The 71,238-nt window shown below is 45.4% G+C and overlaps 5 protein-coding genes across 8 annotated transcripts; 3 read left to right on the top strand and 2 right to left on the bottom strand.

Annotated features, from left to right (window-relative positions):
* Positions 1-38,033: 38,033 nt before the first annotated feature.
* LOC109743809 (uncharacterized) lies at positions 38,034-40,895 on the top strand. Its single transcript, XM_020302899.3, has 2 exons — positions 38,034-38,227; positions 40,216-40,895. Exon 2 carries the CDS (start codon positions 40,366-40,368, stop codon positions 40,795-40,797), a length of 432 nt encoding a protein of 143 aa, XP_020158488.1. The 5' UTR covers positions 38,034-38,227; positions 40,216-40,365; the 3' UTR covers positions 40,798-40,895.
* Positions 40,896-51,824: 10,929 nt separating this feature from the next.
* On the top strand, positions 51,825-53,340 carry LOC109743812 (2-oxoglutarate-dependent dioxygenase DAO). The gene is made up of 3 exons (XM_020302903.4): positions 51,825-52,375; positions 52,464-52,782; positions 52,885-53,340. The coding sequence occupies exons 1-3, from the start codon at positions 52,041-52,043 to the stop codon at positions 53,125-53,127; spliced, it is 897 nt and encodes a 298-aa protein (XP_020158492.1). The 5' UTR covers positions 51,825-52,040; the 3' UTR covers positions 53,128-53,340.
* Positions 53,341-54,779: 1,439 nt separating this feature from the next.
* On the top strand, positions 54,780-56,655 carry LOC109743808 (protein THYLAKOID ASSEMBLY 8, chloroplastic). Its single transcript, XM_020302898.4, has 2 exons — positions 54,780-55,161; positions 56,090-56,655. Exons 1-2 carry the CDS (start codon positions 54,853-54,855, stop codon positions 56,480-56,482), a joined length of 702 nt encoding a protein of 233 aa, XP_020158487.1. The 5' UTR covers positions 54,780-54,852; the 3' UTR covers positions 56,483-56,655.
* Positions 56,656-61,017: 4,362 nt separating this feature from the next.
* On the bottom strand, positions 61,018-64,364 carry LOC109743811 (factor of DNA methylation 1). 4 transcript variants are annotated; one of them, XR_012202940.1, is made up of 4 exons: positions 63,701-64,364; positions 63,466-63,555; positions 62,304-62,408; positions 61,018-62,151 (listed from the first exon to the last, which is right to left on the bottom strand). XR_012202940.1 is itself a non-coding variant. In XM_020302901.4 (3 exons), the coding sequence occupies exons 1-3, from the start codon at positions 63,986-63,988 to the stop codon at positions 62,131-62,133; spliced, it is 399 nt and encodes a 132-aa protein (XP_020158490.1). In that variant the 5' UTR covers positions 63,989-64,364; the 3' UTR covers positions 61,018-62,130. The 4 variants fall into 4 exon arrangements, 1 of the variants encoding a protein (XP_020158490.1); XR_012202942.1 differs by having other exon boundaries at positions 63,466-63,630; positions 63,701-64,342; XR_012202941.1 differs by having other exon boundaries at positions 61,018-62,158; positions 63,701-64,103.
* A 305-nt stretch (positions 64,365-64,669) lies between these two features.
* On the bottom strand, positions 64,670-65,750 carry LOC109743815 (uncharacterized). The gene has a single exon (XM_020302906.4). The coding sequence runs from the start codon at positions 65,739-65,741 to the stop codon at positions 64,980-64,982; it is 762 nt and encodes a 253-aa protein (XP_020158495.2). The 5' UTR covers positions 65,742-65,750; the 3' UTR covers positions 64,670-64,979.
* Between the last annotated feature and the right edge of the window lie 5,488 nt (positions 65,751-71,238).

Here is a 71,238-nt window from a genome sequence, read left to right as displayed (position 1 = left end):
ATGATGCATGACAAAGGCTATATGATGCTACTCATGAGAAGAGATGATGCAAACAAGAACAACACATCAAAGCAAGTTTAAATGAGGCCGAAAATAACATATAACAAATCCAGTAAGTCCTCATATGCAAATTTCGAAATTGGTTCAGATCTGAATAAACCTTATGTTCAAGTTGTTAAATAGTAAGTTAAGATGCACCAAGATGATCTACACAAGATTCTAGACTAGTTACATATAAAGTTCGTTTAGTTCGGAGGTACGCCCTAGAAGATATGAGCAAAACAAGTTAAACATGGCATTGATGCAAAATGCATTCAAACATCAAGAAAACACACCCAAAACATGGTGCAACATGAAATGATGAAACTACATGCAATTCTAAGCAAGTTTCAAATAGAGCATGCTCAAAACGGAGCAACGGTGCAACACATACACTCCAAACAAGACATAACAATCTGACCAAAACAGCAAGTAGGCACTTTGCAAACAACAAAACAACATGATACAGGAATCATATGAGCATAAACTTGATATTTACTTCATGTACAGATAACATACTTCAAATATCATCAAGGTTCAGGTTCATAGGCATGAATATTAAACCAATATGATCAATGCAAAATGCAACTTTGTAACACAGGAGCATATACATGAGAAGAGTTAATATGATGGCAACTTGAGAGAAAGAAAGAGAGAAGCTACGACAAGTAAACATAGCAACCAAGGGCATGGCATCAAAGTACACATAACAAGGAGCAAATAACATCATGGCATAATATACATATGGCTCATGGATTAGTAGGAAACAACATGACAAAATTGAATGTTGAAACAGTTTCAGCAAGTGTAAAACAGCAACATTATGATAGCATGTTTGCAAGAATGAAACAGAGGCATATGACATCCAAAATTAGCAAACATGGCATGTGAACAACGTACTCATAGCATAATTCAAATCATGTAACTGGAAAATCTCCAAAAGAGGCATAGAATAATTACTATCAAGCTCACAACATAGCATCATGAAGTTAACAGAAATCTGGAACATTATGTAAGCATGTTCATGGTAATGAAAACGTATGCTACAATACATGTATAGGGCATCAAAAGGCATGGAATGATAGATCATAACATGGACAACAAGACATGTCAAATAAGTATCTCCAGAATATGCATGAATTAATTGGTAGCATCAAGCAAACATGGCAACATGATATGACAGATTCAGCATTGACAGAACATTAACAGCAAGTAGCCCACTTCACAAGCTTGATGCACTCACTACATGGCATACAAAAATACATGGATTGCACCCCTGTAAATCTGGCATAAAAATGCTGCTAAAGCATGTAGACATTATCCTCAAAAGAAAATCAACCAAAAAGATATAAAAATGACAAATAGGCAAGTTACAGCAGTTTTCAGCAGTTAACAACAACATGCACTTTTGCAACACAGATTTCTCTTTTTTGTTTCTTGATATATGTTTCGAATTTTGATCTGAATTTTTTAGGGGTTATCTTAATATATGCTGTGAACATGCATGATTTTTTTCAGATTTTTTCGTAATGTTTAAATTTGAATTCGGGCCGCAAGGCACACGGCGCATGTCACCTGATGATCTCTGTCCCGATGTGGCTGGGGATCTCCTGGTCGCTGTCTCTTATCCATTCGGCTGGCCAGGACGGTCCTACCTGGGCTGCTCCGTGCAGCCCATTTGCATGTGTTCTGGCAACATGCAGCTCTATTTTTGCTTATAATTGCTCTATATTTTAGCCTTTTAGCAGATTATAGTATTCTAACAGTAATTCTAGCAGTGATTCCATTCATGTCTTAGACCCTGTTAATTACTGTATTTTCTGTTGAATTTTAAAATTCCGGAAATATGTGTATGTTGATACTTGACATGTTCAATGTGTTTACCACATATCAAATTCTTTAGAACATGTTTTCCGCGATTGAGATTAAGTTTTCTCGCACAATAATATAGATTTGCGATTGAGAATTATTATCTTTTTACAAAACAATCTCATTGCGATTGAGATCAATTTTCTCTCGCAAATTATTAATTCACCTTGCTGAATATCTTGCAACTTGATACAAGATCATCTCATTTTAATTTGAGGTATATACAATTCAAGTTTTTCACTTGAACATCAAGTTTGCAACATCATTATTATTCATTACGTTAGTAGTATTTTTCTGTTGAGTACCGAGATGTATTCCAGATTTTAAGTTGATGTAATACATTTCCACGTTTATCATGTGTTGAGATTAATTACGTCCATTTGCAGTAGAGATTTTTAATCTCTTGCAAAGATAAATTCAGTACCTCTCTGCAGTATTGTTTCTCCGTTGAGTACGAGGTATTCCGGAATATTTCTATGATGTATCTATTTCCATGTTAAACCACATGTTGAGATTAATACGTCTATTTGCAATTGAGATTTTTAATTTCTTGCAAATACGGATGCAAAATTCAAAGTGTTTTTTTAATTGATGTTTTGGGATCACGAGGTAGTGTGTAGATTTATCTACCACTACTATTTAAGCCTACATTTTGTCATTTTTGACATTATGATTGCCAATGTGCTCTCCCATACATTTTAAATAAGTTATGACATAAGGCATTCGAAGTGTGAGTATCTTATACTCCGCTAATGCTGCTAGATCTACTCCACAAAAGTTCTTTTGGAGATTATCTACAACGTGTCATGCTTAACAATTTGAAGTTCACGCTAATGGTTTCAAGCTAACTTCTTGAAATATCATTAATTTTGCAAAGTTCATTACAACATCAACCATGATGGTCTTTAATTTACTGATAGTAAGTTAATTATCGCTGGTAACCGGTGGCTAGAAAATGTGAGGCATTCGCCCTCAATGGCCACCAATGCCCTATGTGGGCCATGGACATCATGATCGCTCTTATGCCTTGTGGGTCGGAATCACACTGCTAACAGAAGGAAAATATGTTGTCTTATACATCATAAGGCATTATATCGATCCAGATCTCAGCATCTGGTTATTCTCTATTTAGCAAACCCTGGGACACGGAGGACCTCAAGGGCAAAGGTTGAAGCTCACTTCGACCTTCAACCCGACATCACCATCAGTAATGGGGGCCCTGTGGACACGGAGAACGTGATGGTTGAATATGCCTCAACCAACATGTTTGAGACTATGACTGGTCTCTCAATCTCCTGAGTGGTCAATATAATTAATATCCATTTACGATGGTGTAACAACAACATAAGTATTGTTGTCATCATATATTGTATATCACAATATATTGTATCAGCACTTTGATACAAATACATTTGTACGTATTCTATATATCTGACAGTGATTTTCATATTGAGAATCTTCATGTCTATATATAGATTTCTACGAGAGTCAATCCGATGAAAAATGATATGTGCCTTGTGGACATATGTACCACAAACTCTATACTCAGGGAAGTCCAATGTTTCCACTCTCATTGAGAGAAAGGAGATATTTAAATCGCTAGACGCGATGAGGTATTTGTTGGCTCAACTCGAGTCATATTTACTATCCCTGTGGGTACTCAAGTAACGTCGGGATGCTTTATTGCTTCCCAGGTTTAACTCGTACCCTACTAAACTATGGAGATATCCGTCAAAATAGTTTCCATAGCGAAACTTATGATGACAGCAAAGAGAAATAACTTCTCTTTACCATATGCAATGGATATGGCAAGCACATTCTCTGTGTATCATCTGGATTGTACTACACATACGACACAACCCGTAGCACATGTTGTGTACGAGATAGTTTTCCAGAGTGTCTTGTACATGACAAACTTGGCATACTCGCCTTGGTCATCGAGACATTGGGTTGAAACTGAAACTATCAGCAATTCCAATAGTTTATGATTATTATGATGCTAAATTCTAATAACATTTGGATTTTATGTGCACTACAAGTGACACAGGGAAGCTAATTTTAAGGCTCGAACACCTTAAAGTCTATGCTGAACCACTCAGACTCCTTGAATGCATCAAGTTGAGGTAAGTGGCTCTTCTCATCCATTGACTAGACTATTCAGGTATTCCATGGTTCTAAAAGAGATATCTACATGATGGTCTTAAGTGTGTGCTTTATTCACATGAAACCATTGGCTCATTATCATGACACCGATTTCAAGCAAATCGAATGGATAACATTGTAGAATTCTCCTTGAATGCCTTCTCTATGGCCTTTGGATTGAAGTTTAGCAATTTGTCCTAATGTCTAGACTTAAAATGGTTTGGTAGAATCCTATCCAAAGAGTTAAGCTCATTGCATTATCTTTACTTTGGAATTGCAACTTACCAACTTTACGTTTGAGTCATGCAATTTTACACGCTCATGAAAGAACTGCATAATATTATTCCCCTCTATCTTTGATATGTGGATATCTACCAAGTATTTCCTATCTGCGGTAATTCGGTTGCATACCGATATCACCACCCGGCATACATCATTTGCCCCTCAACATATAGTTGGGATCTATGTGAGGAATAACTGTATTTCCGTCAATACCTCAAGCCCCTCGCATGGGAGTTATTCAAGGCCAGTGTGTTGATTCAATGAGGAACATTTCCAGGCATTAGGGGGAGATTTCAAGTACCATAAAGAATGCCAGGAAATTAGAGGAATGTTCAACACATTTCTGCCTCAAATCCACGTACTCAAAGATCTGAACCATGCGTTCAGAAGATTTGCAACACATTGCAAATAACCTGCCAAATTCATTTACTGACTATAAAGGTGTCACACAATCCTACAATCCTGCAAAAGTACGCCTGAAAGAGTGGAGGTACCAGCAAAATCCACTCCACTCCCCGTTCAAAGCAATAGGGGGAGATGTATGGCAGAAATACATCAGGATTCAGCTTCTCGCAAGCAAGGATATCAAGGCCTGTGAATCAGTAAATGCAAGTCAATTTCACGTTGACAGACACCTAATGGGTAGTATACACCCAGTGGATGGGAAACCTCCACCAACCCAGGTCATAGTGCACACAGTGACCGGGACATCGGAATACTCGACTCAATCGCATTGGGAAATCGCGAGCAGTCACCATGGGTAACGATATTTCCATCAACTATATATTGATATATAGATTCTGGAGAATCATATAACCGGAAGTCTACAATTGTCGACATACATTTCTCAACTAGATTGCAAAAACCTTTCAAATGATTCAGATCCAAAGACCATGGCCATGGCAAAGTGTGAACAACTGTAACACCCCGGATGTAACTTTCCATATTTGTAACTCCAACTCTTGCCATTTTTGGCTATGTGTTATGATATTCCCCTCGTGGTCGGGTTTTGTCTTTCGTTTTGCATTTTGTTCATGTCATGCATTTCATATCATGTCATCATGTGCATTGCATTTGCATACGTGTTCGTCTCATGCATCCGAGCATTTTCCCCGTTGTCCGTTTTGCAATCCAGCGCTCCCAACTCCTCCGGCGCCCCCTTTTGTTTTTCTTTCGTGAGAGGGTGTCAAACATTCTCGGAATGGATCGAGGCTTGTCAAGTGGCCTTGGTATACCACCGGTCAAGTTTCGTTCCATTTGGAGGTCGTTTGGTACTCCAACGGTTAACCGGGCATCCGCAAAGTCCATTTGTGTGTGCAGCAAAACCCCCTCTCTAAACAGCCCAAAACCCACCAAACTCTCTTCCATGCTGTAGGTCGTTCGATCACGATCGTGTGGGTGAAAACCGCACCTCATTTGGACTCTCCTAGCTCCCTCTACCTATATATTTGCATCTCTCCCGATTTACATTCGCAGATCAACCCTAGCATTTTTCCCCCGCCGCCACCGGACACGTCCGTACCCCGCCGGACGAAGCCCCGCAGCCACTCTGAGCTCGACACGTGGCAGCCGCCGCCGCCCGTACCCCGCGCCGTCGTGGCCCGCGAGGGCCCAGCGCCGGCCCCCGAGCCCGGTAGCGCCCCGCCGCCCGTGCCCTCCTCCGCACCGCGCTGCCGCCGTGCCCCGCCGCCGTCGCCGCGCCGCCGCCGTCGCCCCGCCGCCTCGCCTCGTCCCCGACGCCTCCTCTCCCTCCGACGCCGGCCACCGCCTCCCTCTCCTCTCCCGTCGCCGGCGAGGGCTCATGCCAGATCCGATCTGGGATCCCCGTACGTTGACTTTCTCTCCCCCCCCCCCCAAACTTCAAAGTCATTTTATTCTACAGCATGTGTCTATGTTCATAGCATCATAACTCTCTGCATATAGCTCCGTTTCGCGCGTGTAATATATCGAAATGTTCGTCTCGTGATGCTCTACATTTCGTTCAATTGCACCATGTTCATTAGAGGCCATCTTGATGCCCAAATCTCTGGTGCAAGAGTGCTAGTTGTTGTTATCTGCTGGTTCTTAGCAGAACTTGGAGATTTGTTATTTTTGTATCATTTAATCTGTGCATCTTATGGGCATGAGATCTACATGTGTTTTGTTGTATGCCATGCTATCTTTCCAGTGGTGTATGCCATGTATTTTTGTGATCTGTGTGGTGACTAGCACAAGCATGCAAACTAGGCCCCGTAATGTTTCTGATTTCAGGGACTTAGTAATTTCTCCAAGTCCTTGTCTGCTGTTATTTTGTTGTCATATAAACTTGATGCTACAGAGAGATCCATGCATATTTTGGAGATGTTCAGTAAAGACGTTTTGTAGATATAGTTGTAATTGATCAATTCCTGCCCCTGTTTGAAATTTTATGGAGTGCCATAGCATGACTCAATCTTGCTCTACTTTTGCTATAAAATATTTCTGGCAGATTCTTAACATGATATTCATTCTTGCCAAGCTTGTTGTAGTTGATCCATACATGCTATGCTTTTGTTCTTGCCATGGATAGCTTCGTAAACATGCCATCTTGTTGTAGGTATGCTTGTTTTGTCATGCATTGCTTTGTGGTGAGTGCATCAAGCTCACGAATATGCCTTCATATTATTGTTTCTGCCATGCTCTGTTTTCTGCCAAGTCTGGAACCTGATAACGAAACTTGCTATGTTTACATGGTTGCCATCATGTCTTCTGGTCCTTTTTGGCTTATGGTCAGTAAGGGAATTTTGTCATATGCATTTGGTAGAATATTGCCATGCCTTGTTTTGCCATGTTAAGTTGCTGTAGCATGTTGATTTCGTGCGCTGAACATTGCTACCTGATGCTGTTTCAGGCATGTCCAGTAATTTCACTAAGTCTGTGATCCTGTTATCTTTTGCACTTTTGTCATGCTTGTTTGAGTTTGTTATGTTGTGATCTAGCCGTAGCTCAGTGTTCATCTTTTGTCAAGCATCTCCTGTAGATTACTACCATATGCTTTGTTGCTACGTTGGAGTGCTGTAGCATTGTTGCTTGTTGCATTTTAAGTGCTATCATGTTGTTAATCGCAGATTCGTGTCATTCTTATTTTGCTTGCCATTTGCAAACCGTGCATCCGTTTCGGGTGATCTTTATATCGTTTTCGACCGAAATCATCTCATCTTTCCAGTGGCATGCTTGGTTTGCCAAGTTACTGCCTTGTTCATCATTTTTCTCCCGGAGCACGCATACGCACCGCATATCATATCTTGCATATCATTCATGTATTGCATCATGTTGCTTGTGCATTTCTCGTGATTGATTGTGGTTCCATTGCTTGTGTTTTTGTCTTGGGTAGAGCCGGGAGACGAGTTCGTGAATGAGGAACCTGTTGAGTACGCTTACGAGGATCAAGCTTTCGACAACTCCGAGAACCTTGCAGGCAAGATGACCACCCCCCGAAATCACTTCTATCTTTGCTTTGCTAGTTGTTCGCTCTATTGCCATGCTTTGCTACCTACCACTTGCTATATCATGCCTCCCATATTGCCATGTCAGTCTCTAACCATCATTTCCTAGCAAACCGTTGTTTGGCTAAGTTACCGCTTTTGCTCGGCCCTTCTTATAGCGTTGCTAGTTGCAGGTGAAGTTGAAGTTGGTTCCATGTTGGAACATGGATATGTTGGAATATCACAATATTTCTTATTATATTAATGCATCTATATATTTGGTAAAGGGTGGAAGGCTCGGCCTTATGCCTGGTGTTTTGTTCCACTCTTGCCGCCCTAGTTTCTGTCTTACCGGTATTATGTTCCTTGAGTTTGCGTTCCTTACGCGGTTGGGTGATTTATGGGACCCCCTTGATAGTTCGCCTTGAATAAAACTCCTCCAGCAAGGCCCAACCTTGGTTTTACCATTTGCCACCTAAGCCTTTCCCCCGGGTTTTCGCGAGCCCGAGGGTCATCTTTATTTTAAACCCCCGGACCAGTGCTCCTTCGAGTGCTGGCCCAAACTGGGCGATGTCCGGCGCCCCCTAGGCAACCAAGGTCTATGCCAACCCGACGTCTGGCTCATCGGTTGTGCCCTGAGAACGAGATATGTGCAGCTCCTATCGGGATTTGTCGGCACATTCGGGCGGCTTTGTTGGTCTTGTTTTACCATTGTCGAAATGTCTTGTAAACCGGGATTCCGAGACTGATCGGGTTTTTCCGGGAGAAGGTTTATCCTTCGTTGACCGTGAGAGCTTATGATGGGCTAAGTTGGGACACCCCTACAGGGTAATATCTTTCGAAAGCCGTGCCCGCGGTTATGAGGCAGATGGGAATTTGTTAATGTCCGGTTGTAGAGAACTTGTCACTTGACAAAATTAAAATACATCAACTGTGTGTGTAGCCGTGATGGTCTCTTCTCGGCGGAGTCCGGGGAGTGAACACGGTTTGAGTTATGAATGACGTAAGTAGGAGTTCAGGATCACTTCTTGGTCATTACTAGTTGACGACCACTCAGTTGCTTCTCTTCTCGCTCTCATTTGCGTAAGTTAGCCACCATATATGCTTAGTGCCTGCTGCAGCTCCACCTCATTACACCATCCTTTCCAATAAGCTTAAATAGTCTTGATCTCGCGGGTGTGAGATTGCTGAGTCCTCGTGACTCACAGATTCTACCAAAACAGTTGCAGGTGTCGACGATGCCAGTGCAGATGATGGGATCGACCTCAAGTGGGAGTTCAATGAGGATCGTGGTCGTTACTATGTGTCTTTTCCTGATGATCAGTAGTGGAGCCCAGTTGGGACGATCGGGGATCTAGCATTTGGGGTTATCTTATTTTCATTTGGATCTTGACCGTAGTCGGTCTATGTGTGTATTTTGGATGATGTATGAATTATATTTATGTATTGTGTGAAGTGGCGATTGTAAGCCAACTCTTTATCCCATTCTTGTTCATTACATGGGATTGTGTGAAGATGACCCTTCTTGCAACAAAACCACAATGCGATTATGCCTCTAAGTCGTGCCTCGACACGTGGGAGATATAGCCGCATCGTGGGCGTTACAACAACACTCGGACTGAACTCAAGCAAAGGGTATAATCTAGGTAGAAATGATCTTGCTCGGTAATGGGAAGGTATTCATAAGCAATACCTACACCAGTTTTCTTCTGGAAACAGAATTGAGAACAACCAGGTGGTGAAACAAAGAGCAAGTATTGTAGCACAAGGGTTCACGCAGATACCCAACTATTCTCTAGAGGTGGAATCTCTTTCCGATAACTTATATCATTGGTAGTACAAAATCATCTATCTCTGCAGTTGATAGATGTAGTGATCACATATCCATGTGGATCACTAGATTCAGACATATATGGTTGATTCCCGATGGAATCTCACTTCTGAATCGAAATGCAATAAGCAACATACATTGTGTAAAATCATTAAGTCACCATACGGCTTATTATTGTCGATACATTTGGTACAACCGATGTAGTGAGTTCCTTATTCACAAGGATTACTCCTACACCGATGATTACCCATGCATGTTAAGCATGTGATCATCTAAATGATGGAATTTGAGATGAAGGGTCTGGGTAAAACCTCGAGCACCTTCACTCATACATTATGGTATACTATGTTGTCTATATCCATAATATATTGGAGAAATTCATTGTGGACAAATCTTATCCATCCATAACTCTCATGGTAGTTCATTCTCTAGACGTAGAGAAAGATCTATTTAGACCAAGAGATGATGGGAATGAGATATTGGGACTCAACGTTCCATAATGACATTGGATCCACCAAACACAATTGGTTGGTACTCAAGAATATTTTTCGATATCTCCAAGGCATCAAACATCTTGTCCTGGTTTTTCAGTTTCACAGAAATATGAACACCGATATCATTGGATACATCAATCAGATCCCCACTATGTCAGATCATAGACAAGCTTAGTGTTCCTACTAGGTGTGGTAGCCCTCTCATGAAGAGTCTTCAAAACAGACCTCATGGCTACATCCACCAACCATTATCTCAAAGATAATGTTGCTTGTGTTGCCTGGATGCAAACAGGTTACTAATAAGCAATATCTTTATATTGCATATCTTGCAAGTCAAATCATGCAGCTGATTTGTTCACCAAGTCTACCAACTTTTACATTCCAGAAACATGTTCATGGAATTGGTATATGACGGCTTCGGAATTTGCAAGAATCAGGGGGAGTATCTTCCTGAATTGTTCCTGTTCAATGCATCATATTATACTCTTTTTTCCTTCATGAGTTTACTATACTTGTTCTCATAAAGGTTTTTAATGAGGTAATATCAACATGAGATCATATGTCATACTTTCAGTTTTCCCCATCGAGTTTTTTAGGAAAGTATAACGACATGTTTATTGTTCTCCAAACTCTATGGTTCTTACATATTGAGTTAACGGAGATGATAACCACCGTATGTTGCAGCATTTTCTCCTTATTTTTCCCACTGGGTTTGCAGGAGTTTTCGCGACATATCATACACTACTCCTCATATTTTTCCCACAGGGTTTTTGGAGGAGACTTAATCAAGATGATGAATTCTTATATCATGTAATGTCTACTACACAACCTTCTTCTTGTAGATGTTGTTGGGCCTCCAAGTGCAAAGGTTTGTAGGACAGTAGCAAATTTCCCTCAAGTGGATGACCTAAGGTTTATCAATCCGTGGGAAGCGTAGGATGAAGATGGTCTCTCTCAAACAACCCTGCAACCAAATAATAAAGAGTCTCTTGTGTCCCCAACACACCCAATACAATGGCAAGTTGTATAGGTGCACTAGTTCGGCGAAGAGATGGTGATACAAGTGCAATATGGATGATAGATATAGGTTTTTGCAATCTGAAAATATAAAAATAGCAAGGTAACAAGTGGTAAAAGTGAGCGTAAACGGTATTGCAATGCTAGGAAACAAGGCCTAGGGTTCATACTTTCACTAGTGCAAGTTCTCTCAACAATAATAACATAATTGGATCATATAACTATCCCTCAACATGCAACAAAGAGTCACTCCAAAGTCACTAATAGCGGAGAACAAACGAAGAGATTATTGTAGGGTACGAAACCACCTCAAAGTTATCCTTTCTGATCGATCTATTCAAGAGTCCGTAGTAAAATAACACGAAGCTATTCTTTCCGTTCGATCTATCATAGAGTTCGTACTAGAATAACACCTTAAGACACAAATCAACCAAAACCCTAATGTCACCTAGATACTCCAATGTCACCTCAAGTATCCATGGGCATGATTATACGATATGCATCACACAATCTCAGATCCATCTATTCAACCAACACAAAGTACTTCAAAGAGTGCCCCAAATTTCTACCGAAGAGTCAAGACGAAAATGAAGGAAATATGCCCTAGAGGCAATAATAAAGTTAGTATTTATTTCCTTATATCATGATAAATGTTTATTATTCATGCTCGAATTGTATTAACCGGAAACATGATACATGTGTGAATACATAGACAAACAGAGTGTCACTAGTATGCCTCTACTTGACTAGCTCGTTGATCAAAGATGGTTATGTTTCCTAGCCATAGACATGAGTTGTCATTTGATTAACGGGATCACATCATCAGGAGAATGATGTGATTGACTTGACCCATTCCGTTAGCTTAGCACTCGGTCGTTTAGTATGTTTCTACTGCTTTCTTCATGACTTATACATGTTCCTATGACTATGAGGTTATGCAACTCCCGTTTACCGGAGGAACACTTTGTGTGCTACCAAACGTCACAACGTAACTGGGTGATTATAAAGGTGCTCTACAGGTGCTTCCAAAGGTACTTGTTGGGTTGGCGTATTTCGAGATTAAGATTTGTCACTCCGATTGTCGGAGAGGTATCTCTGGGCCCACTCGGTAATGCACATCACTATAAGCCTTGCAAGCAATGTGACTAATGAGTTAGTTGCGGGATGATGTATTACAGAATGAGTAAAGAGACTTGCCGGTAATGAGATTGAACTACGTATTGAGATACCGACGATCGAATCTCGAGCAAATAACATACCGATGACAAAGGGAACAACGTATGTTGTTATGCGGTTTGACCGATAAAGATCTTCGTAGAATATGTGGGAGCCAATATGAGCATCCAGGTTCCGCTATTGGTTATTGACCGGAGACGTGTCTCGGTCATGTCTACATTGTTCTCGAACCCGTAGGGTCCGCACGCTTAAAGTTCGATGTCGGTTATATTATGAGTTTATGTGTTTTGATGTACTGAAGGTAGTTCGTAGTCCCGGATGAGATCAGGGACATGATGAGAAGTCTCGAAATGGTCAAGACGTAAAGATCGATATATTGGATGACTATATTCGGACATCGGAAAGGTTCCGAGTGATTCAGGTATTTTTCGGAGTACCGGAGAGTTACGGGAATTCACCGGGGAGTATATGGGCCTTATTGGGCTTTAGGGGAAAGAGAGAGGAGAGGCTGCGCGCCCCCCAAGGCCTAGTCCGAATTGGACTAGGGGGAGGGGCTGCGCCCCCTCCTTCCTTCTCTTCTCTCTCCCCTTTCCTTGACTCCTACTCCTACTACTTGGAAGGGGGGGAATCCTACTCCCAGTGGGAGTAGGACTCCTCCTAGGGCGCGCCATAGAGAGGGTCGGCCCTCCCCCTCCTCCACTCCTTTATATACGGGAAGGGGCCACACCTTGGAGACATAACAATTGATCTCTTGATCTCTTAGCCGTGTGCGGTGCCCCCTCCACCATAATCCACCTCGATTATATCGTAGCGGTGCTTAGGCGAAGCCCTGCGTCGGTAGAACATCATCATCGTCACCATGCCGTCGTGCTGACGGAACTCTCCCTCAAAGCTCAGCTGGATCGGAGTTTGAGGGACGTCATCGAGTTGAACGTGTGCAGAACTCAGAGGTGTCGTGCGTTCGGTACTTGATCGGTCGGATCGTGAAGACGTATGACTACATCAACCGCGTTGTGCTAACGCTTCCGCTTTTGGTCTACGAGGGTACGTGGACACATTCTCCCCTCTCGTTGCTATGCATCACCATGATCTTGCGTGTGCATAGGAAATTTTTGAAATTACTACGTTCCCCAACAGAAAACGTGTGCCAACCCCTATGCATAAGTTCACAAGGTCACTGAACCCGCAAGTTGATCACCAAAACGTACATCAAGTAGATCACGTGAATATCCCATTGTCACCACAGATAAGCACATGCAATACATACATCAAGTGTTCTCAAATCCTTAAAGACTCAATCCAATAAGATAACTTCAAAGGGAAAACTCAATCCGTTACAAGAGAGTAGAGGGGGAGAAACATCATAAATCCAACTATAATAGCAAAGCTCGCGATACAACAAGATCGTGCCAAATCAAGAACACGAGAGAGAGAGAGAGAGAGAGAGAGAGAGAGAGAGAGAGAGATCAAACACATAGCTACTGGTACATACCCTCAGCCCCAAGGGTGAACTACTCCCTCCTCGTCATGGAGAGCGTCGGGATGATGAAGATGGCCACCGGTGAGGGATCCCCCCTCCGGCAGGGTGCCAGAACTGAAGGAAATATGCCCTAGAGGCAATAATAAAGTTGTTATTTATATTTCCTTGTATCATGATAAATGTTTATTATTCATGCTAGAATTGTATTAACCGGAAACATAATACATGTGTGAATACATAGACAAACAGAGTGTCACTAGTATGCCTCTACTTGACTAGCTCGTTGATCAAAGATGGTTAAGGTTTCCTAACCATAGACATGAGTTGTCATTTGATAAACGGGATCACATCATTGGGAGAATGATTTGATTGACTTGACCCATTCCGTTAGCTTAGCACTTGGTCGTTTTAGTTTACTGCTATTGCTTTCTTCATGACTTATACATGTTCCTACGACTATGAGATTATGCAACTCCCGATTACCGGAGGAACACTTTGTGTGCTACCAAATGTCACAACGTAACTGGGTGATTATAAAGGTGCTCTACAGGTGTCTCCGATGGTACTTGTTGAGTTGGCATAGATCGAGATTAGGATTTGTCACTCCGATTGTCAGAGAGGTATCTCTGGGCCCTCTCGGTAATGCACATCACTATAAACCTTGCAAGCAATGTGACTAATGAGTTAGTTGCGGGATGATGCATTACGTAACGAGTAAAGAGACTTGCCGGTAACGAGATTGAGCTAGGTATTGAGATACCGACGATCGAATATCGGGCAAGTAACATACTGATGACAAAAGGAACAACGTATGTTGTTATGCGGTTCGACCGATAAAGATCTTCGTAGAATATGCAGGAGCCAATATGGGCATCCAGGTTCCGCTATTGGTTATTGACCAGAGAGGTGTCTCGGTCATGTCTACATAGTTCTCGAACCCGTAGGGTCCGCACGCTTAACGTTCGTTGACGATATAGTATTATATGAGTTATGTATGTTGGTGACCGAATGTTGTTCGGAGTCCCGGATATGATCACAGACATGACGAGGAACTCCGGAATGGTCCGGAGATAAAGATTGATATATGGGATAATAGTGTTTGGTCTCTGGAAGGGTTCCGGAATTCACCGGAAGGGGTTCCAGATGTTTCTCGAAATGTTTGGGTACAAGAACACTTTATTTGGGCCAAAGGGGAAAGCCCACAAGGTTTTTGGAAAGCGCAAAAGGAAGTTTTGCGGAGTCCAGGGGCCAGACGCCGGGAACCCTGGCGTCTGGCCCAGGAGTCCGAGAAGGACTCTTGCCTTTCGGGTGAAACCGACTTTGTGGAGGCTTTTACTCCAAGTTTCGACCCCAAGGCTCAACATATAAATAGAGGGGTAGGGCTAGCACCAAAGACACATCAAGAAACACCAAGCCGTGTGCCGGCAACCCCGTCCCCTCTAGTTTATCCTCTGTCATAGTTTCCGTAGTGCTTAGGCGAAGCCCTGCGGAGATTATTCTTCACCAACACCGTCACCACGCCGTCGTGCTGCCGGAACTCATCTACTACTTCGTCCGTCTTGCTGGATCAAGAAGGCGAGGACGTCATCGAGCTGAACGTGTGCTGAACGCGGAGGTGTCGTACGTTCGGTACTTGATCGGGGCGGATCGTGAAGGTCTATGACTACATCAACCGCGTTGATAAACGCTTCCGCTTAGCGATCTTCAAGGGTATGAAGATACACTCCCCTTCTCGTTGCTATGCATCACATAGATAGATCTTGCGTGATCGTAGGAATTTTTTTGAAATTACTATGTTCCCCTACAGGAACAGGGTCCCGATTGGTTTTTGGTGGCTACAGAGGCTTGCGGCGGCGGAACTCCCGATCTAGGTTATTTTCTGGAGGTTTGGGTATTTATAGGAATTTTTGGCGTCGGTCTCACATCAAGAAGGTCTCCGAGTCGTCCACGAGGCAGGGGGCGCGCCCAGGGGGTAGGGCTTGCCCTCCACCCTCGTGGACGGCTCGGGACTCTTCTGGCCCAACTCTTTTACTCCGAGGGCTTCTTTTGGTCCATAAAAAATCGTCAAAAATTGGCACATCATTTGGACTCCGTTTGGTATTCCTTTTCTGTAAAACTCAAAAACAAGGAAAAAAACAGAAACTGTCACTGGGCTCTAGGTTAATAGGTTAGTCCCAAAAATCATATAAAATAGCATATAAATGCATATAAAACATCCTAGATGGATAATATAATAGCATGGAACAATCAAAATTTATAGATACGTTGGAGACGTATCAAGCATCCCCAAGCTTAATTCCTGCTCGTCCTCGAGTAGGTAAATGATAAAAACATAATTTTTGATGTGGAATGCTACCTAACATATTTATCAATGTGATTTTCTTTATTGTGGCATGAATGTTTAGATCCAAATGATTCAAGATAAAAGTTTAATATTGACATAAAAATAGTAATACTTCAAGCATACTAACAAGTAATCATGTCTTATCAAAATAACATAGCCAAAGAAAGCTTATCCCTATAAAATCATATAGTTAGGCTATGTTTCATTTTCGTCACACAAAATACTCCCATCATGCACAACCCCGGTTTCAGCCAAGCAATTGGTTCATACTTTTTAACGCGCTTCAGCTTTTTTTCAACTCTCACGCAATACATGAGCGTAAGCCATGGATATAGCACTATGGGTGAAATAGAATATGATGATGGAGGTTGAGTGGAGAAGACAAAAAGGGAGAAAGTCTCACATTGACGAGGCTAATCAACGGGCTATGGAGATGCCCATCGATTGATGTCAACATGAGGAGTAGGGATTGCCATGCAACGGATGCACTAGAGCTATAAATGTATGAAAGCTCAACAAAGGAAACTAAGTGGGTGTGCATCCAACTTGCTTGCTCACGAAGACCTAGGGCATTTTGAGGAAGCCCGTCATTGGAATATACAAGCCAAGTTCTATAATGAAAAATTCCCACTAGTATATGAAAGTGACAAAATAAGAGACTCTCTATCATAAAGATCATGGTGCTACTTTGAAGCACAAGTGTGGAAAAAGATAGTAACATTGTCCCCCTTTTTTATTTGGCCTTTCTTTTTTTTTGGCCTTTCTCTTTTTTTAAGGGACAATGCTCTAATAATGATGATCATCACACTTCTATTTACTTACAACTCATGGATTACAACTCGATACTAGAACAAAAGATGACTCTATATGAATGCCTCCGGCGGTGTACCGGGATATGCAATGAATCAAGAGTGACATGTATGAAAAATTATGCATGGTGGCTTTGCCACAAATACGATGTCAACTACATGATCATGCAAGACAATATGACAATGATGAAACGTGTCATAATAAATGAAACGGTGGAAAGTTGCATGGCAATATATCTCAGAATGGCTATGGAAATGCCATAATAGGTAGGTATGGTGGCTGTTTTGAGGAAGATATAAGGAGGTTTATGTGTGATAGAGCGCATCGTATCACAGGGTTTGGATGCACTGGCGAAGTTTGCACCAACTCTCAAGGTGAGAAAGGGCAATGCACGGTACCGTAGAGGCTAGCAATGATGGAAGGGTAAGAGTGCGTATAATCCATGGACTCACATTAGTCATAAAGAACTCATATACTTATTGCAAAAGTTATTTAGCCCTCGAAGCAAAGTACTACTACGCCTGCTCCTAGGGGAAGGGTTGGTAGGAGTTAACCATCGCGGGATCCCGACCTCCACTCATAAGGAAGGCAATCAAAGAGCACCCCATGCTACAAATTTGTCACACAACTTTTACCATACGTGCATGCTACGAGACTTGCCAACTTTAACACAAGTATTTCTCAATTTCATAACTACCCATCTAGCATGACTCTAACATTACCACCTCTATATCTCAAAACAATTATCAAGTATCAAATTTATCATAGTATTCAATGCACTTTCTATGATAGTTTTTATTATACCCAACTTGGATGCCCATCATATTAGGACTAATTTTATAAACAAAGCAAATTACCATGCTGTATAAGACTCTCAAAATAATATAAGTGAAGCATGAGAGTTCATCTATTTCTTCAAAATAAAACCACCACCGTGCTCTAAAAAGATATAAGTGAAGCACTAGAGCAAATGACAAACTACTCAGAAAGATATAAGTGAAGATCAATGAGTAGTCGAATAATTATGTAACTATGTGAAGACTCTCTAACATTTAAGAATTTCAGATCTTGGGATATAATTCAAACAGCAAGCAAAACAAAATAAAACAAAATGACACTCCAAGCAAAACACATATCATGTGGTGAATAAAAATATAGCTCCAAGTAAAGTTACCGATGAACGAAGACGAAAGAGGGGATGTCATCCGGGGCATCCCCAAGCTTAGGCTCTTGGTTATCCTTGAATATTACCTTGGGGTGCCTTGGGCATCCCCAAGCTTAGGCTCTTACCACTCCTTATTCCATAGTCCATCGAATCTTTACCCAAAACTTGAAAACTTCACAACACAAAACTCAACAGAAAACTCGTAAGCTCCGTTAGTATAAGAAAATGAATCACCACTTAGGTACTGCTGTGAACTCATTCTAAATTCATATTGGTGTAATATCTACAGTATTCCAACTTCTCTATGGTTCATACCCTCCGATACTACTCATAGATTCATCAAAATAAGCAAACAACACATACAAAACAGAACCTATCAAAAATAGAACAGTCTGTAGTCTGTATCATTCGAATACTTATGTAACTCCAAAAATCCTACCAAATTAGGAAAACCTGAGCAATTTGTGTACCAATCCATATCAAGAAGAATCAGATCAAAAGCACGTTTCTGTGAATTATCAAAACTAATTTACTGGGCGCAAAAGTTTCTGATTTTCAGCAGGATCAACACAACTATCACCGTAAGCTATCCTAAAGGTCTTACTTGGCACTTTATTGAAACAAAAGCTATAAAAGATGATTACTACAGTAGCATAATCATGTGTACACACAAAAACAGTAAGGGTAAATATTGGGTTGTCTCCCAACAAGCGCTTTTCTTTAATGCCTTTTAGCTAGGCATGATGATTTTAATGATGCTCGCATAAAAGATAAGAATTGAAACATAAAGAGAGCATCATGAAGAATATTACTAACACATTTAAGTCTAAAGCACTTCCTGTGCATAGGGATTTTGTGAGCAAACAAGTTATGGGAACAATAATCAACTAGCATAGGAAGACAAAACAAGCATAACTTTAAAACTTTAAGCACATACAGAGGAAACTTGATATCATTGCAACTCCTACAAGCATATATTCCTCCCTCATAATAATTTTCAGTAGCATCATGAATGAAGTCAACAATATAACTATCACATAAAGCATTCTTTTCATGATCTACAAGCATAGAAATTTTATTACTCTCCACAAAAGCAAATTTGTTCTCATGAATAGTAGTGGGAGCAAACTCAAAAAATAACTATCATGTGAGGCATAATCCAATTGAAGATTAAAATCATGATGACAAGTTTCATGGTTATGTTTATTCTTTATGGCATACGTGTCATCACAATAATCATCATAAATAGCAGGCATGCTTTTACCATAATAAATTTGCTCATCAAAACTTGGGGGACAAAAAATATCATCTTCATCAAACATAGAATCCCCAAGCTTGTGGCTTTGCATATCATTAGCATCATGGGTACTAAAAGAATTCATACTAACAACACTGCAATCATGCTCATCATTCAAAGATTTAGTGCCAAACATTTTAATGCATTCTTCCTCTAGCAATTGAGCACAATTATCGGAATCCTTATTTTCACGGAAGACATTAAAAAGATGAAGCACATGAGGCACCCTCAATTCTATTTTTTTTGTAGTTTTCTTTTATAGACTAAACTAGTGATAAAACAAGAAACTAAAAGATTCGATTGCAAGATCTAAAGATATACCTTCAAGCACTGACCTCCCCGGCAAGGGCGCCAGAAAAGAGCTTGATGTCTACTACACAACCTTCTTCTTGTAGACGTTGTTGGGCCTCCAAGTGCAGAGGTTTGTAAGACAGTAGCAAATTTCCCTCAAGTGGATGACCTAAGGTTTATCAATCTGTGGGAGCCGTAGGATGAAGATGGTCTCTCTCAAACAACCCTGCAACCAAATAACAAAGAGTCTCTTGTGTCCCCAACACACCCAATACAATGGCAAATTGTATAGGTGCACTAGTTCGGCGAAGAGAGATGGTGATACAAGTGCAATATAGATGATAGATATAGGTTTTTGTAATCTGAAAATATAAAACAGCAAGGTAACAAGTGGTAAAAGTGAGCATAAATGGTATTGCAATGCTAGGAAACAAGCCTAGGGTTCATACTTTCACTAGTGCAAGTTCTCTCAACAATAATAACATAACTGGATCATATAACTATCCCTCAACATGCAACAAAGAGTCACTCCAAAGTCACTAATAGCGGGGAACAAACGAAGAGATTATTGTAGGGTACGAAACCACCTCAAAGTTATCCTTTCTGATCGATCTATTCAAGAGTCCGTAGTAAAATAACATGAAGCTATTCTTTCCATTCGATCTATCATAGAGTTCGTACTAGAATAACACCTTAATTAAGACACAAATCAACCAAAACCCTAATGTCACCTAGATACTCCAATGTCACCTCAAGTATCCGTGGGCATGATTATACGATATGCATCACACAATCTCAGATTCATCTATTCAACCAACACAAAGTACTTCAAAGAATGCCCCAAAGTTTCTACCAAAGAGTCAAGACGAAAACGTGTGCCAACCCCTATGCATAAGTTCACAAGGTCACTGAACCCGCAAGTTGGTCACCAAAACGTACATCAAGTAGATCACGTGAATATCTCATTGTCACCACAGATAAGCACATGCAAGACATACATCAAGTGTTCTCACATCCTTAAAGACTCAATCCAATAAGATAACTTCAAAGGGAAAACTCAATCCGCTACAAGAGAGTAAAGGGGGAGAAACATCAGAAATCCAACTATAATAGCAAAGCTCGCGATACAACAAGATCGTGCCAAATCAAGAACACGAGAGAGAGAGATCAAACACATAGCTATTGCTACATACCCTCAGCCCCGAGGGTGAACTACTCCCTCCTCGTCATGGAGAGCGCCAGGATGATGAAGATGACCACCGGTGAGGGATCCCCCCTCCGGTAGGGTGCCGGAACAGGGTCCCGATTGGTTTTTGGTGGCTACAGAGGCTTGCGGCAGCGGAACTCTCGATCTAGGCTATTTTCTGAAGGTTTGGGTATTTGTAGGAATTTTTGGCGTCGGTCGCACGTCAAGGGGGTCTCCGAGTCGTCCACGAGGCAGGGGGTAGGGCTCGCCCTCCATCCTCGTGGACGGCTCGGGACTCTTCTGGCCCAACTCTTTTACTCCCGGGGCTTCTTTTGGTCCATAAAAAATCGTCAAAAATTGACACGTTATTTGGACTCCGTTTGGTATTCCTTTTCTGTAAAACTAAAAAACAAGGAAAAAAAACACAAACTGGCAATGGGCTCTAGGTTAATAGGTTAGTCCAAAAAATCATATAAAATAGCATATAAATGCATATAAAACATCCTAGATGGATAATATAATAGCATGAAACAATCAAAAATTATAGATACGTTGGAGACGTATCATCAAGCGGTGATTAGGGGGAGTGTTAAAAATAAATAACCCTAGCGGTTATTACGGGATAATCCCCGCTTCCTACACATCACGTACGGTTCCACGACTTCAGCGAACCGTCACGACAGTTCTTGGAACAGCGCCTCTAAGAGCGGTCGCATCCCTCCGAGGCGCCTGTTCCCTATGTATATAAGTGTACAATCATCATCAATAAAGAATAGTTCGATTCATTGTTGTCTCTCGATTTGCCTCTCGATTAGTTCAAACAGCCCGCGACAGGACCCGAGTCAGCACGGCCACATGTATAGCAGCCATGCGAGCGGAGCCAGGGATTGCACATATATATGTGTGTGGGTGGGGGGGTGGGTAGGGGGAATCGAAAACTGGAAATTTCGCACCCCATAACGCATTGTAAATAGATCTCTTTTCCCAAACCATGGTAAGTTGCCTTCTGTGACAATTATCTAAATTTAATACTCCCTCCGTCCGAAAATATTTGTCATCAAAATGGATAAAAAGATATGTATCTAGAACTAAAATACGTCTAGATACATCCCATTTTATCCATTTATTTTATCCATTTTGATGCCAAGTATTTTCAGACGAAGGGAGTACTTAGCTTATACTATTATTGCCTAAAGATATACTAAACATCTATATCTATCTCTACTATCTAAAAAGTTAGCAAGGTTCCTTTTCCTGCCAAAGGATCGTGTCCTACCGAGCCTTTCGTCCATTGTCCCACCCCACGTCCCACCTCCCCACGTATTTTTGAGTCCACCATTATATTTTTGTTGTCCAACCAAAAAACCACCCACTGCATATTATTGTCGCACAGACTCACAGTATTTCGCTCGCTCTTTATGCGCCCCTCCCCGGACGTTGATTTGGTACACAGGCAGCCAGTTTGGCAAGTCAAGATTTCAATCACCATAAATTAAATTCCTTTTTTACACTCTATTCCGTGAATCACACCCTAATCACTGACCGGGATCAACGAGACCACGGGATTATACCAAAAGAACTGCAAAGGCCGACGAGCAAGAGAAGTGTACCCCTGGAAGGAAAACGTCGGGCGAGATCAATGAGACCACGGGATCTAGACCAGGAGATCCGCAAAGCCGAGGACCGGCGCCTGTCCCTGGTACGCCTCCAAGGAGGACGCGGTGCTCCAGGCCCTCGAAATCAAGAGGGCTCCACGCCCTTTCCCGACGCCTCCAAGTCCTCACCCTTGTCCCGCGTGCTATTTTAGATTGGTCATAGTGGAGAGTAACATAGACTAGTAACATATTCATGTTACTAGTCTATGTTAATACCTTCATAATGGCTAGTGTCATATATGTGGTAACATAGATGTCTTCATTTATTACTTTATAGACTCATTTTGCATTGGAAAGCGCTATGTGATGATAACATATTATGTTACTCTATTTGTCTCTCTCCTCATTAAGTACTTGCCACCTCATCATTTTTGCTTATGTGGCATCTATGTTATTATCTATATTACTCCCACTATGACCAGCCTTAGTTCTCCAGATCTGAAGCCCTAAGTGTGAGCCCTGTCGAGAGTGAACTGCAGAAAACCATCACATTGAAGCGTAGGTTTGCAGAAATCACTCTTTTACGAATTTGGGACAAAAAACACCGATTCTCGGTCTAATCTTTTGCAAAAAACACTGATCAGTCGCTTTAGGCATTTTAACCATGATTATGACATGTGAGGCCCTCGTTTGACGACGTGGCGCAACAGTTCACAATAGACGACGTTAGATGAGGGATTTTCTAGATTTACAAAACATTTATGTGATTTTACAAGGACAACATTCAAGCAAAAAACAAAAAGCAATCTTCTCCATCTATGGATTTTGGGCTGCCGGCGGGAGTAGACGGCACCGGCACAGGCGTGCGGCTGCTACAAGCTCACCTCGTCGGAGCTTTTGGGAGGTTGCGAGCTCACCTCCCCGAATCAACTTGCTGCTGCTTCGCGCCGCCGTGCTTGACCAGTGATGTGCACCTCTGCCCGCCACTGCTACTCGCGGCCGTGCAGCCGCCCGCCGCCGTTGCGCGCTGCCACCAGCCGCTGCTGCTCGCGGCTGTGCCGGTGTTGTACGCCGCCGCTGCTGCTCGCACTGCTCGCGGCCGCACCGCTGCTGCACGTCCCCGCCGCCGCTGCTACTCGCACTATTCGCGGCCGCATCGCTGTTGCGCGTCACCGCCGCTGCTCGCGAACCGTTACGCCACCTCATCAAATGCGGGCCCACATGTCATAATCATGCTTAAAATGTTTAAGCAACCGATCAGTGTTTTCTGCAAAAGATTAGAGCAAGAATCAGTGTTTTTTGTCCCAAATTCGTAAAAGAGTGTTTTCAGCAAACTCACGCTTAAATGTCATGGTTTTCTGCAATTCACTCCCCTATCGATGACACAACGCATTGATGGTAGCAGATATGGTTCCGACCCCCAAAGAAAATGGCGCTTGTGAGGGTAGCAACCAAGGTGCTTCGGGCCAGCGAGCAGGACGCCGAGATCCTCGTCTCCAAATTCCCCAAGGTGATGCACATCTCCTTCTCTCTCCTCTGCAATCTCCAAAAAATCCCAGCTCCTACCTGCTCATTGCATTGCGATGTTTATGAAACAGGAGGCATTGAAGCAGCCCACACATGCAGCACGTGGTAATCCTTATCTATTGTTCATTCTTTTTATTTGAGATTTAGGAATCGACCATGGATGGATTTATTCCCGGCTCTGCCCTGAGACTTGCTGCTCTCCATGGCGTGTGTTGTGTTTTTGTTCATGCTCAAGTGGATATGCTATATGTATTTGACTATTTCAGGCCACCACAGGCTCTTACACACACTGATTCTATTTCTTGCATACATGTTGGTGGATCCCTCGCATTGGCTCACTTCAGTGTCTTGTTAAAATGTGTGCAAACAATCTAGAGTTGGAAAATAATGCTTTGGTATATTACCAAATTATTGTGGGTTGCAGCTAATGAGTGTTTTAGTAGAAATATTCACTGATGTTGAAGTTTCATCAGGGACTTCTATCTTGCTTACAACAATGCATCTATTAAATAAATAGGTGCATTGGGACGACGTAGACGATGCATTGGAGTTATGAAATATGTACGTCCCCGTTGCAGCGCACGAGCATTTACCTAGTACTAATATAAAAAGACTCAAATAGGCAGATCCAACAAATCTCGACCATCCGTTCGCATTAATCCAACAGTTTTTATTATCCTAATGGTGAGGGACTAAACACGTTTAGCACTAAACACTCCTTTCTTTTTCCTGACCCCCTTCCTTTCGCACAAAAGGAAACTAACGCAAAAGGTAACCGCCGCACTGTTGGGGATGCCGCCTCGCTCCGCCCCAATCGCCTCGACCCGCAGCACATTCACGACGTCGATCCCATCGCATCAAGTCGTCGCACCGAGTTGCCGCGCCTTCAAGACTCTGCCCCCATCACCTTGATCCGCCGCCCCGCACATCTCCATGCCACCCCACCCATCGCCTCACCTGGCCTCGGCCATTGGCGAAGCCGCCTCCTGCCTGGCCTGGCCGGCCGGCCGGCCAGGACGCCGCCTCCTACACCGCCTGGCTGGCCGTCGGGGAGACGCCGCCTCGCCGTCTGGCTAGCCCTCGGGTACGCCGCATAAACCGTTTTGGCCGGACGTCGATGGCGCCTCCTAAACCGTTCTCAGTTCACATCTCCATGTCATCTCGCACAGTCAGGGGACACGCTGCCTTAAAAAACGGAGTCGCCTAGCCGGAGGCCTGTCATCTCTGCTGTCTTTCTTTCTCTGTTTCCGCATAGCGTCCGGCTTTAAATTAATAAAGCCTCAAGGCAGCATCCACACAAGGTTTTTAACCTTACAAACCAAATAAACATAGGTTCCACGGACTCGACGTGCCGGCAAAGGTAGGGTACCAAATAGCTAAAGTATCACAAAAGCGGAGCAAAGCATAAAACTGAATGCAAAAGCCTCGAGTTTGTTGTCCTTCTTGTCTTGATTTCACCATGCATAGCTTGATCTGCTCCAGAATCTCGATCATGCGGTCATCATCACGCTGCTTCCCCAACGGCGCCCAAGCCTGTAAGAAAGTGTGACATTTGAAAAGTACATCAGCTGGGTGTGCAGGGAACTTGTGTTCAAAGGTAATTTTGTTCCGCACTGACCAAAGCGACCAAAGCAGCGCCCCTACGCAACGCCAGACAACCCTCGCATTGGCACCCCTCTGTGCCGACAGCAAGTTCAGCAAATCGTCGCTAGATTGCGGGTTCCAATTCAGCTTGAAAGAATCTCTAACCGCGCTCCACGCAAATCTATCAAGACAGCACTCGAAGAACACGTGATTAGCATTTTCCCCAAGGCCGCAGATGGTACATGTTTCGTCCGCCGGCACATTCCGTTTGGCCATGTTATTAGATGTTGGAAGGCGATTACGGAACATTTGCCACATAAAAATCTTGATCTTAAGGAGAATGCCAGCCTTTCATAGCCCCGTTGCCATGTCTAGCACATTCCCCTCAGTCAACTTCTCATGTAAGGATTTCACCGATAATTTTCGGGAGGAAGTTAGCTTCCAAGCTATAGAGTCATTCTCCTGGCTAAGAGTCCTCCCCTCGAGGTCAGCCACCAGCGCGTTCCAAGATGCGGCCTCTCCTACCTCCAGAGTCCTGTAGAAGGAAATCGCCGGAGGGTGCATGCGCAGGGCGTCGGCGACCAGAATGTTAGTGTCAGTGGCCAGTTGGTAAAGCTCCGGGTGAGATTGCCACAATGACGCTTGGCCCCACCAACAATCAATCCAAAACCGCGTGGACGTGCCGTTGTTGACGGTAAATTGGGCACCCACCGAGAAAGCCGGTCTCACCGCTTGGATCCCATTCCAAAACGCCGAGCCCTTGAGCTTAGCCTTGAAAAGATTTTCGTCCGGGAAATATTTTGCCCGGAGGATATCCCGCCAGAGTCCCGACTCATTTTGGACAAGGCGCCACCACCATTTGGTGAGCAGGGCAACATTCATGAGTTTGGAGTTCGTGATCCCCAAACCACCGAACTTTTTTGGTCTGCAAACCGCGGCCCATTTCACCAAATGATATTTGCGTTTAGTCCCGGTTCCTTCCCAAAAGAACCGGGAGCGCGGAGTGTCGAGCTTGGCATGCACTCCATCCACGAGGAGAAACATCCCCATTGTGAAAAGAGGGAGCGAGGACAGGCTCGAGTTGGTCAAAATCAGGCTAGTTACTGATGACATAAACCTCCCTCTCCACGGACTGACCCGGTTAGCCACTTTGCCATAGAGCGGCTCCCACTCAGCTATGGTCAGATTCTTGTGCGAGATCGGAAGTCCAAGATATTTGATCGGGAATCTCCCAATCTTGCAATTGAGCAAGTTGGCAATCTGCCTACTTTCTTGATCCTCCATCCCAATGGTGATCACTTTGCTTTTTAGAAAATTGATCTTAAGCCCTGACAAGATCTCAAAAGCGAGAAGCAGCAATTTAATCGAGGCAATACTATGCTTGTTTGGTTTGAAAAGAAGCATCGTATCGTCTGCGTATTGTAAGTGAGTAATGCCGCCAGGGATGAGGTGGGGAACGAGCCCACGAATGTGTCCCGCCGCTCTGGCTTTGTTAATCATTGCCGCGAGGGCATCCGCAATGAAATTAAAGATAAGTGGCGAGCTCGGGTCTCCCTGCCGAAGGCCACATTTGTCGCGGAAGAATTTTCCCATAGTACCGTTGATGGTAACCGCCGTGTGCCCACTACACACTAGGTGCATGATGCGGTGAACGAATCCCGCCTCAAAACCCTTCTTGAGGAGGACCTCACGCACGAACTACCAGTTCACGCGATCATAGGCTTTCTCAAAGTCCAACTTGAGTAGCACGCCTCGCGACTTCGTACATTTTAGCTCGTGGACAATTTCTTGAAGCGCTGTGGGGCCTTCAAGAATGTTGCGATGTTTGAGAAAACCAGTTTGGCTATGGCTAATCACCCGTTGGGCCACCAGAGCCAAGCGCGAGGCATAGGCTTTTGCGCAGATTTTGAAGGGGACATTGATCAAGGTGATCGTTCTAAAGAGTTTGATGTCATCGGCCCCTTTCACTTTAGGAATCAAGCTAATCGCCCCATAGTTAAGACGCGACAAGTCAACCGTACCCAACGCAGAGTCGTTCACGATATCGTAGAAAAGGTGCTTGAGGTGCTGCCAAAACTTCTTGAAAAGTTCTACCGGCCACCCATCCGGCCCAGGTGCCGTGTCCATTTTCATATCGTTCAAGGCTTTGTCAATTTCTTCCGGAAGGAACGAGAGAGCGAGCCCTTCGTTCTCCTCCTGCGGCACCCGTTCATTTGGATCCCACAGGTCCTCCCGGAGGGAAAGAGCTTTTTCCTCGGCCGTCCCCAAAAGGCCAATGAAAAACTCATAAATGTGGGCCACGATTTGCTCGTTGCTTAAAAGGAGTTCGTTATCAGATTGCAGGCACGGAATAGTACACTTTCGTTTTCTTCCGTTAGCGTAAGCGTGGAAGTAACCAGTGTTTGCGTCTCCTTTAGTAACCCACTTGACACCGCCCCTACGTCGCCAATATTCTTCCTCCGCTCGAAGAATTGCGAGCACTTTGTTTTCTAGATCGTATCTATGTGCCCATTCTCCCTCTGAGAAGGGCCGGCAATCTGCCTCCACGTCCAGTGCATCAATTTCCTCAACAATCCTAGCACGCTCCTTTTTGGATTCACCGCCGTGGTTTGCACCCCACCCACGCAGGAAAGCCCGAAGATTGCTAGTCGTCGCGGTCTAACACTCTGCCGGTCCGCGCTGCGGCCCAAGATTGGCGCGTATCGATAACCAGCGCTCAGCTACCATTTGTGCAAACCCCTCGGATTCGAACCACGCCGTTTCGAAGTAGAATCTAGGGCTATGCCTAATGAAATCCTCCCCCGAGGAAAAGATCAACGGAACATGATCCGAGCCAATACGCGTTTCAGCGACAAGATTGCACAAGGGAAAAAGAACCTCCCACTTGGGTGTAAAGAAAACCCGGTCTAGCACGCTCCGAACCGGCTACAATTGCTTGTTAGTCCAAGTAAATCTGGCTCCGGTCCTAGCAGCCTCCCTCAATGCCGCTGCCGCAATGGCATTATTGAACATGGACACCCTAGTCCAGTCAATATTGGCGTTGTTCTTGTCTGCCCCTGAACGGATTAAGTTGAAGTCACCGCCTACCAACAGTGGCAAGTTAATAGCCCGTTTGGCCCCGACCAAATTGGTAAGTTCGAGCAGGAAATCCACCGAACGGGCGTGATCGGCAGGACCGTACACGCACACACCTACCCACGATTGACCTGAGGCACAATATTTAATGGTAGCCGCAAGTAAAAATACACCAACCTCCCATCTCAATACATCACATACATCACGATTACAACCCATCAAAATGCCACCTGAGTGGCCAACCGAGGGCACCCAATGCCAATCAAATCGTTGCAGGGGATCGAAAGCAAGAAGATCGCGGAACGAAAAATCCGTTTTAATCGTTTCCTGAAGCGCTACCACGTTGATCCTCTCCCTGGCCATATACTCCTTGAGCTGAGTACGACGCCCTCCATGGCCACAACCACGGATGTTCCAAAACATGCAACGCATCTAAATAGTCCTATTACGAAGGTGCACTCCCCTGGAGGACACCGCTTTCGCCACTCTCTTCCGAGCTGGAATCCGGCTGGAAGAAGGAAGACCAGAAGCCACCCTAGCTTATGTCCCCTTAGCGGGCCCCGCCTCGCCACTAGCCCCTACTGGTATGATGGCCAACTGGTTCTTCTCAGCGCAACGGGCAGCCGCGGCCGCGAGCACAGCATGCGCTCCTTCCCGCACGCGCACCAGCGAGATGATATCGACGTTAGGAGCACGAATCGCCACATCGCTATCGTCTAAGATACTAGCGAGATGATCATCCGAAAAAGCGTTCAAAATATGATACGTGGGCAAGGGATTACCTGACGATTCCAGGTTCTTGTCGGCGAGACGAAGCTTGGCGCTCTCCAAGGAGGACAGTTCACCCAGCTTGGCCTTGGCCCGCACGCTGGGCGCCCGCTGCACCATCGGCGTCGCCTTGGAGCTCCTGGCCTTGCTGCCCGTCCCGGTCACTCCCAACGCCGCCCCAAGCTCCCCACCAAGCGTCGCCGTCGCCACCGAATTGGCCTGAGCTTGTTTGTTGGCCGGCTTTCTGCCTGCCGTCTTCTTGGCCTGGCGACCAGCACTGTTGGAGCCACGCTTGTTTGCTGGTGTCATGTCGCAGTCGACATCCACCACACACCCTGAGTCCATCCCCATCGCCACCAGATGAGAGGACGTCAGGATAACAGCCGGAGTGGCCCCAACCACCTCGAGGTGCCCTGCCCTCACCGGAATCTGGGCCGAGAGGCTGGACCCGTACTCGTCAAAGGTCAGCGCGAGGGAGTGGGCCAGCGGCGGCACACTCACTGCCGTGTCCTGGGTCGCCATCCCCATGGCCCCAGCATCAGCCGGCAGGGCACCCAGCTTATCCCACGTCTCAGTGTCAGTGTCATGTAGGCTGTCCTCAAGCTCCTCTCCACAGTCTTGCATCTTGGCATCCGGATTCGTGGCCGCGTTGGACGCCCCGCCATCGCCCTGATGAGCGTTGCCTGGCTCAGCACCGCCAGGCCGCGGGCTGCCTGGTGGCTGAGCACCCCCCGCGAAGTCAGAATCCTTGGGCGGAGGGTAGGAAGGCCCAGCGCCAAGAACCACCCGCTCGCCACCGCGCTTGGGCAGCACCTCACGCTCCACCTTGATCTGATAGCCCTCGTGATTTAACCACACTTCCACAAACCCGTTAAGCTTCTCCGGAGCCTTGCACGCAATCTTCATCCTCACCGGCCCCAACCTGATGAGGGACAACTCGTCCACCACAATTGGATGGCCGAGCATCCGGAACCCTTCCTTGATGCGGTCCTCGCGCCTGTGCTTCTTAGGTATGCCGTGCAGCCGCACCCACGTCTCGGGCATGGCCATCGGCTGGACTTCCTCGTGAAGCATGTCCCGCACCATAGTAGTGATGTCATTGATGGACAAGAACAACTTCCCACTTGACTTAGCCATGTGCAGCAGATCTGCGGACGGAAAAACTACCAAGAAGTCATTGTCACCAACCTGAGTCACTTGCCAATCCCAGTCCCCGGCCACCATGTGCTTCAACTCTTGCTTGAGGATGCGGAGATTGAGCTTTCCATGCTCAGCAGCAAGGATAGCCGCATTCTCGATTCAAGCATCTACGGGCAGATCGGCCTCGGCATCCTCGTCAAACTCCAGGCAGAAGAAACCCTCGCCAGAGATGGCGCTGCCCATGATCTGCAAGTTCAGTTGGCGGCCTCGCGTCGGGCAGTGGGCGGAAGCGTGATCCTCTTCCTTACATAGCACGCAGAGAGGCTTGAACTTGCACTTGGATTGAAAGTGACCCAAGCGACCACACTTGAAACACTTGATGTCAGGAGCTTCTTCCACCGGGATGGGCTCCTCCGCCGTGCCCTTGGACGAAGAGGGAAGCGCCAGCGCCAGCGGATCCGCGAGCGCCTAAGGCTTCTTGGCCAGCGGGTCACCATGGCCCCCACCACAGTTTGGATGCGCCATGGGCTTCCGCTCAAGCTCACGCCGCCGTTGATTGGCCTTCTTCTTCTTCTTCTTGCATTCTTGGAGTTGGATCCACCACGGGGGAGGAGGACCCCAATCCCCCTTGCGCCCGCCCTGGTCACGAGATCCATCGCGCTCCTCCCGAGCCTCGCGGCCACCAGAGCGCTCCCGCATCGCACGCTTCGCCTTGTCCCGCAGATCTCGCTCCCTGCGCCTGTCCGCCTCATGGTCGGAGATCTCCATGGGCCGCTTGTCAGCCCTCCGGTCACCCATCACCGCCGCCGCGAAGGATTTGAGCAGAGGGGGAGGAGGAGGAAAGATCTTGAGGGTGCGGGCGGAGTGAGTGAGGCGCCACACCTCACTGGAAGTGGCTGGAAACCCTAAATGGGGATCCAGGCAACCCCTCCGCATATATGATTGATTCACGTTGATAAAACTGAAGCCAGCCAAAGCAAGCTTGTTAGCAGAGTTTAAAGATCTCTTTGGTCGGTTATTTGAATGCACACATTCAGCAGATAGGGATCCACAACGAGTATTAGAGTTAGACATGCCAGCCCTGTCCAATCATTCATTTTTTCTATTCTCTAATTTTTCTTTGGAAAGGGATCATTGTGACGAGAGATTGTCCAGCCATTATGTCTGCTTTTTTTCAGCTGGCACGGAGGGGATCAAGCATTCCTTTGTTGTCTTGTGCATTCAGCCTTCAGCCAGCAGCCACAATTGATCTTGTGCAGTTCAAGACTCGCCTGAAGCGTCGCAATTAATCGTTGTAACGGTTCCTACGCACTCGGGAGATAGCTTCTTGGACACCCTCGGTCTTAGTTGTTAAGGTTGTTTTTATTGTAATCAGGCACTACGTACGGCCTAACAGGTCGTTCAGATACAATACGAGGTTTGTTGGAATCCACAATGGACCGTAAATACAATTCAGTCATGTTAACATGCCATGTTACTTGCTATTAGACAAAGCTTAGGCAATTTTGGTGAGGTTGTTTCTCTTCTTCTTTTATCCTTTATTAGTTCTCAAGGCACCCGGTTCTTTTGTCTAGCTCTATATCCACTCAGCATTGATGCTTTTTTTTTCTTAGCTTTGTATTTCATTGCTGCCTTGACATTCGCACTTATATCACCAGTGTTGAAATTCTAACATGCAGGGTTCTTGAACGGTTGCTTGGGGGTCCTGTCGTACATGTTCTCTTTCAAACTTTTGTGTAGTTTCATCTGCTGGGATTTTCAAGGTAGCATAAGCTTTGCTATTTTGTACAAAAAGGGTGTTTTTCTTTCCTGATGTACACCCTTTAGTCTCTGTGTTGCTGATGCAAGTAAACAATTCACATTTTTTATTGATCCGTCATAATGTTTCTTTCTTTGTTTACTTGGCCATATGGTTATGTAAACCGAGAAGCAAGTTTGTTATGATATGACAAAAACGGATTTACGCGTAGGAATATGAAACAGATACTCGGCTCGATGTGGTTGTATTAGATGTGTCGCACCTGGTGAAGGCTAGCTTCTGCAAATTCATTTTTGTTGTTTTTATGCATATTACCATACATAACTGTACATTTGGTATACATTTGTATTTATTCAGATCAGCAAACGTGTTGTAAGAAACTCTACAAGAACTCTTGCAGAATTTTTTGTCTGGTCTTCAGGTGTGTTGCATCTTGCTAATTTTTTTTAAATAATACATTTTTTTTATTAATTTTCATAAATATTACGCTGGGTAAAAAATTTTCAAAAATAATACACCGTCCGCCCGCTGCAGGCCGACTGGGCCTAGTCGGCCCACAGCAGGCTGACTGGCCCCCCTGTCGGCCCACTGTGGGCTGATTGGGTCCTGTCGGCCCACTGTCGGCCGACTGGAGCTAATTGGCTCGCTGTGGGCTAATTGTTTTTGCAAAAAAAGTAGGCATAAAAAATATATGTTTAAAAAAATGTTAATCATGTAATTAAAAAATATTAAACGTGTATAAAAAATGTTCCTGATGTATACAAAAAATGTACAATATATATACAAAAAAGTTGACTAAATATATGTTTTAAAAAGTGTTAATCATGTATTTAAAAATTGTTAAATGTGTGTATAAAAAAGTTCCTTATCTATACAAAAAATATAGAATGTGTATGAAAAAAAGTTGACACCAAAAAAATATGTTTGAAAAAAATGTTAATCATGTATTTGAAAAAAGGTTCCTTATCTATACAAAAAATATAGAATGTGTATGAAAAAAAGTTGATGCCAAAAAATATGTTTGAAAAAAATGTTAATCATGTATTTGAAAAAATGTTCAACGAGTACACAAAAATGTTTCATGTATTGGAATGAAAGGTTAAACGTGTATAAAAAAAGGTTCCAGCTCCGGATCCGGTATGGGAGCATCACGGACCTAAGTATGATTGGTTGCTCTTTTTGTATGAAATTGGAACATTTTTTTCAAACATATTTTTTTGTGTCAACTTTTTTTCATACACATTCTATATTTTTTGAATAGATAAGAAACATTTTTTTATACACACATTTAACAATTTTTAAATACATGCTTAACACTTTTTAAAACATATTTTTTATGTCAACTTTTTTGCATATATATTGTACATTTTTTGTATACATCAGGAATATTTTTTTATACATGTTTAATATTTTTTAATTACATGATTAAAAAAATTTAAACATATATTTTTATGCCTACTTTTTTTGCAAAAACAATTAGCCCACAGCAAGCTAATTAGCTTCAATCGGCCCACAGTGGGCCGACAGGACGCAATCAGCCCACAGTGGGCCGACAGGGGCCAGTCGGCCCAATCGGCCTGCTGTGGGCCGACTAGGCCCAGTCGGCCTGCAGCGGGCCGACGGTGTATTATTTTTGAAAGTTTTTTATCCAGCGTAATATTTATGAAAATTAATTAAAAATGTATTATTTAAAAAAAATAGCATTGCATCTTCAACCATCGAAAGTATAGCTGAAAATATCGGGAGGTAATGTACAACCACCTGGAGTTACGAGCTTAGCTATGTTCATTTTAATCTCTGGTATTTTTCATTTATGGAAAGTATGCTTGGCTTGGTAAGACGAATATGAGGTCATGGTGTGGCATGTCACCTCTCTCACACACTTACATTAACTTGTATACAAGTTGGCACATTAATCCTAAAATGTTTCCTTAATCCTAAGATGGGGGAAACAAATGGGGTGGAGAACGATATGAGTAAACTATTAAAGTTGTGTTCTCCCAAGTGTAAGTGACATCTGGATGCAAGATAGGCAACACAAAATTCTTCCTAAAGAATGCACGTGCAAACTTTGTTGAATATATGAGCAAATTACCACGAGATTTAATCCGAATAAACACAAAATAAATCACGACGACAATAATAGAGATTAAACTAATCATGTGAACTAGCATAGTAGATGAACAGATCGAATCTAGAGCGTAGACTAGAAACATGAATTCTACCATGATCTCGAACAGGAAGGACAAAATCACATACGGTGCAATGGGAGCAGCACCGTTGGCGTTGAGGTTGTCTCCCATGTTGTTGAGGAAGAGGTTGCCAAGGTCGGGGAAGAAGTCATCGCTGCCAGCAGTCGCGCGAGCGCGCTCCCTAAAAACCTGATCGCCCCTCTCCGTACAGGGTCACGGGAGGCGGGGTTCCGGAGGCCTGCCGTCCCTTCTCGCGGTGCACGCCGAAAGGAGGGATGGAGAAGACTTGCGTAGCGGCGCAATGATCTGGAACGGTGGTGCCGGGTAGGTCATGGGAGTAAACACCACGTCCCTCGCGCGAGTGCGCTCCCCAAAAGCCTGATCGCCCATCACGAGAGGCGGGGTTCCGGAGGCCTGCCGTCCCTTCTCGCGGTGCAAGCCGAAAGGAGGGATGGAGAAGACTTGCGTGGCGGCGCAATGATCTGAAACGATGGTGCCGGGTAGGTCGTGGGAGTAAACCCCACGTCCCGAGTCGCGATCCAAAAGAATCGGAAACGGTCCAGTATAGACAACGTGTATAGCTCTGTCCTCGGCTCATTTCCACGGTGCAGCGGGGCGTGGCGAGGAGGAGGAGGAGCGTGCGTGTAGGTCTCCTCTTCTCATGCTCATACAAGTGGTAGAAGAGCTCACCTTATAAAGAGGTGCAAGGCTCACTCAACTTCTGGGGTGGGACTAAACTTTAGTCCCACTCATACGATTCACAAACTATACATGAATGGGCCAAGAGAATTCCATCTTCATTTTTTTCTTTGGTTTTCTTATTTCTTCTCCATTTTTGTTTGGTTTTCCTTTTTCTTCTTTATTTTTGTTTTTTCTTATGTTTGTTTTCATTCTCACTCTACATTTTCGTTCATGTTAAAAACATTTATTTAATAAGTGATCAACATTTTTTATATACCCATTCAACATTGTTCGAATGTTTATTCAACATTTTTCAAAATATTGCTGACCATTTTAATACTTATTCAACAATTTTCAAATACTTGTTCAACATTTTCAATACTTATTCAACATTTTTATACATGTTCACCATTTTCAAATACTTATTCACCATTTTCAAATACTTATTCAAGATTTTCGAATAATGGTTCAAGATTTTTCAAATACCCGTTCAACAATTTTTAATACTTATTCAACATTTGTCAAATATTTTTTCAACTTTTTTAAACTTATTCAAAAAATTCGGATACTTGTTCAACATTTTTGAAATACTTATTCAACATTTTGCAACATTTTTCAAATATATTTTTGAAGAGTGTTTTCTATATATATGTACAATATTTTAAAGTATGAAGAAAAGTACAAAAATAAAGCAAGAAACAAGAACGGAAAACAGAAATAAAAAACAAAAAACAGGCCGTGGCCTCCCGCACTGATGGGCTGGGACATCTGGGCTACCGCGACGCGGGGCATCCCCCCCTGCCCCGGAAAGTTCTGTTACAGAGTAATCGGCCTGGGCTGACTAAGTTCTAGAAGCAGCAAATCGGAAAAGATTGTCTCATTTGTCTCAAAAAAAAAAAGGAAAAGATTGTCTAAAATAAAAACAAATCGGAAAAGAGAGATTGCCCAGGCCGCAAGACTAGGTTTGGGCATATATATATATACTACCAGCGCCATCGGATCGATCTAGGGTTTAATAACCTGCCAAGGGCCGCCGCCCCCTATCCAATCGCTGCCGCTGAACGGAGAAGCATGCCGCTGAGCGTTTCCGCCGAACCCGAAAGAGCATGTTGGAGTGCCGTCTTCTGCTCTCTGCAGGTATTTTGATTTTGTATCTGCTAGCTAGACGAAATAGTTTACCCAACATCGATCTGATCGATGGAAGCATGATTGATTACGGTCATAGGAGTATCTCTTTCTTTTTCATTATTTACAACACTCGATCCTCTCCTGAAACAGGCCTGCATCTCTGAGCCCATTAGATTTATTCATTACGGGACTCTCGATGTTGTTCGACGGCTTTTTTTTAGTAGAGGTGTAAGGGAAAGGGCAAGGGGAACGGGAACGGGAGAAGAAACTGTCAATCCTGCTGATGAGCAAACGGGAGACAAAGATTCTCCTGCTGCAGATGATGATTACAGCGAGCAGCTTGCTGAATACGGCCACAATAGTGATCGCTACGATGGCAGTAACTGTGGCGACTACTATGACACAGATGGCGACTGGCACTAGTAGAAAAAGAGGCTTCCATACGCCCTCATTAGTCCCTAAAATAATCGAACCGTGACAAAATGGTTCTTTAGTCGCGATTCGGGAGGAGACCCGCGACCAACTATCTGGGCCCAGCGCGCTCGGTCGACAGCTGGCGGACGGGAGGGGCTTTAGTCCCGGTTGGCCTGGCCAACCGGGAAGGTCCTCAGGCTGGCCCGAAGGCCTTTAGTCCTCAGGCTGGCCCGAAGGCCTTTAATCGCGGTTGGCCAGACCAACCGGTACTAATGGGATTTGAGGCATTAGTACCGGTTCACGGCACGAACCGGTACTAAAGGGCCCATCAAACTCTACCCCCTCCCGGACCGCCTTTTTAGTTTTAGAAAAACCAAAAGAAAATGATGGAAATGTCAAAAAAATAAAATAAAATAAGTTTCTCATGTGATATGTGGCCTAGTTGTTGGGAAAATTAACAAATATGAATTTCGACTTTATTTGCAAAATCTCTTTAGAATTTTTTAAAATGGGCATAACTTTTGCATACGAACTCGGATGAAAAAGTTTTTTATATGAAAAATCATCTACTCGAAAAGTTACATCCGAATTTAACGGGGCAAACCCCGTTAAACATTTTCAAAATCCTCAAAAACCTAACAGAAAAAAAGATACGGGGCTTTTAAGATCTGGAGAGGCAAAAAAATTCAAAAAAATTCAAATTGTGGTCAAACTGTGGTCAAACAATGGTCAAACTAATTATTCTAGAATATTAGTGTTACTAAATAATTATTTCAGTTTTTTTAAATTTTGGTCAAATCTGGTCAAACTGTGGTCAAATAGTGGTCAAACTAATTATTCCAGAAATGTTAGTGTTACTAAATAATTATTGTTTTTTAAAACAATAGTTTCAAACTCAAACAGTGAAATGTGTCACTTCATGCTCAAGCTAAATTCCTGAGGGTTAATAGAATTGACATCCTACTATTGTCTGGAAAACAACAAGTGCAGACTTGGAAACGAGGGAGAATAGAACCCGAAAGTTAAGCGTGCTCAGGCTGGAGTAGTGAGAGGATGGGTGACCGTCTGGGAAGTTAGATGATTTGGAATGTTGAAGGGTGATTAGAGATTAGAGGATAAATTGAGCAATGATGAGGGGTGGTGATTAGAGATTAGAGGTTAAAATAATTTAGAAATTTGAAAATAAAAAAAATAAAAAAAAAATCACAAAAAACCTTAGGGAGGCTAAAACCCTAAACCTACGGAGGAGGCCGCCCACGTGGACGGGCCTTTAGTCGCGGTTCGTAAGAGGCGCGACTAAAGAAAGGCCTATTCTCTACCAGTGTGGTCTGAGACCGGTGGATATGATGAGTACTACAGCTTATCTCGGGACTTGGTGGAGCTGTTATCTGTGCGTCCCCGATTTCCCTTCGTGGGCACCTTTGTTGCTTTCAACGATCGTTCCCATTACTACTGCAACTCGGAGAATGGATCACTTCATCGTAATGTTGATTCACAGGTATATGTAATGCACCCTCTGTTTCATAGTAGAGCGCTTCTTATGGCTTATTCTATTCAAAGATATTTCATATTGTTTTTGTAGGATTTAGATCCTTAGAATGTTTCCTTGTAGGATTAGAACTTTAAGACAATTTCCCTTATGATTCATTTGCAATCTATTTTGGAGTTATAGATATAGACTGGCACAATCCAATTCAACATTTTGTTCATTCAGGTTTGATTGTGTCAATAGTTTCTATAGCTGGAATTTGATTTATTGTTGGATGAACTGCATTCCTAATATTGCTACCAAGAAAAAAAATAGTAGCTACAGCTAGTCCATGAGTAGCCAGCCATCGTATTGTAAAAATAGGATAGGTTCGATCTGTGAACATTTAGGCCTCCTAAAAAGATCTACGAATTCGTCGATTTGTTATAAAGAAACAAAACGGTCATTTATTAATGGAATTCTTTGTCGGCATTCCGTGAAATACTCGTTTGGCCGAACACTTCGAAACACGTCATAAGCTAAACCCGTACTAACAAATAACCAACCTGCAATGAACAGGGAAGGTATTACATTCAACCTTCCGTTAGAATCCCTTTGTTTCTTCTACGTTTTCAAACACTCTTGCATCTCAATTTTTAGGGCCAATTTCATCAAAGGAATTCGTGTGGAATTTTCTCTATGTTGGTTGTTTGATTTGTAGGATTACAATTCATATGAAATTTACTTCAAAAATTTCCATATGGTTTTCGTGTGCATGATCAAACATCCATACAACTTTGTAGTACTCCATTTGTTCCTATATGTTAGGCGTATTTGTTTTTTTTACTATATTCTACAATGTAAGGGGTATTTGTAACCCCATATAATTCGGCTTTTACTCCTCCACCATCATGTACATGGCAACCTCACGATAAAATCAAGCCAACCTCCCAATCGGTTGGTTGAACAAAAAAACTCCCAATATTTTTATTTTGGTTTGTATGCAATCCTTCTTTCGGGGGATGCCTTGCGTGGCCCCATGGTTTTTGAGCCGAACTACTAAAAGTTGGCCCTGCCTGTCATATTTTTTTCCATTTGCTTGCACAATCCCCCCATGTAACCTAGATCGCCCCAGAATTCCCCCCGACCCAAACCTATCCTGGCTTTCGCGACCCTCTCCCTTGGCTGCCGCCGCCCCCACAATCCTGCCGACCGGCGCCGCCGCAAGCTGGTCTGCTCCTCCCCTGGTTGCTGCTGCTGGTGGTGGTTTGCTCCTCCCCTGGTGCTGCGGCTCCTCCCTTGGTTGCCACTGACTATTAATAAGTATATACATATACTATGGTAATTTTTTTTGTACAGTCAAGACTAGTCAAGAGTCGCTACCCTAGAACGACTTGTTGACTCAAAAACATTGCGTGACCCATGCAAATAGAGTACGCGATCATGTATGCGGGCGACTTTGCTATTGCGGGCCACCGAATCGACTTGCTTCCGTCTGAAGCGGATTCCAGCTTGTGTTTCCGGTCTTTTAATCTTTCCGTCGAAGGGATTAGCAAGGTGTACTTCAGCCCCAATCGCTTCTTAATTATGTCTCTTGGTCATTATGTCAAAAATAATACACCTTAGATAAAGGAACGTGGTGAGTATAAGATGGCATGCCATTCTATTCATGTGTTTTTCCTATTCATGCATTTTATAATTCTTGCAAATAGAAGAGGTCCTTAGTTCTGTAACCCTAATGTAATTCTAATCTGTTTTTCAAGTTCCTGGGCTCGAGAATCCTATGAATAGAATAAGCTCTAGCTTTTATGTTTTCTTTCTCCACACTACAACGCGTCTTACAAAATAGAGACACGTCGAGCCTATGCATGCAACAACATATATGACCAATGGCCCTATGAGTTGATGCATTCAGACTAAACAACCTATCTTTTAACTTCTTGAAATGAAGGCAGTATATCATTATTTTTGTTTTTTTGCATCTTTTGAATCATTTTATTCCATTGCCATATGCGCAGGGTAATTTGATTCTCAGGGCAGAAGGGGCGGCGCTTGAGGACTATGTCCGCATTAAAGTTGAAATCCCAGAGGATGATAACCGGATTGACACTGCAAACTACGTCTTCTATGTGGACCCGTACTTATGTAACAGTGTCATTGTCCACACAATGCCAACAAGATATGGCCGTGATATAGACGTGTTTTTCGTGCCGATGTATCGTGCTATACAGGCCAGCTTGTGTGTCAACCTTGATCTCGCATCTGGCAGTGGCTGTAGCTATGCATATGGCGAAATCACAGCGCACCATGAGTTCTACGGTGACTTTAATGTCCTGCTTTTTCAGTGTGGAGAAGATGATATGGCAGAGGTTGTTGATGGCAGACTTCCATTGTTGCGGACTTGGGCAGCTGTTCCGATATACTTAGAGCCGCTCTTGATAATCAAGCTGAACCTTAATGTTTTTACTAATTCTGACCATGTTAATGACGGTCATGCCATCTCCTTCCAAGGTGATCTTACCTTCTACCATGACCAGTATGAAAAGACAATCTGCAATGCTGACCATGGTACAGTTGAAGTGCAGATTGGGTACCGTTAATTGCCCAGCAGGGGGATGCTATCCGTTGTAAACTAACCTTTTATATGTATGATATTGCTGTATGGATCAGCTGGATTTATGTCATATATCCCTCTGAATGGCTGGCCGGTTATCATGTCTTTTTTGGCGTTCTGGTACATTATGTTGCCGCTGGATGTCTACCGGTGATATTTTTTCTGAAGTGTTGTGTCGCCTTCATGCTTTTCCTCGTAATAGATCGACCCGTGGAAATTGTTTTACAGTTCTGAGACGTGTCGTGTCTATGGCTGCCTCTCTCACGTTTATATGCCGCAATTTGGCCACCGAAGATTTGAAGCCTGGGGCACACAGGTTTGTGCACGCTGTGTCGGGGGCGGCAGAACGGACCATGTACTTCTCCGGATGCTTTTACACTATGGCAAATTTATTGTATTCACCATCGCATTTTTATTTATAGTTACCATGGAAGAAAAATCTTCACCCGCAAAAAGAAAAATCTTGTACTTAGCATGTCGTTTTTATTGTGCATATCATGCCAAATTCTTTTTGTACATAGCATATGTAAAAAAATCTGCCATGACCTTTACAAAACAGGTTTTTGTCTTTTCCAATTTGTTTCGCCGTGATGTTTTAGTGAACATATTATTTCTTTAATTTTGACATGGAACATGAAAAATTTATGTTTATATGTAGCTTAACCATGGCAAATTTACTGTACAAACCATGACAAATTTATTTTAAATACCATGACAAAATTTCCAAAACTTGCCATGTTTTTAGAGAACAAATTTCCTAAATTTACCATGTGTCCATGGAAAATTCTAACATTTGTCATCTTTTCAAAGAAATAATCACCAACTTTGCCATGTGTCCATTACAAATTCCCAAAAGTTGACATGTGTTTTTAGAGAACAAAAATTGTAAATTTTGCTATGTGCCCATGAAAAAATCCTGAATTTTCCATATTTTGAAAGACCATTGTAAATTATTTTTATATACTATCAGATTTATTGACATGGCAAATTTTCGCCTTTACACAAGCACACACTTTTTTTGCAACGCAAGAATTAGCCGTGTGAACACTATGATATTTTTTTTATAAATTTGCCATGATTTTTACAAAAATAAGAATTTTTTCTTAATCAGCCATGTTAAAAACCCACTTTTTTAATTTTTGCCATGATTTAGATAAATATTTTTCTGTTAAAGTTGTCATCGGAACATTCATATTTTGTTTATAAATAGTAATAATGCCCGTGCATTGCAACGGGAGAAAAAAAAGTCACATCACTCAACATTGGAGCTTCAAATGGTGGATGAGCAATCGATGGTGGAAAAGATGAAAAAAATATCCTAACAAAAAGATATAGACATATAAAATAGCAAAGGGTATTATGAGAAAACTATAAAACTAACTTATAACACCATATGAAGTGACCCTTGTAGAATGCATACAAACGTAATCCAGCCATCCATTTTGTGATGATATGTTAAAAAAAAACTTTAGTTGTGATATTACTAGCTCATGTTTCAATTGGTAAATACTCCCTCCGTCCCAAACTAAGTGACTCAACTTTTTACTAGCTTTAGTACAAAGTTAATAGAAATTTGAGTCACTTATTTTGGGACAGAGGGAGTAAGAAACTTAATGACGCTGCGTGTCGTTTCAGGATGACAATTATTCTGCCCCCATGGAAGAATTGTTTCAATTCTTTAAAGAGAGAACCATACAACAAAAACCTGCCAAACTCAAGTGGTCAACATAGTCTGAATCAGTTCATACACTCTGAAATATAAATTCATGCCATATACATTCAGTTTGTACTACAAAAAAAATTGTAGTTGGAAACCTAGCAAGTATTACACTTCAAACACCAAAAGCTTGAAAGTGGCATCACTTGTTAGTCCGAGCACCATCTATATATGGCAATTGTATCGGTTGTACATACTTTCTTTCTGGGCAAACGTTCTACAATCTATACTTACAATGTGATAAAAGCAATCGATCACCATTCTCTGCTCATCCTCTTTCTCCGGACCAGAGCAAGCACACCGCCGATCAATCAACCTTATATAATGCCCTATTGAAAAGTAAAAACTGGGAACAAAGAGCATCACTACAATAGTTAGTATTCTTATGTAAACTAGAATTAAATTCATGACTTTAGTAACAAAAACAAAAGAAGTCAATACATCAATGGTGTTTTGTGTGTCACTTTACTATTAATGAAATACAAATTTTATAAATACATCTTTCCCATCTTTAAAAACTCACGAAGCTAGAAGTGAAAATTTTCAAAAGGAACCCTCTCTAATCTGGTGTAAGGATGCAGGCAATGATGTTAATTATTAAGCGAAGGAGATTTCAGCAATGAATCTGCTCAATTTTGGAATGAACATCATGCTGCTCCTTTTGATCTTGATTGTTCCTTCCAAATAGCCTATTCTCAGAGCATTCTCTTCTCTATAGCACTAGCAAGATCCTATATACATCTAATCCAGTCAAACACATACGTCGGAAAACAATAATCCAAATACACATCCCAAATCATAAGAAGCATACCTTTTCCACAGATAGGTCCTATGCAACCTTGGACCTTCAAAGATTTTGCTAGCATTTCTTGAGCTTTTTCTAAAAGAAAAAAAATCCTAAGCTCATCATTAGTCCTGCTCGAGCCCCGGCAGAAGGACTCTCGCATGGCTGGCAAAGAGGATGAGTCGGGGTTCCGGGCGGAGAGAACACCCATCTGAGCAATGGGCTTGGTGTAGTAGTGCACGCCGTTAGTGTATCTATACTTCTATACTACTATTAAACAAGAAAACATATTCATCGTTAAGTACACCCAGCCTATTGTACACATAACAACACGGATCAATTACAGCCTCACGATCGGAACTGCTTAACTTGATCTAACCGTTATGATTATACTAGCCCTTAACTAAAACTGCGCTTAGCAATTTGCCTCAGCGGACGAAAACTCTGCCAGACGAAACCGTTCCGCGCCCAGCGCCCACTCCGAATATATCACCTCCCTAATTCAAGGAAGAAAAACAAACACAACCCGATGGCAAACACACATCATTGCAGGCGAGCGATGTGGTCATCGCGGGGCGGCGGCGGCAGCTCGACGCAGGGAACGGTGATGGCCAAGGCGTGGGCTCAAACAGGGCTGGCGTGTATCTGGTGGATGGCAGCCGGATCGGGGCGACGACGGGCGGCTCCGGCGAGTCGGAGGGACCGCGACGGCGGCTGAGCTCCTCGATGGTCTACTGTGGTTCCAGGGAGAGAGAGCTTCGAAGGTGGGGAGGAGATAGAGAAGAATAGAAGGAAGGGGGACGAGGAAGGGCAGGGGTGCGGCGGCCTCGACGGTGAACCTCCGGTGGCGACGGTTTCCGACGAGAGGCGGCCTCGGTGTCAAATTAGACTAAAATCTCCACCGGAGGCCATGGCGGGGCTGCGCGCCGGAGGGCATTTCCCAGCTCTGTGCCAACCATTATCTGCATCTGTCATTGCTTGGGGCTGCGCCGGGAGGAGTAGCGACGGGCCGAGGACCGCCGTGCATTCCAGGATGGTGGCTGCTGTGCACTCCGGGATGGAGGCCGCCGTTTCGTCCAGAGCGGGGCAGCCTCCGGCTGTCAGCATCTGTCACTAGGACGAGGCCTCAGCGCCTCGCTACGTCAGGGTGTGTCGTCGCCGGGGGGACGCGTAGTGCCGAGCGCAGGAGCAGGCCCGTGTGTGAGCTGATCTAACCATGCCACGGGCGCTGTGCTGGCCATCGACGGGACTGCCGCCGGCAGCACCCTTTCCCGCGGGGTCCCGCACGGGAGATGTGGCACTGACAGTGGCTGCACAGGTCAGCTCATAGCTGGCGTGCACTTTGGTGGTGGCGAAATGAGGCCGCCGCCCGGCGCACGCCACACCACCATCAAGATCAGATGCATGTACTGGCCGGTAATTTTCTGCAACTGCCATCTTCTCTTTTCACTTTTCTCTCTTGCGATCTGCCCATCTAAATCATGACCAAAATTCAGTTTAGATTTACTGCATTAATGTTTCATTTTCTGAAGGTTGCTCATTGTATCTAATATGATGGCGTGTACTTGAGTTCAAACGTTAACACTGTTGGGGAACGTAGCAGAAATTCAAAATTTTCTATGCATCACCAAGATCAATCTATGGAGTTTACTAGCAACGAGAGGGAATGAGTGCATCTACATACCCTTGTAGATCGCGAGCGGAAGCGTTCAAGAGAACGGGGTTGATGGAGTCGTACTCGTCGTGATCCAAATCACCGATGATCCTAGCGCCGAACGGACGGCACCTCCGCGTTCAACACACGTACGGAGCAGCGACGTCTCCTCCTTCTTGATCCAGCAAGGGGGGAGGAGAGGTTGATGGAGATCCAGTAGCATGACGGCGTGGTGGTGGAAGTAGCGGGGTTCCAACAGGGCTTCGCCAAGCGCTGCGGGAGGAGGGAGATGTGTCACGGGAGGGAGAGGGAGGCGCCAGGGCTTAGCCTTTGCTGCCCTCCCTTCCCCCCACTATATATAGGGCCAAGGGAGAGGGGGGGCGCAGCCTTGGCCCTTCCTCCAAGGAAGGGTGCGGCCAGGGAGGAGTCCATCCTCCCTAAGGCACCTAGGAGGTGCCTTCCCCCTTTAGGACTCTCCCTTTATCTTATCTCTTGGCGCATGGGCCTCTTGGGGCTGGTTCCCTTGGCCCATATAGGCCAAGGCGCACACCCCACAGCCCATGTGCCCCCCCGGGGCATGTGGACCCCTTGGTGGACCCCTGGACCCCTTTCGGCACTTTCGGTACAATACCGATAATGCGCGAAACCTTTCCGGCGACCAAAACAAGACTTACCATATATAAATCTTTACCTCCGGATCATTCCGGAACTTCTCGTGATGTCTGGGATCTCATCCGGGACTCCGAACAACTTTCGGGTTACCGCCGACTAATATCTCTACAACCCTAGCGTCACCGAACCTTAAGTGTGTAGACCCTACGGGTTCAGGAGACACGCAGACATGACCGAGACGACTCTCCGGTCAATAACCAACAGCGGGATCTGGATACCCATGTTGGCTCCCACATGCTCCTCGATGATCTCATCGGATGAACCACGATGTTGAGGATTCAATCAATCCCATATACAATTCCCTTTGTCAATCGGTATGTTACTTGCCCGAGATTCGATCGTCGGTATCCCGATACCTTGTTCAATCTCGTTACCGGCAAGTCTCTTTACTCGTTCCGTAACACATCATCCCGTGATCAACTCCTTGGTCACATTGTGCACATTATGATGATGTCCTACCGAGTGGGCCCAGAGATACCTCTCCATTTACACGGAGTGACAAATCCCAGTCTCGATTCGTGCCAACCCAACAGACACTTTCGGAGATACCTGTAGTGCACCTTTATAGCCACCCAGTTACGTTGTGACGTTTGGTACACCCAAAGCATTCCTACGGTATCCGGGAGTTGCACAATCTCATGGTCTAAGGAAATGATACTTGACATTAGAAAAGCTCTTAGCAAACGAACTACACGATCTTGTGCTAGGCTTAGGATTGGGTCTTGTCCATCACATCATTCTCCTAATGATGTGATCCCGTTATCAACGACATCCAATGTCCATTGTCAGGAAACCGTTACCATCTATTGATCAACGAGCTAGTCAACTAGAGGCTTACTAGGGACATGGTGTTGTCTATGTATCCACACATGTATCTGAGTTTCCTATCAATACAATTTTAGCATGGATAATAAACGATTATCATGAACAAGGAAATATAATAATAACCAATTTATTATTGCCTCTAGGGCATATTTCCAACAAACACTGGCTGCTAAGCCACTGTTTAGGAATCCAATACTCAGGCTAAGAGAATTATTTTGGAAGGGAAACTAAGAGAATTTAAAAATCATTTGTTTATTGTCTTGAAGTAGCTGTCCAAATCTCCCTTTCTTGACTGACAGAATCGGAACAAATTTCAATTTATTTCTAAGACACATCTCTGCATTCTTGAGTGACGCAAGTAAAACAATAATCATACCCCCCATGAATATGATTTGACCACAAAGAATTGAGATTACAAACGTGGAACTACCGGAGAGCAATGGACAGGTCAATATTTCCTTGCAAGCAGATGTAGCTTTTGGTGTAAATTCGAAGCATGGCATATCTGTCCATGCATATCTGACAAACTTGAAAATTCAGTGGAAAGGCTAATCGTTATCTTCCCTTTTCCATGATACTCCGTTTACTAGACACCCTAGGAAACCCCCACCCTACGCTCCTCACATCTCGAGTGGTCAAGGATTTTCCGATCTTCTTATTGCAGAATAGCAGATCGGATATTTGTGTTCATGTCTAAGCTATAGAAGAGCATGGAGTACACCGATGGCTGTTCATGCAGCTGCGGCAGTAGGGATGGGGTGATGAAAGTGAGTACCAAACTAGCACTTTGCATGAGTCATGGGTCTCCTTGATTGGTGATGACACACTTTGGCTGAATATTGCATCAGCAATACTTGTATTCAGCTTATCAATATGTCTGTCCATGCATATCTTCTTGAGGAACAGAACATAAACCGTGCATATCTTCTTGCTTTGACAGATTTTATGCATTCAAAAATAGTTCTAACTGCATCCGCATTAGCAGAGAAGGTCAAGCGAATGTTGCATGGACATGTGAATCAGTAAACATGCCTCATCATTCTTCTATATGTGCGTCAAAGTAAAACTCTACAATAAAAAGCAAACCAAGATACTTGGCATTAGTGAAATCCATAGATCAGCTGGTAAGTACAAAGCTACGAATTTCCATGATGTTTCCTACTTTTCAGTCTATGAGTAAGTTTATTAGTTGATCCAATGCCAAAACAATTCAATTGGACATGTTTGTTCTAGCACTTTTTAGGCAACCATTCACGTACATATGCTGTTTGATTCCATGTGAAGTCAATGACTGTTTTTAATGAAATTCTTCAGGTTTGCTTGGTGAAGTTTCATTTACAAAAGAAGATATGTTTAATTATGGGGATTTTTTGCCGGTAATGTACACCTAGCACTACTTTTTAAAACTGATGGGTGTACAGTACTTAAAAGAGCTCATGTTGCATGGAGAACGTTTTTTTTTTTGCCTAATTGTTGCATGTAAATAAGAGTACTGAAACAAAAGACAAATGGGTGTACAAAACTAAAAAGAGCTGATGGCGCTACTTGAGAACTTAATCATGCCATTGTTCAATCTAAAATTTCAAACTTCAAATAGTGTGTACATGTCCTCTAATTTGCTGATTATTGACAAAATGCTGGAGATCTATTGTTGTTTTTTTTTGCGAATCACTAGACATCTATTGTTGTTTTTATCTTAGTGTTACATTGCAGAATCATATGTGGTAACAGACGTGTTAACCAGGGCGTAAGTTTGTGTATACCTGATTTCCGAAGTACTATTAAATTTTGGCAGATCTCTTGAACTATAAATAATGGCTAATAGTTTTCAGAATAAACTATTTGTATTTCTATTATGGTCGAGCTAGCAAGCTACTCAGGAGAACAAATGTGATTTACCATGTATTGTAATTAATCAGTTTTTTATAGTCCAATTCAGTTAGCTTTTAAAGTCCTAAACATCCCATTGTGTTAGCGTTGTTCACTAACGGGTGTGCCATTAGGCGTCCGAGCACATCCCCTTGGGATCGACCATGTTCAGATGCATTGTGATTAGGCCGACATGCATCCACTGTCGATGAGGGTGGGATGGAGGATAAGCGTCCACACGGGTGGGACTACGTTGAATAGAGGATGTCGAGCTATGGAAGTATTGAGCTATACTTATTGGGTTAGAGGCGTATGATAATTTTTTCGCACACAACAAATTTGGTTCCACATCTTGACTCTTTCAAGTCACATGACAATTACGCACGTAGGCTGCTGCTTTTAGTTGTGCATAACTCTAGGTTTAGAAAATTGATCCCGAATTGGACACACGTCAGCCGACCTTAGATTTCAGCAGTGCCCACTGTTTAAGAGTGTTCATGCCACAATTCATTAATTTTCAAGAAGGGACACTAACAATTCTATCATTATCGATGACGAACATAAAAAGTGGCAATATGAACGAGTGACTAGGAACGTGCAAGGATATTTTTTTGGTTGTGGATACGAACCATCCTATCATTATCGCTGGTGAACATAAAAAGTGGCACTAGATGATATTTATCGTGGTGCAATGCCCGTGCAAATCACTATCAACAATATCATGCTCAGTTTAGGTTTCTTCCATCAAAAGTTTGTTAGTATGTATAGTGCCAAATACGGGGCATGCATGTTGATTCTCATAACAATTTTTTTCGTGCACTTGCTCTACTACACCAAGAATGAAGCTTTAGACAACATCGATGAGAACTGCATAAGCTTATAGGGAATCATTGAGACAATTACTTATGTTCTTGCTCTATGCATACAATGCTAAATTATAGTCTTTCTTGAAACTCATTTAAATTATAGGCCAAATTATAGTATATTTAGTGCTATCAGAATGTATTCTATGCATGTGAATTCTCACATTTGGTTGTAATATTTGTCAAGACGTGCGTTGCACGTGCACACTTACTAGTGATAAATAGATACGATCACAAGTCATCTTTTTTATCCTAGCATGGGTAAGATCATAACTTGCTGAACTATACCAATAGTGCTAACTACAACGTGAGCGGTACTACGATGGATCTACTAGATAAAAAGGCATTCCTCCATACCAGTTCCAAACACAGCAGGCATCATCTCATGGACATGACAACCATACTAGTTCTCATGCCATACCCTCGACCGACAGTTGGCCAGAAGCAATGGCTGCCATGGTGTCCTTCTTAAATTATGTAGGATGCGACTTTGTCTCAGGAACATATATGGAAGGTTAATTAGCCTCGCTTTCATTCCTCCTCATTTCTCTGTGACGTCGCCTTTGAATCCTCTATGTGAATCAATCTTGTTGATTTTACTGGGTCGTGCAGTTAATTAGCCTCTCTTTATTTACTCATTTCTCTGTCATTATCTCAGAGATGAGGAAACTCAAAGACGTACATTAATCGGGTAGATTGCATGTAAGGGAGGGAGGTGGGACTACTAAATACGTGAATCGACCTTCACTTTTACAGACAATATGAGCTAGCTGAGTTGGCCATGACATTATACAATGGGTGATAGGTTTTTGAGTTCGACTCTGCTCACAAGCAAGTTTTTTTTTGCTTCAAACGGGATAGGTGGGCTAGCAAGTATTCAGGATAGGTGGGTCGTTCTGTTATCCTGGCTCGCACAAACGACGAAAGAAACTTGGCTTTACGAATTAGTACCACCTTGTGTATTTTTAATAGGAGACGGATGAAAAATCGGGTGAAATGCACCTTGCTTTATTAATAGGTATAGATTGGCGCAATGCTATTTTAATTTTTAAGATAACATGGCACATTTATTGAATATACCATGGTAAATTGTTAAATTAGAGGATGAAATTTTAATAAAATATAGCATTACAATTTTCTTAAATTACGGCATGCCATTTAGTAAATTTGTGCTTTATGCCTTTTATGTATCATCATTTTTTCCTGATGGCAATTTTTATTTCTTGCAAGAAGCAGTTAAGTAGGCCTAGCCCTTTTTTCCTCCCCGTTCTCTCGACTAGCATGGGGGCTCACGATGGAGCCCGCTAAAGCGAACATTCAACAAAGAGAGATTGGTTCACACGATCGAGAGCGATGGTGTCTTGCTTATAGCGGGACCTAACGTACGCTCGCGTCAAGGATGCACCGGTGGGCCGGCCTAGTATTTCCAGTTGTGACTAATGGGCCAGCCCAACTTCCAGGTTAGTTACTTTTGTTTATATTTTGAACATATATTTAAACTTTAAAATCAAGAATTTAAGAGCGTAAATGTTTTGTTAGCATAACTTAAGAAAATGTTGATATATTTGAAAAAAGTAGACATCAAAACATATATTTAAAAAAATGTTAAACATGTATATAGGAAAGTTAAACCTGGATAAAAAAATGTTTTAGATATATACCAAAAAGTATAATGTGCATGAAAACAATATACATTAAAACATATATTCAAAAAATGTTAACCGTGTAACTAAAAATATATTAAACGTGTAAACAATTTTTTTGGATATAATAAAAATATATGATGTGTACGAAGAAAACATATGATAATCGGGAAAGAAACAAAGAAACCCTAAGAAAAAGAAAAAATGAAACCGAGGAGAACTAGTAAAAAAGAGAGTGAGAAACAAGAAAGAAACAAAGAAAAATACGAAAAAAAGAAAAAAGAAAGAAAAACCATAGAAAAGCAACCAAATAATATAGCTAACGACCTTCTTCGTTCGAAACCCGAGCGAGCCGCCAGCATACAGAAAAAGAAAAGATAGACCGGGCAATACCTACGTGAGGGACTAAAAACTTCACCCAGGGGAGCATGTATCTCGCTATAAGCTTTATATGGCTCCCGCACGCTCGGTGGTCTATAATCTTACACTCCCTCCAGTTGCTTAATGTAGTGTGTATAGTTTTTTTTTGAAAAGTAAACCTTTTGAAAACGTTGATCAAGTTTATAGAGAAAACTACTCGCTCCGTCCGGAAATACTTGTCAGCCCAATGAATGTATATAGACGTATTTTAGTTCTTAGATACATCCATTTTTATCCATTTATGCGACAAGTATTTCCGGATGGAGGGAGGATTTATATATACAATATCAAATATATGAAAGATGAAACTACGTCTTACGATGAATCTAATGCTATATGTTTGACATTTTAGATGCAAATATTTTTCTTCACAAACTTGGTCAAAATTTGTGAGGTTTGAATCTTAAAAAAATACATATGCAGTAAATTAGATATGGTGGGTGTATGTTTTAGCGTGGCGCTGGATAAGCTTTGAAGAAGACTAATCCAATGGTTTCTTCAAAATTGAGACAATCGTGCTGTAAACAACCCCTAAAAAAATGGCAGTGGTTGACGTACACGGATATGTGTCGGCTGATTGTCTCACCAACCTCGGTACACAGCAACGGTTGTCCCGACAAGCGGCGGCGCGACTCGCCGCCCTGCCCCCTGCGTCCCTCTCACGGCCGGCCTCTAAATACTACTCCTACATCACCACGGCCGCCCCCCTGCAGTAGATCCCGCAGGCAAGCCAGCGAGATCGGCGCGTCGCGTGACTCCGCCCAACTAGTAAAGCAGCACAGATGGTGGAGATCCCGGTGGTCGACCTGCGGCTCGCCGGCGCGCAGCAGGAGGAGTCGGCGCGGCTGCGGGACGCGTGCGAGCGCCTGGGCTGCTTCCGCGTGTCCGGCCACGGCGTCCCCCGGGCGCTCCAGGCGGAGATGAAGGCCGCCGTGCGCGCGCTCTTCGACCTCCCCGACGAAGCCAAGCGCCGCAACGCCGACATCATCGCCGGCAGCGGCTACGTCGCGCCCAGCCCCGCCAACCCGCTCTACGAGGCCTTCGGCCTCCTGGACGCCGCGGACCCCGCCGACGTCGACGCCTTCTGCGCGCGCCTCGACGCGCCGCCCCGCGCCAGGTCGGACCAAATCGACCGCGCCTCTCTTGGCACCAAATCAATTTCGGATCCTCCAATTTTGACCTCAGTTCGCGCTAATCTGTCGCAGGGAGACCGTCAAAAGCTACGCCGAGGCGATGCACGAGCTGATCGTGGACGTCGCCGGCAAGGTGGCCGCGAGCCTGGGGCTGGAGGGCCACCCGTTCCAGGACTGGCCGTGCCAGTTCCGCATCAACAGGTACAACTACACGCAGGACACCGTGGGCTCCTCGGGCGTGCAGATCCACACGGACTCCGGCTTCCTCACCGTGCTCCAGGAGGACGACTGCGTCGGCGGCCTCGAGGTGCTGGACCCCGCCACCGGCGAGTTCGTCCGCGTCGACCCCGTCCCCGGCTCCTTCCTCGTCAACATCGGCGACGTCGGCACGGTACCATCGAGCATCGATTTGTTTAAGCTGGAAATTCTTGGGAGTATTCGTTTCCGTCCGGTGCGCTGAGCCTCTGAGTGAGCACCCTGTTTTGTGTTTCAGGCGTGGAGCAACGGGAGGCTGCACACCGTGAAGCACCGGGTGCAGTGCGTGGCGGCGGTGCCGCGCATCTCGATCGCCATGTTTCTGCTCGCGCCCAAGGACGACAGGGTGTGCGCGCCGGAGGCGTTCGTCGACACGCAGCACCCGCGCCGGTTCAAGGCGTTCAACTATGATGACTACAGGAAGCTCCGGCTGTCCACCGGCGAGCGCGCCGGCGAGGCGCTCGCTCGAATGGCGGCCTGAGACGCGTGACGTAGCTATTTGGCGGGGGCTCTGCCTGTTGGCTCGAGAGTGTAACTCTGAGCTTTTCAGAGAGAGCTAACCTTCAGTCGATTATTGACAGTTGAACCAAGTGAGGCTGTGAATTGTCGTTGTTTTCATCGATCAATAAAATCTTGTACGAATTGCAAAAGTGAAAACTGCAAAAAGTGCAAACACGACGGCAATCTTTTTTTATTTTTATTTTTTTCAGCCAATTATTATTCTTAGAGCAACTAGTGGTCATGTGGGCAGCCCACCATGTGTTTTGAAGGTTGCACGCAAGCAAATACCAAGTCATCGTTATTTGCAATCATCTGAAGTGTTGTGCTTACCTTTTCAGTGGGTCATCCGTTCTCAAATTGCTCCCGATTAAGCACGCTTAACTTTAAGATTTTTTTTTGGAAAAGCTCATGAAAAAAAGATGCAACTTGTTGATATGAATGGTCTATCATTTCTATTAAGTCGGGATGTCACATCCGCCATCAAATCCATCTACACATAATGTGAATCCTATGTCATTTATGAGCCGCTAAACAAAATATACAAGAAAAGTTTGGAGAAATTTACCTCCGGGCAAGCTGCCGAACACCTTGAGGGCGCGCGGTCAAAGGGATGGCGTGGCCGGACTACTGGAAGAAATTGCAAAGCTGTGAGGAAGCGTGGGAAGTCCATCGACGTCTCAGCGGTGGCGATTGGGGCCAAATCACGGCGGTTCAGGCGGCAGAGTGGCACCAAACAAAGGCGGTGTGGGGATGTGGGCGGTGACGGAAGGGAGCACACGTTCTGAAATGTCTATGGCGCCAATTTTTAGGTGGATGGAATGCACACGTCTTGCCCAATCTTTAAATATTGAGGCTCGCGAGTTGGATTTGGAGCACCCACCAAAAATACGGCGATAGAGGACGGGATGAAACTCTGCTAAATGGGCCTTTATGGGAGAACCTGGCATAATGGTAGTTTTTATGAAGATCAGGCCGATATAATGACTTTGCTAGAGTTGCTCTTACCTCACATCCCTTCGATGGCGGGAGGTGGCGGTGGTAGAACAAGGTTCTGAACGAGGATATAGGTGGCGGTCAAATCAGGAATGGATGGAGACACATGTGTGGGTCTAGTACTGTTAGAGATATATTTGGTTTACATGTATTTGGTAGTCTAGAATTGTAATCCGTCTCCTACCTTATCTCTAGAAGAGGTTTCTTACCCTCCAAGTCTATACTCCTATATATACTCGTCCGTGAGGCTCAATACAACATCCATCATATTCCGTCAATCTTCTCTCTATTCCCTTCTAACTAGTACGCTCTAGGCATGACGGGATATATCGGCGCCTGTGATGACAACGTGAGGTGGCGGTCGACGCCAAAATGCCAAATATATATATATATATATATAATATGATGCTACAGTGGTTCCTGGCCTCTCTCGCCTTCGGAGGGGCAGACGGAGGATCTCGACAAGTTGAGGACTAAGGAGGAAGAGAAGTGCGGCTCAAATAGTGTGGCAAAGCAGAATGTATTCTTTTCATCAATAGGAAAGTATTGGTCTGATTTTGGTTAGGAGTTTCAGCTGCAGGGCAAAATGTTTCCGTTGTAAGAAAAAAAATGTTCATATTCCAATAAGAAAAACAAAATTCAGTGATTCTTTTTCCTCTCTCCCTGATGCGCACCTCATCCAAAACCACCGCACTCCCGCCGCCGCACGGCGATGCTCTCCTCGTCGCTCGCCTTCTCACCCCACCGCCTAACCCCTTCCTCCGCCGCTGTTCGCCGGAGCACATCTTCCACCATCACGATGCGGGACCGAGGCAAGAACCGGAAGCCGATGCAGCGGGGGCGCTACCTCAGCACCGAGGCCATCCAGGCTGTCCAGTCCCTCAAGCGCGCCACCCTCGCTGGAGCCCCCGCCGGCGGCGCCGTCGCGACGGACCCCAAGCTGCGGCGGCTCCTGAAGGCCGACATGGTCGCCGTCTTCCGCGAGCTCGCTGCGCAGGGCGAGGCCCACCTGGCACTCGAGGTATAGCCTAATTCGTGTGTGCACTACTGGGAGCAGAGTGTATTGAGTTGGGATTCATAGGATTTTAATTCTGAGTACAAAAGTTACTGATAATTCAGCTAAATATTTTCACATTTGTTGATTAACCCAGTTGTGTACTCACAGTTGCTGATTATGAGCCTTCCTGGACATTAGGGTGGATAGGTTGTATTTCTAGCCTGCTCCACCGATTTATCACTCAGGAAACCTAGGCTATTCATGAACTGTCTGTTCAGACCACCTGCCGTCGTTTTGAAATAGTGTGTACTCTGGCTACGTATGAATCACAGCTCTCCAAATTGTTCCTGCTTTGTTCTAAACCAATGTTAGTATATGGCTGCATTAGGTGTGCCATAGATGACATTTCCTAAGCATGCCAGCAGGGATAAATCTGTGAAGTGATGAATGTGGGTATAGTTCTTTATCATCTTGCAACAAGAATCTTAAATAGCAAGTTTGTTTTAGTCTACATTAAGAATGATGTACGTGCCAAATTTACATGAGTGGTAAATTTTGCTCGAGCAGCCGCCAACTAGCAGGAGGTGGTGGTCATCCTTTTAGAGGGAACATGCCGAAGCCCCCTACAAAACACGCGAACTACTGATATTGCGGCCTACACAAGGTGCTTGTGCTGTGAGCCTGCTGGTCATGAATAGTGATAATCCATTGGCAGTAAACGGGGATGCCGAGATTTACTCTGTTGTTGTTGCCCTTTAACCATTATGAGTTTCGTAAATGCTTCCTTTTGGGGTATTTGCATGGCAATTTACTTTGTATTCATCAGTACAGTTTCTACTATAGTGTTATTACCTGCATTTAGATTAATAGATGATGCTGGGAAGCAGATACTTCTTGACTGGAACTGAGAAATGCATGCTAACATGCTTCTCGATTTTGTCATCTATGTTAGGTCTTTGAGGAGATTCGAAAGGAGCACTGGTACAAGCCTAGGTTGTTCTGGTATGTTGATCTTATTACAGTGCTTGCCAGCAAAGGTTTGAGGTCCGAGGTTGGCAAAGCCTGTTCGTATCTGAAGAGGGAACAATTGGAACCTGACACGGATGGTTTCAATCTGCTTCTGAAGACACTTCTAGATGCTGAATTCACACAATTAACGATGGACTGCTTCCGTCTTATGAAACTATGGGACAGTGAACCTGACAGGATAACATACGTAACACTGGTCAAGGGTCTTGAATCCCTAGGAGAGATGGATCTATCTGCTAAGATGAGGTTGGAAGCAGAAAGTGACTATGGTGACCTCTGGGACTTCTTTGACGAAGAGGAGACGGCTGAGACTTGAGCAGTTCGTTCTTAAGAGGATGTTGTATGGCCATGTGGGAAGGGAATCATTTCTAAAGTTTATTATGCAGTGTTAGAACAGAAGAATGGAAGTCCATAATCTTGGACCCAGCAGAATTTTTTGTGCAACAAGTAGTGATTAGTTACTACCAATATCTACCTGAGATTCATAAATACTCCCTCCGTCCCAAAATAAGTGTCTTAACTTTGTACTAACTTTAGTACAAAATTGTACTAAAGTCAAGACACTTATTTTGGGACGGAGGGAGTATTAGCGAAGGGCTGCCTGCAGCTTCATCAGTTCATGTTTTTCTCTAGGAGTACAACCTGTTAGTTCTTTCCTTGAGAAGTTCTCTGTGTATAATGAATCACATTGTTGCTTCTCGATGTACAGTCACACTGATGTGTACAATCAAATTACTGATATCTTTTCATGATTTCATTTCAGTATGAATGGCTACGCACTTGCTTGCGAAAATGTAGGCACCATCTGCCTTGAAGAAAGATAAGATGTCTTACAGCTATCTGGTAAACATAACAGTTCATCTGTTCTTGCCAATTGCAGTAATCAATTCTTGACAATTGCAGTAATCAGTATGAGTATAAGATGACCATAGAAGGATAGACAGATCAAAATGTCATCATATGTAAAGAAGCAAACGGGAACATTCCTACCAACTCTCACCTGTACAAGTTTCTTCACTTTCAGAGAGTAATGCAGTTGCCAACAAAAATCATCCATGCAAGGCAAATCAAAAGCTTCGTGAACGTTTGCTGGCTGCAATGGAGATGCCTCCAGAGCCAGAACACCACTGAAGAAACAGCCGGGTTAATTCCCTTCCGTGTTCTGTGCGTGGCCGTGGATCAATGTCGAACCCGGCGTGAGCGGTTAGTTGTTCAAATCAATGTCGAAAACAATCCTGGGCGCATCTGAGCCCTTCCTCGCCTGGTTCTCCGCCTCGCTCGAGCGGGCTGGCGGCGGCGGGGTGACCACCGGCTTCGTGAACACCTTGTAGACCACGAGGTCCATGTTGGCACCGGCCGGGCCGGCTGTCGCGCCGCGGAAGGCGGACGCGCCCTTGTGGAGCGCGTACTCCTTCATCAGCCACCGCGTCTGCTCCCACGTCACCTTGCCGCCGCCGTCGTCCGCCCGCGCCGCGCGGAACGCGAACCTGCGGTGGCGGGCGTACACCTCCCCGCGGAACTCGTACCCCTTCGCGTCGCCGTACTGCATCCACCACCCGCCGGGCGCCCGCCGCATGCTGCTGGCGGGCTTCGCCGCGAAGAAGTAGCCCCACGCCTCCCCGCCCTGCTTCCTGTGGCTGGGCGGGAAGGGGAGCGCGTCCGGGCTCGCCGCGAAGATGTCCACGCCCTCCGCGACGGAGCCCGGGGCGGCGCGGTCGGCGATCTTGCCAGTGGTCGCCTTGGGGCCGAGGTACTCGACGATGATCTGGCGGCCGCTGGGTACCTTGTAGTTGTAGTTGTACTCCCCGCCGACGCGCGTCCACGACATGGCATTGTCGTTGAGGTTGCCGGCGTCCTCGTTTACGCCGGAGTGCGCAGGCGGGGCAAGGATCACCTGCTTCGCGATGACCTTAGGTGGTCGGTCCGAGCGCGGCGGAAGGGGGCTTCCTCCTGGCCGGAGCGCCTCGCCAGGGCGGGCACACGGCAGTAGCGGTGGAGCGCCCCCTCGGGCCTTGACGAACGCCGCCCGGGTTGGTTGGGCTTGGCGCGACGGAACGCTGCCTCCTACCCGCCGGACCACCAAGCCGGAGCGGGCAGGCGGCGGCACGGGAACCGCCGGCTTGGTGAAGACCTTGCGGACCACGAAATCCATGTTGGCGTTGGGGTGGTCGGGCAGCTTGCTGCGGAAGACGGCGGCGCCCTTGTCGAGGCGGTACTCCTTCATCAGCCACCGCGTCGGCGTCCACACCACCCGAGCCCGCACCGCCCGCGTGGCGTAGAACGCGTACCTGCTCCGGTAGCCGAGCGCCTCCCCCTTGAGCTCGTACCGCTTCTCGGCGCCCTGCCGCACCCAGCACCCGCCCGGCGCAGGCTGGGCGCTGTCGGCGGTCGGGGCCGCGGCGGCGAAGTAGCCCCACACCTCCCCGTGCGCCCCCCTGTGGCTCGCCTGGAAGGGGAGCGCGCCGGGGCTCGCGGAGAAGACGTCCACGCCCGCCGTGACGACGCAGCCGCCGGGGATGACGGCGGCGTCGGGGAGCTCGCCGCGGAGCGCGTTGCGGCCGAGGTACAGCGTGATGAGCTGGCGGCCGCTGGGCCTGAACACTACTCCTGGCCGCAGCGTCAGCCCCGCGGGTTGCGGCGTCGCCATGGGGATGGAGAGTTGCGAAGCGAAGAGGGCGAGGAGGTGGGGTTGTTGGGCTTGGGGCCTCGGAGGGTTGTTTACCCAAAACTACCGGTAGGGCATAAAAAACCATCAAAATTACGCTTAATGTGTACGCGGAGCACTGATGCTGGAATCTGGCCATGAAAACAGCCAAACCGACAGGTGGGTCCCGCCTGTCGGGCTGACGTGGTGAAGACCGAGCACAACACAAAATGATGACCAGGTGAGGTGGCATGTGAGATGTGGGCCCCGCCTGTCATTGGCTACATGATCATCTTCATCTCATCTTTATTTCCTTTGAGCAATGCATCGAGCAGTTTGTGTGCGGTCGAGCCACCTCTGTCCATGCGAGACGAGAGCTTCATGGCCATGGCGCAGCCCCCTGCTCAAGCTAGCCCCGTCCGCCTCAGACTCTTCCCCGCGCGCCATGAACCCTTGAATCCCGCCGCCGCCCTGCTGGGATGGACGGCCGAGCCGAGAGCTCCATGGCCACCATGGCAACGGCACGCCGCCGTCCTCCTTCCCCGTCTCTCTCCTTGCCGAGTGGCCGCGCCCACCTATCTTCCCCCGTCGTCACGCCATGGAGAGGAAGACGAGCCGCCGCCGCTCCCCATGAGGCACCGACGCCACCTCCCGGAGGTCGGCCCGCAGCTCGCCGCTGCGCTCGCCGTGCGCCGCCGGCAATCCATGGAGAGGCAGACGAGCTGCTCCGCTTCCCATGAGCCCCTGACGCCACCTCCTCGAGCTCGGCCCGCAGCTCGCCGTTGCGCTCGCGCCACCATCCGCAGAAGAACACCATGGACGTCGGGCCGTTGGCCGCGGGCGCGCTAGCGGCGGCGACGCTCGACCAGGGCGATCCCTGCCGAGCACGAGCAACCCAAGTCCCCCGTCGCCTCCACAACCGCACAAGAAGAACCATGGACGCCACCCAAGTTTCTCACTGCCGCGGCTGCATCTGCCGGCTCCATGGTGCGCCGCCGCGCGACCTCACCTGTGCGTACGGTCGCCTTCTTCTTCACGCAGGCGCCACTACTCTCGGGTGGAGGCGTCCGGCCGCCGTTCCTCTGGTCCTTACTCTCGCCGTTCAGCTGGTCACTGCTCCGGCGTGGCCATGTCGTGCGGTGCCTTCTTCGGTGACCAGAGGATGAATGCACAGAAGGTGCTCGATGGAATGCTCCATAGAATAAATGTTGTGAAGAAGATAACTTGCTAGTCATTGACAGGTGGGGCCGAGTCTCATTTGCCACATCAGTCGGTCAAACTTTTGGGTCTTCGCCACGTCAGCCCGACAAGCGGGACCCACCTGTCGGTTTGGCTGTTTTCATGGCCAAATCCCAGCATCAGTGCTCCGCGTTACACATTAGGCGCAATTCTGGTGGTTTTTGATGCCCTGCCTTGAATCTGGTACCAAGTTGTTACCCTAGCCCTAAGTGTGGTGATTTTGGGTAAATAACTCTCGGAGGGAAGAGGAGTTCGATCGAATCAAGGGAGGTTTGGGATTAGGGGCTGTATATATAGTGGCACGATCGTGATGGCAGGCAGTGATGTTCTCCAAGCCAAGTCCTATTGCAAATCCAAGATTGTCCTTCGAAGTGAATAATAAGCTTCTAAAAATCCTGGGAGTATTCGATTCTGGCCTCCTGGGACTTTCTGTAACAGCAGTGGTCAGTAGATTCCTACACAATGTGCAGTTGTGGACAGCATTTTCCTCCAACAAAAACACAGTAGGATGGTAAGTCACAGATACATGGATGATGGATCCAATTCTGGAGATCATATTCAGCTAGTTATCTGTGCTGCAAAATCGTTTGTCGGCCTCGTTTCGAACACACACAAAACTTTCCTCGTCATGATCTGCTGCTATTATTAATAGAAAGTGGAAACTAAATGCTCGGCAAGTGAAGTGCTACAAGATCTACCAGTCATTGGTAAGCTCTGGACCGAATTGACTAGCACAAATTTAGTCCTCTGGATCATGAATATTCCAGTCATCAGTAGCATTGAAATTTACTCGTGCTTCAGTTCAGTCCAATTTATAGAAGGGATCCGCACTATGATTAGGTGATTACAACTTTTCTGTGAGACTGTGACCAACCCTCGGAAATTATAATCTCTAAACAGGTACAAGCAAATAAAATCATAGGGTTACCTGAAGGTCGAAGGATATACCTCCTGAAATATACTGGCAGTTTTCTGAAATTTTGTATATTCATTATGCAAGGTGAATGTGCATCATAAGGACATAATTCAGATATAAGTCAGAAAGGCACTAATTATTTGTTGAATTAAAACCATTACTCCTTCGCAAATGCAATTGCTACAAAATCTGCTTGACTTGGCTAAAGCTCTGGAGACTGGAGAGCAATGGCTAGAAATATTTTGAACTTCAGGGTCTTGACTCTTGAGTCTAACACATCAAAGTGCTGCCAAAAATAACTCGTGCAGCCCTAAAGCGATTATCGTAAGCTTGATAGTATTCCAGCCAGTAGCATGTACGGAGAAATTTCCCTTAGCCTTAGCCTCTCAGTTCAGTCCAATTCATATACTCCCTCCGTCCCAAAAAACATGTCGCGGGCGCAGTTCAATGTTGATTTTGCAAAAAAGCCCTTGTAGTTTTAAAATCGTCTGAAACAAGCCCCTCCGCCCCCTGTCTTCTTCCTCCGCCGTCGATAGGGGCCGGCGCCGCCCAGCTGCGCGACTCGCCGCCCATCAGGAAGTGCTCCGCCGCCGTCGCCACCTACCTGCTCCGCCGCCGCCGTCGCCAAGTACCTGCTCCGCTGCCTCCCCCGCTCAGACCTGCGTCGCCGCGATCCCCTCCCGCCTCGATTACCTGCGGGCATCGTTGGGACCTCCGGCCACGTCCTCCTCGAGCTCGCGGGCGTCCACCTCGAGCTCCCGCGCATCCTCCTCAAGCTCCAGCGCATCCTCCTCAAGCTCCAGTGCATCCTCCTCGAGCTCCCGCGCGTGCGCCGCCGCAATTCATCCCGGCCGCAATCCCCTACGGGCGTTGCCGGAAATTGCCTCCACGATCCGGTGGACCAGGAGCTCGCGCGCGTCCTCCTTCTCCCCTGCCCGCGCGCCCTCCTCAATCTTCCGCGCGAGCCCGTGCGGCTGCTTCTCCCCTGCCCGCGCGCCCGTGCGGCTGCTTCTCCCCTACCGCCGGTGCTGCTGCTGCTCGTCTGCCCGTGCTGCCGCCAGAGCTCCTGCTCGTCAAGAGGAAGAAGGTACCGTAAGGAGTTGCTCCTCTGCTCCCTGTGCTGAATATGATCAGTGTACGGGAGTTGCTGCTCTGCTCTTGTTCGTCAGGAAGAACTGCTCTGCTCCTGTTAACTGAATATGATTAGTGTTAATGGAATAAAAATCAGTAGATATCAGGGGGGGTGGAGGGAGCAAGCTAGAAATAATTGGTTTTGAACTGTCCATGATTTAGATGAATCCAGCTTTTCAATTTAATCTGTATGCTGTTAGCAGAAACCTTGGAACTTGAAAACCCAAATCTGGTTCAGTTGAGTAAACAGCAAGAAACACATATTTTTGGTCTTGAACTTGTTTTGCATGTTGGTGGATGGCCATGCTTGTGCTGCAAGTACAAGTTAAATGAAAATAATGTTCAGATTTCTACAGAGAAACACTGAATAAAAGAGTTAACAGTAGGTGTGTACAAAACGTGGTCTGAAGCTTGTTGGGAGAAAATCATTACATAAGGCACATATTCACATTAAACCTTGATACAGAAATTATTGGTTACATAAGGCACATATTCACACTAAATCAGTTTCGACAGTGTCAAAGCATACAGTAGTAGTGACAGTAATTTTGATAATTCAAGCAAATTAATTGAACCTATCTATGCTTGACATGGCACAGAAAAAATCAGTAGATGCAGAGCAATTACTAGGAGTAGCTGTGAAATTGTGAAGCCTTTTTTTTTAAATGAGAATGTGGATCTTGTTAAGCCAGGCAGAACAAGACGATTTAGTGGCATTAGCACTTTAGCAGAGCACATCACAGTTCAGAGACAGAGAAGGAAAAACTTGCTCCAAAGTAGCAGAAATAAGACAAATTCATTAATGGCAGTAAAAAAGAGGTTAGGAGCAGAATCATGAGATGATGAGTAAGTAAGTAGAGTAGTTATATATGGCACTTGCTAGAGGAACTGCTACTAGCTCTGGGACCTCTATCAGTACTAGAGGAACAAACAAGAGAACGGCTGTAGAAACTACTGTAAGTAGAGAAGCAAGCAAGCAAGAAAGGAACAAGAAATGAAATGGTGTTACAAAGGCTCCTGTCATAACATTTCTTAGTCAGTAGTTCACATTTTTGTAATGGTTGCAAGGCTCCTGTCATTCTACTCATTTTCTGTGTGTATATCCTTGTTATGGTACCATGATGTACTCATCTTTTGTCATTGCTAGCAGGAGTATGGATTATCTGGGTTATTTGAATTAATTTCGGTTATTTGGATTTATTTGAAGAAGCACCAAATCAGTTAGACTCTGACATAGCTAGTTCAGATCAAAAGATCTCTAACATCTTTCAGAGTATTTTGTCAGGTTGTTGTAACATAGCTAGTTCAGATCAAAACATCTCACATTCACTAAAATTCAGTAGATCTTCAGTGTTATAAGGGCACAAACCTTGTGTTTTTCCACAAGCTTCAGGACATTTTCGTCAGTCTTCTGTTGCTCCAATGTTGCCATCTTGAGATATTTTGCTTTGATCATGTTCTGTATTCACCACAACGGCCTGACATGAGTGTTATGCAGAAACAATTTTGTGGTGGTCTTTTCTTTCAGCGTAATCTAGAAAGAAGCACGGAAACAATCAACCATCATCCATATGATTTTTTTACGGCAGACATTTGGCACGTACCTTTTCCTTCTCCTTCTCTAGATTCCTTCTGTCAGATTCGCTACGCACAGCAAGCTCATCAAGCTTCTTGGATTTGAGCTCAAGATCCTGCATCTTGCAATCCAGCTCCGAATGGACCTTCTGATTCTCGTCGATAATCATCTGCGAGTGCCTACGAGCTAGATTCTTGGATTTCTGGATTTCTGGAGCAGGCGCGGAGCAGCACGTCCCTGGCGACCAAGCAGAGGGTCGGGGACGGCCGAGGAGCGCCGGAGAAGAGGGGCTAGGCGCAGTCCTCGCGGAGGGCATTCACCGGCGGAGGACGCGGCGTACTGGCAGGACCAGTTGCAGGGGGCAGGAGATAGGGTTGGTCGCTGGAGGCTGTGGAGATTGGCAGGGGGCGCCGACCTCGGTTCCCTCCTCCTGTGGTGGCGCGTGGGTCGTCGAGCTTAAGCTGGGGAAATCGAAGATTTTTATGAGGAAGGGGGGAGCTTGGGGAGGCAGGCGAGCGGCAGCTGCGGCGCCGGAGCAGGAGGCAGCTGCGGCGAGGGAGTGGGGGAGCAGGGGAGCCGCGGCGGCGGGGAGCAGCGCAGCTGCGGCGGGGGAGCGGGGAAGCGACGGCGGCGGGGAGCAGCGCAGCTGGGGATTCTGTCGGAGGAGGACGACGAGGAGTGCGGGTTTGGTCGGGAGAAACTAAAGTTTTTTTTTTTGTAAAATTGCCCTCGCCACATGTTTTTCGGGACGGAGGGAGTAGAAACGGAGACCAATTAATTCTCAACCTCACTGAATTTCTGCAGCATGATTTGGTGCTTACAAATTTTCTAGTATGAACAATAAATGTGCAGAGAAAACTGTAAGTTCTCTAAAAGATATAACACCTCTGAACTGTTCTGATAGATGTTGCAAGGAAGATGGATCACATTTTTTTTTTGATAAAGGGGGAATTTTATTGACTCAAATGAAGCATCAACCAAATATATACAAACACAATGAGCACAATCACAACCTTCACATAGCTAGGATACACACGGCCACACCAACACACACACACAGATAAATACACATACAAATAGCAAAGTCATACAAGATCAAAGCTATGTCTAAGCGACAGAAGAAAACTCCGAAACGATGAAAACAGCGATCGATGAACTAGAGCAACCAATCTGCCTCGACTAGATCGAGCGCACAATCCAGAACTGAAATGAAACAAGAGACACACACAACAACGCTGAAGAAATGAACATGCAGCTGTGGCGTAATGCTACTCCTGCAGGAGGGGCAGCACCGCCCCTTGGTCGCCCTAGTTCCCCTCCGTTAACCTCCGCATGATCTCATCGAGTCCCGGGTACACGACGTAGCTCTCGGAGCCCTCGTCCTCGCTGGAGCTGCTGTCGGGCGGCAGCGGTGGAGGGATCAGCGGCTTCCTGTAGACCTTGTGGACCACGAAGACGACGTCTGGTGGCACGGGGCCGGGGTGCGCGCGGCGGAAGGCGGCCGCGTTCCTGTTGAGCCGGTACACCTTCATCCGCCAGCGCATCTGTGATATTACCTCCCCGTCCCTCCACGTGTAGCGGTACGCGAACCTGCGCCTGAACGCCACTGCCTCCCGGCTGCCCTCGCCGCCGTAGTACGCCTTCTCCTGGCCGTACTGCTCCCAGCACCCGCCCGCGCCCGGCGTCGGGCACGTCTCGCCGGCGGGCTTTGCCGCGAAGAAGAAGCCCCATACCTCGCCGTAATCCCTCCTGTGGTTTTCCGGGAAGGAGAGCGCGCGTGGGCGCAAGGACAAGACGTCCACGCCCTCCTCGATGACGGCGGGGAGGAAGAAGCCGCCGAGCCCCGCCCTGGGCATGAGGTAGTGGCCGACGAGCTCACGGCCGGTGGGTTGGAACACGTAGCCAGCTTCTGCCAGATTAGCCATCGCCGGCCGATGCCGAAGTTGTAGCCTAGCTAGGAGGGGTAGGTTCTGTGGGCGACGCGAAATGTTAGGTGGATCAGAGAGTTCAATTATGCCATGGGAGAACTCAGATCCGGGGGACCTGCTGCTCCTCCTTCTTTTGTACATGGGACGGCATCATGGCAGTTGGCAGGGAAGGTTCCAGAAGCAAGTACAGATGGCACACCAGATAGAGGGTGTCAAATTCGGTCGCGTGTGCTCAGTTCGAACAAAATTTGATGGCCCATTGATCAAGAGTGTCCAATCTGAAAAACAGGGTTAGACTGAATGGCCTTTTTCGTCTCGGCTTTGTTTCACAGTCGTGCTTGGCCCAAGCAAAAGCCATCGGATTAGAGTCCACCTAATATAAGAGAGGGAGGTTGATATAGGCTTCGGAACACCTTAGCATTTCTTGAGTCCCAAAATTTCCAGAGAATTGAGAGAGGCACGCCTGCTAAATGGAGTTTTTAAGGTTGCTTTTCCGAAACAAGTATGCGTCACAAGAGTAAGTTGTTGCCAAATCTGCATGGCTTTCGGACAGTTGATAAGGAGGTGATTTGTGTTTTCGGAAGGAACAAAGTACCTTACACGGGCGGCGGCTTATGAGAGATGACTGTTAAACATATGTGGGTTGATTTAATTTGTCGCCGAACAATAACCAAGCAACAAATATTGACTATATTTGGAGCACGACAACCCTAGATGAGCTCGGCATGATGACACTCCACATTTTATCCCATATGAAACCATACATGCTAATTTTAAAGAGACAAAAAAATAGCGGAACAATTCACCATCGATATGCATACATCTATCCGACAAAGCAATGATGTCAGCGCTCTAAATGTTACTTCCACTAGTAGGAGAGGGAGGGTGATCTAGGTTTTGGAACGCCGCAGCATTCCCTAAGTCCTTAATTCAGATAATTGAGAGAGGCATCTCTGAATAAATGAAGTTTTTGAGCTTGCTTTTGGCGTAGTAACAACCCATAAGCCCCGGAAGCAAGTAGGCATGGGTTGTTGCCAAATCCGCATGTGTTTCGGACAATCGATGAAGAGGTTATGTGTCTTTAGAAGGAACAGGGTACCTCATATGGGCGGCGGGTCGGGAGAGGTGTATGTCGAACATATTTGCATTGGTTTAATCTTTTCTCAAACAATAACCAAGCAACAAATATTGACCATATTGAGCATGGCAGTGCTAGATGAGCTCGGCATGATCACACTTCACATTTTTTATTGCATGTGAGACCATACATGTTAATCTTAAAGGGACAAACATATAGCGACAAAATCAATGACGTCGGCGCTCTAAATGTTATTTTTTAAGCTTCAAAATGATATATCTCTCAAACCATTTTGTGTGCATATCCATGGTCCGCTTTGTTTCGACGAGATCATTGAAACTAGACCCTATGTTGTTGAGCTTCGACGTTTATATCTTTCACATGTGTCATAATTTGTTTTTCTATGAAGTTGGCTTAGTAGCAAAGTTACTAGGCGGCAAACATGGAACATCAACTTTATGGACGTTTTAAAAAATATCTCTACCTCTATATCTATATCTATATATGTCTCTTCCTATCTAGAAAAAGGGAAAGGTTTTCCGTTCCGCTCCACACTTCTTCCATCCCCCCTCGCACTGCTGTTTTGTTTCGTTACCATGTGAAAGACCAGAGAAAAATTCGTCGTGTGAAAGTCCCACGCACGCACCTTTGGCTAAATGAAGTTTTTGAGGTTGCTTTTGGCGTGGCAATAACCCATAAATCTTGGAAGCAAGTAGGCATGAGTTGTTGCCAAATCTGCATGGCTGTCGGACAGTTAATGAAGAGGCGATTTGTGTCTTGGGAAGGAGTGGAGTACCTTTGACAGGCGGCAGCTTGAGGTGCTTGTCGAACATATTTTTCTTGGCTTAATCTTTCCTCAAACAGTAACTGAGCAAAAAAATATTGACCATATTTGGAGCATGACAATGCTAGATGAGCTCTACATGATCACACTATACATTTTTATCCCTGTGAGATCATACATACTAATTTTAAAGGGGTAAAAATGTAGTGGAACGTTTCACACATGCATCCATCGGTGATAAAAGCAATGACACCATCACTCTTAATGTCATTTGAAATTTCAAAATGATATATCTCTCGAACCATTATTAGGATTTCCAATCTATTTCCATGACCCGTTGTTTAGACGAGATCATCAAAACTAGACCCATATGTTGTTAAGCTTTGATGTTCTTTCTTTCTTCCAAAAGTGTCACCAAATTTTTCTATGAAGTTGCCTTAGTACCAAAGTTACAAGGTGGCAACTTTGATACCAATACAACAACAAGTTCATTAAACGTGGGTTGACAACTTTATGGATGGCTTTCCTTTTTCAAAATATATCCATCTCCTAAATCACTAAGCTCCATGGGGCAAAAACTCCCGGGAGCGATCGAGGCGGCCGATTTCGCTAGTGGTCTCAATTTTGGCCATGCAGGCACGTTGAGTGGGCCCCTTTGGTTGGGCGTGCGGGGGTGCGGGCCTAAGCGTTGTGGCCATTGCGAGGGGTTTGTTTGGGTACGTGTCGCACGGTTGCCTCCCTCTTCCACGCTCTTCTTGCATCAGTTATGAGAGATGACACGGTCTACAGACCCTAGTGCCGCCGAAACCTCCCATCCACGCGTCGCACACTGCCATTCGTCGTGCCTTCTTGTTCCTGTCGGGGTGCCGCCAGCTCCCAGGCCAACACCCGCCTGTTTTTCGTCGTCGTCGGCTGTCCCCGTTGAGTGCTGGACTTGATAAGCATTGGCGGTGCATAATCTCGTCAGTACGCTCGGTGGGGTGGTGAATGTGGCCGTATGTACCAGATCGAAGGCCGCACAGGGGTTTTACCCTAATTCAGGCCTCTAGTGAGGAGTAATACCCTATGTCATGCTTTGAGTTCTTATTGATGGTGGGTGTACCTCGGGCGAGGGATTACAATGGTGGAGATGAGATTGCTAGCGAGAGTCTAGTCTATGAGAGTGTATCAGAATGAGAGCCCTGTAGCCCTCTCCATATATGCACGGTGAGGGCTATAGTTTTATAAGAGGGAGATCCAATCATGGCTGCCGCCATGCTGGCTTGGGGGGCAAGATGATCCTTGGAAGCCTACCCATTCCCCTGGGCACCTTCCTATTGCTAGCTACGTGGTCGGCCTCCTGGGCCCCTTGGCAGGTCTGCCATCGGGCTCCCTATGGAGAAGGCATCCTCGGTGCATCACACCTTTAGTAGCCCCGAGCTTGTGTGGGGTTGGAGCTTTTTGGTTTTCGAGAACCCACGAGAACTCCTCGTCTTTGTGTTGGATGTTAGGACTTCTTTCTAGATGCTCGACCTTGAAGACATCTGCGGGCCTGCTTACCGCGAGGACTCCGGGAACGCCTTCCATTGCGGGCTCGGGTATGGCGTGGAGCTCGCTGAAGGCCGAGGCCCCGCGTTCTGGGCTATGCTGTCAAGTCTTTGGTTGATTGAATCATCACAGCCAGGCCTGTGTTGTCTTGTCAAAACAGGCTCATCGACCCTTGAGGGCGCTTGTTGGTTGCCCGATGACATGATGATAATGCCTGAATTCATACGCCCACATCTTGCGGAATGGGAAACCACAGAGGATGTGGGGAGCTTGTCACACCGTGAGTCCCAACCATTCAGTTTTATTGTGTCAGCTATAAAGCGGGGAAGAAAGGGTAATTTCTCCTTCCCCTCCCTTCATCTTCATCCTCACGCATTCGCCTCCTTGCATCCTCTGCTATTACCACACATCTATAGCTCGCACAACCTTCCACCTTGATCATCTGCGTCCATCGAGATAGCCAAATCCAGGGATGGTCAGGGACAGACCCACGCAATACGCCGCTTAGGCGACCGTGACCGCGAAGCAAAAATGGAAGAGGGCCGCCGACGACCATGACCCGCAAGCCGAAGTAGCCTCGTGCGGCGAACAAAACCACGGGGAAGTAGTTTCTGTCATCCGTCCGCGCTAAGGAGCTCGACCAGCTGGTGGTGGAGAAGTGTACCCCGATAGATCTGGTCCGCACGCCCGGGAAGGAAGCTCCACCGGCGTCGACCACCAAAGAGCACGTGCTTCATCAGGAGTTCTTCGGACAGAAGTGCGATGATTGATATGGTTATTGTTCTTGCCAACACATGAAGTGATTAAGTTGAAGTCGCCGCCAAGCAGCCACAAACCAGCACACAACAGCCTGCATCCTGGAGGTCTGCCAGGAAGTGCAACTTGTCGTCGTCGCCTTGAGGGCCATAAACCTTAAAAAAAATGAGTACAGGTTCGCCACGATAGTAGAGACGAGAGCCGTAATGTGGTGCAAGACAATGGTGAGACTGGAGATAGACACAGCTGAGCGTTGCTAGGCGAGAAGAATGCCTCGGCGGGTGCCAATCATGGGAAGGACGAAGAAGTCCTGAAAGCTTGGGCCAACTTCTTGATCACCATGGGCAGGATGATAAGGTCCAGTTTGATCTCTTCGAGACAAACCACAGTAGAAGAAGCAACAGAAATAATAGTACGAATGGTAGCGTGTTTGGTAGGACAATTAAAACCGTGAACGTTCCAGCAAATCGCACGAAGATTGCACTATATGAAGACCAAGGATGGGTCCAATGGGGGATGGGGGAGGGGGCACGATACTAGGCTACGATAGTTTGGACACTGGCAGTGGTGTGGTGCAGCCTGGAAAGCACTGTGTTAGGCATGTCCCACCCGAAAAGTAAATGGATGAACCTACTTTGGAAAACTCATTCTAAATGCCAAAAAACCCCGAAAAAGTTTCACACATACATCTTCACATTCTATGTGCACACATAAATTTTTGCGGAAAAACAACTTTTTCTTTGGCATGTGCAAAAAAGACAAAAAAATGCATCTTGAACGCTTTTAGAAGCATTGAAGTTTGTCTTTTTCGCAAAGGCAAAATAAAAGGTGTTTTTTTTCACAATACTTTGTGCTGCATACACATGCGTGCGAAGATGTATGCATTTGTTTCGATTTTTTTGACATTTTAAAACGTGTTTAAAACACATTTTTGAAAAACGGGTTCATATGCCCATGAGTTTAAGACTTTCCCACTCTATCTCACCCATAGTAATCTGCAAACGCCTGGACAACGTCCTCTGCAAGGGGATGTTCAAACAGCCTGAAGTACTTGGCCAGACTCTTTCTCATCTTCTTGCAGAATGACACGACAGCGTAGAACACAATTGGCCTTAGTATCGAGAAAAGCAATGCACCGGCTGCGTCTAGGCATGGATGGGGTAGCTAGCAACGACAAGGGTGCAAATTTGCACGCCATGCACAGAGCTAATTTTTTTAAATAATACATTTTATTTGTAAATTACAGAAATATTACGTTGAAAAAAGAATTTTTAAAAATAATACACCGTCGGTCCGCTGCAGGCCGACTGAGCCCAGTCAGCCCACAGCAGGCCGACTGGTGGCCCATCAGCTTGCTGCTGGCCGATTGGGCTGTCGGCGACCAGATCAGGCCCAGTCGGCCTGCAGTTGGCCGATAGGCCTGCAGTGGGCCGACTAGGCTTGCTGTGGGCCGACTGGTGCATGGCTAGCATTTTTTTTGAACGATCGGTTGT

This window comes from Aegilops tauschii, chromosome 2, assembly GCF_002575655.3.
Source record: "Aegilops tauschii subsp. strangulata cultivar AL8/78 chromosome 2, Aet v6.0, whole genome shotgun sequence".
Classification (NCBI taxonomy): domain Eukaryota; kingdom Viridiplantae; phylum Streptophyta; class Magnoliopsida; order Poales; family Poaceae; genus Aegilops; species Aegilops tauschii.
The sequence above is the reverse complement of the archived record's forward strand: the minus strand, read 5'-3'. Positions and strand labels throughout refer to the sequence as shown.

What these genes read in the sequence shown, in the direction of transcription:
- LOC109743809 (XM_020302899.3), top strand. Translation starts at nt 40,366, where the DNA reads ATGCCAACAAGATATGGCCGTGATATAGACGTGTTTTTCGTGCCGATG.
- LOC109743812 (XM_020302903.4), top strand. Translation starts at nt 52,041, where the DNA reads ATGGTGGAGATCCCGGTGGTCGACCTGCGGCTCGCCGGCGCGCAGCAG. An exon ending in GACGCGCCGCCCCGCGCCAG is followed by an intron (nt 52,376 to 52,463) that starts GTCGGACCAAAT and finishes AATCTGTCGCAG; the next exon opens with GGAGACCGTCAAAAGCTACG. An exon ending in ACATCGGCGACGTCGGCACG is followed by an intron (nt 52,783 to 52,884) that starts GTACCATCGAGC and finishes TTTGTGTTTCAG; the next exon opens with GCGTGGAGCAACGGGAGGCT.
- LOC109743808 (XM_020302898.4), top strand. Translation starts at nt 54,853, where the DNA reads ATGCTCTCCTCGTCGCTCGCCTTCTCACCCCACCGCCTAACCCCTTCC. An exon ending in AGGCCCACCTGGCACTCGAG is followed by an intron (nt 55,162 to 56,089) that starts GTATAGCCTAAT and finishes CATCTATGTTAG; the next exon opens with GTCTTTGAGGAGATTCGAAA.
- LOC109743811 (XM_020302901.4), bottom strand. Translation starts at nt 63,988, where the DNA reads ATGCCCTCCGCGAGGACTGCGCCTAGCCCCTCTTCTCCGGCGCTCCTC. An exon ending in TAGAGAAGGAGAAGGAAAAG is followed by an intron (nt 63,556 to 63,700) that starts GTACGTGCCAAA and finishes TGGTGAATACAG; the next exon opens with AACATGATCAAAGCAAAATA. An exon ending in AGCTTGTGGAAAAACACAAG is followed by an intron (nt 62,152 to 63,465) that starts GTTTGTGCCCTT and finishes TTCAGTTAACAG; the next exon opens with GAGCAGAGCAGTTCTTCCTG.
- LOC109743815 (XM_020302906.4), bottom strand. Translation starts at nt 65,741, where the DNA reads ATGTACAAAAGAAGGAGGAGCAGCAGGTCCCCCGGATCTGAGTTCTCC.